This window comes from Augochlora pura, chromosome 6, assembly GCF_028453695.1.
Source record: "Augochlora pura isolate Apur16 chromosome 6, APUR_v2.2.1, whole genome shotgun sequence".
In the NCBI taxonomy this organism is placed as follows: domain Eukaryota; kingdom Metazoa; phylum Arthropoda; class Insecta; order Hymenoptera; family Halictidae; genus Augochlora; species Augochlora pura.
In genome coordinates, this window is record NC_135777.1 from 16,787,181 (window position 1) to 16,853,888 (window position 66,708).

Consider the following 66,708-nt stretch of genomic DNA (forward strand, 5'->3'; position numbering starts at 1 on the left):
AAGTCCTTGCCGGGTGGGTGGAGTAGAAAACAGCGGGAACTTCCGTAGCGATCGGACAGAAGCCGATGTTAACCGGTGTCTCTCTTTCGCGGCATAACTTGCGCCGAATATCGATCCCGAGATAAAACTGACCGAGAGCGGCTTCCTCGAAACATAATTACGAGATCGGCGAGTTACAAAAGTATCGATACGCGGAACAAAAGTTCGTAATAGCACGTCATTGATTCTATCGATTGATTATTGTAGATCGCGTCCTGTTTCCGGATAACGAGCTATCGCTCGATCTTAAATTAATCACAATTATTGGAATACCGAAAGGTTAGACAGTTCCGTGAGCTGTATCGTTTATTTAGCGTTAATATCAACGCTTTACCGACCGGTCATTCGGCTGTAAATATTTTTATATGTTTATTACGTTAGTATTGCACAATATTTATTTTATCGATTTTATTTCTTTCATTCATTCCGAAAGGTATTTAATTTTTAAAGTTTTATGTAATAATACTTCAAGAATTACTTTTAACAATATTTTTGCTTCGCACGAGTTACTTCATATAAAAAAATTTATCCACAGTTAATTATGTATATTTCTCTATTTATAAAGATATTTTTGTATTTTCTATGACACCCCTTTTGATAACGCGTTAAACTAATCGCTGAAATGATTGTTTAATCAGCCACGAATCAATTTCTACAACAGCGTACCTAATCGCTAGAAAGCCACATCGCATTTCTGTTTTGCAATATTAATTTCGTCCCCACCGATATATTCGGATTATTAGTGCGATCTTTAAATAACACGCTAACGCCGCAACGCTAAAAAGCACGGACGCGGACTGTTTTCCAACGAAGCAAGCACGCCACGACTACGATTGCTCAATAAAGAGAAGGCGAGAAAGAAATACGACACATCTGCCGCTCGCGGCCCTAATAAATACATCAGAATTTTCTGTTTTCTATTTATAGGAAAATTTATCGGCTCGATACGTCGATGCGAAAAACCGGCAACGGAATTACTGCGCCATTCGCCACAGATTAGATCGGTGTTTCCCAACCGGTGGGGAATTTTGAATATCCCGGGGTACAATCGGGAAATAAACGTGCCGAGAAAAAAACAGCAACGTCACAGTCGATTTAATACATCGGCAATATAAATTATTATATCATCAATATAAATTAATATATAGGCGTAAAAATCATCTTAATTAAGTCGTAAATATAATCGATAGAAAATTTAAAATGATTCCTATGCCTGTGAAAAATTAATTAATAAAGTAATTGAAGCAATATACGCCTTATGAGAAGATAGAAACAAAATACCCAATTTTCATCAATTTTGCAAGAAAACTATTGCCATCCTACCCCTCGCCGTATTTAATTAAACGTGACTTTAGTATTGTAAATGACTTGTTATTAACAAAAAGGTATTGCCTGGATATTAAAGACTGTGGAGATTTGAGATTGTAATTTTCCACGCTAGTACCACGAATAAATGCGATTATTATATTTCGATGTTGTTTTCTGAGGTATAACGTTAAAGAAGATTAAATGGGAAACAGTTTTACCAAGTTCGGAAAAGGTTGGTCAACGCTGGACTAGTCCGACGACGATTACAAATCGTTCTTGCAACTATTGCACCGACAATGAGTAACATTTTCTTCGTACTGGTAAGTTCCTAGACGATTAGAGGACTTCCACAGGATAAACCCAATGTTCGTAAAGATTGGTAAAATGTTGAATACCTTGTCGGTGTGAGTCAATTTTCTTGAAATGTTGCGTTTAATTGGCGAATGCGCAATGCTGTTTTCTTGCTTTGGCATTAGGTTGCATAAGTCTTTACTTGGATGATATATATATGTATTAACCACTGCTTATAGGTTATGTCATACGGGTGTTAAAAAGATTGTTTTATGTTATTGATACTCGTTGAAAGTGACAATTATTAATGCAATCATTAAGAAGCTTTCTTTATATTCTAACAAACAATGTTACGATTTTTATACTTGCATAATAATTTCTGACTATGCAATTTTACAATCAAATATTCATTGTTTCATGTAGTTAATTCCATGCGAAGGGTGTCTAGTTAATTAACAAGAATATTTAGAGACTGCTATATTCAGTGTGCTTTAATGGCGAATATATTGTTTATTATGTATTATAAGTAATTAAATGATATAATATTTATATATGATATATTACAACTATTTAAATTATATAATATTATAGTACATATTATAAATAATTATAATAAAATATTCCTTGCAACAGATGCACAAAATTTCGCAAAAGACGCACAAATTCAGCGACGCAGAATATTTACAAACGTAAATATCTGAAACGTCAAACAGCGAAAGAGATAAATAAAAAAAATCGAGTTTCGATTAAACTAAACGGAGAATTAGGAACAGATAAAACAATGAAGACATTCGCGATTTCGTTTAGAACGGGCGATCGACTTCGCAGTTGAAAAGTTCCGAGCAGCGCGGATAAAAGCGTTTCCACGTGAATCACGCCCGTTCGCGGTGGTTAAAAGCGATCGGTTCCAATTCGAGGGCATCCTGGCTGCCTCTATCCACGTATATTACAACTCTCTCGCACGTGCATCTATCTCGCAATTCGGTCCGACGAGGTTACCCGGCGCGTAAACGCGCGACGAGGGGAAGATTCTCGCACACAAGTGATCCGCGCAGGCCAGATGAAAGAGAAGAAAGACAAGATAGAAGGAAGAAAGAGGCGACGACGGTGAACTGTATCGCAACGAGGCAATTATTATGCTATCACGTGCACACGATCTATCGATCTTCCTTCAGCCAGCCGGCTCGTCTCTTTCGCGAGCGACATTTTTATCCGCTTCCAGGTACCTTCTCCGCTCGAATCCCCCTCAGATGCAACGCGCTCCGGAACCTTTCATTTCGCTGCACGTGGAACGGTTTGTAACTGTATCAAGATCTCTCCTCGCAGGCCCACCTACGTTCACCTTCTTCGCCGGCGGATACCTTGATCCATGGATCCCTAACAGTCCGTTGCTCGGTTTGCGCCGTTTTCGAGACGATTATGGTGATTCGAGGCGAACTTTGGACGGGACACTCGGTTCAACGACTGCTGGGAATTCATTTCGCTTTGGTCCGGTGTTGCATGCGTGGTGATTGTATCAGGGACATTGGAGACAGAAATTCAAAGTAGTTGTATAGTTATAGTTAATAGCTTGTATATAATTATCATAAAATAATTTTTGAGCGTGGAGACGGAAAATGTGGGATCGAAATGCGAATCGCAGCAATGAATAGTCATCTGAAAACTGAGAAACTTCGAACAAACTTTCTCAGTTTTTTCAAGAAATTAAGATAAGATTTTAATGTTTGTTAACGCTGGTAATATTTGATAAAGTTGATAACATCGATTTTATTTAATAAAGTGGATAGTGTTTTATGATAATGTTAACGCGGAACCTGTCAACCATTCAAAGTAACTGATTTTTCTTGTAAAAATATCAAGATTTAATTTATTTAGATTCTATGGGATCTGTATGGGAAATGTGCTTGAATACAACCAATTAATTAAATCGTTTTTCATATAAACAGTAATTGTTAAATAGAAGCATAAAACTGGTCTCTTGGCCTACACTGGTACGTTTAACGTTAATAACGTTTGACAAGGGGAAATTCTATAAATAATCTAGATGTACATGCTTATTGCGAATGTTTAGTTATCGTACTCGTTTTGATGCAAGTGACATACCAGTTACATCATGCGATGCGAGCTTCACTTATCAACGCAAGACAATGCGAAATAATCATTGCATCTTATTACAAGAAAATAAATTATTCGTCTGCTTTGAATCGATGAAAAATTGCGTATCATATCAAGAGCTAGGAAAAATAATTTGTTATAAAATAGAAAACATTGTAATATTAGCATAAGTAAATACTATTTGGAAATATTATGACATGCTATAATATAGTAGGTACATGTACAAAAACATGTTTAGGTACATGATGCAATAAAGAATTGAATAATAAAAAGTTCTTAAATATTAAAACCTCCTAAATATTATTCTATGAAATATTTCTATTTAATAGAATATTATTTCTTTATTCTTTAAATAAATACTTATTTCAGAATATTTCTATAAGCAACTATTAAAATACATGTCTAAAATGATATTTCTATTAACAACTTTTATTTCGAAAAACAGTTGCAAAATTCTGTATTACATGAGACTATACAGTGACTTCGATTTAATATTATGCATATTGCACCCTCTATTGTCTAAGAAAAATTCATTTAATTCAGCTCTAAAAAATTTATCGCATTTTGAGAAGCGATAAATATACATTCTATTTACTATTTCAAAAATCTATTTTTCCCAACGCTGTCAGTGGTACCATATAATCCACCCTATTCCTTACGGTCTCCGGTCTCATTTTCCCCGTACGTGGAACACCCTCCGAACGGCACGGTTCTCGCGGAAAAAGCAAACGGTGAATTTAACCAATCGCTCGGGACAAAAAGGTAAATCGTCGATCAGGATCGAGGGTAGGGAGCAGCGACGGCGTGAGGAGAGGGAGAGGGCACCAAGGAGCGGAAAGTGAGAGAGAACCCATAGGTCGCGCTACACTTCATGATCGGGGGACACCTCTCTTTTATCCCCGTTCTGGCCGAGACGGAGTTTAAAACGCTTCTCTTTTAGTTGTCGCTCGACAACCGTAGCGTTTCGCGCGTCTCGGACTCGCCTCTCGGCGACTTCAACGAGCGAGATACATCGCGAGCGCGCGCGCGCGTTCACCACGTGTACCGCGAATACCTCGTGTTTCCGCGGATCGCATCTCGGATCCCGCGTAGATCCTGGCCACGATCGCGGCCGCAACGCGCCCGAGAAAAAAAAAAGTAGATCGCTGAAAGTGAAAGCGAGGGGAGGAGAAGATTTTTGTTACGGTGCGTGTGCCCGTGCTCTTCCGCCGAGAATCTGTCCGCGCATCGTCAACCAGGAGAATGGATCGCCGAGACAGGTAAACTTTCGATCGTGACCGCCGCGCGGATGCGCGACGTCTGCCTCTTGCGTTTGACACCTCGACGCGGACGAAACATCGAAAGTAAATTACGGCGACACCGCGTTCGTTGATTATAAATAAGGCTGATTTTCGGAGCTGCTAAGTCCGATGATCCGATGCGAATCGACGTTCTCGGATTTTGTTTGCTTTGATCGTAGTTGCTTGTTTGCGGTCTTCTGGCCTCTGTAGCTGGAGAACAATTTCGACAATATTTTGGTTTGAGTAACGAACGCATCGGATTGAATAATAATGTGGTCGGCAGATGTTTGCCTTAGGGAAAGTAACTTTAGCAACTTGGTTCGAAGACTTGTAACTCGATGAGAAAATGCTGGCTGCGTTCACCAGCGCTACAGGTTCGATAACAATTTGGTAGGAAAATGTTCGCTTTTACGATGGTTACATTTGGAAGTTGATTTGAAGTCTTGTAATTCCGGAGAGAAAGAAAAAAAAGAGTAAAAGAGAGATGAATAATAATTTATGTAATACCTTTGTGATACACATAATACTTTGTCCAAAGTAACTAATATTATAAATTCATAGAAAAGAAGATAGAGACAAACTTCCACAAAAATATCTACACTAGCTAAATAGAAAAATAATCGAGATAATATTCTACAAGAAAGTTATTTTATTCATTTATCATAAAATTAATCTGGTCGCGTGCAAAATTCTTCTTGAGGTCCAGAGTCGCATAGGCGACTGAGTCATTAGGCACTTGATTATGTAAGGAATGTTTATATCTTGTTTATTAACTATTTTATTATTTTCATCTTAATGAAATTCTTAGAGTGCAATGATATGCAGATGATTTTAGTTATTTGTTTTATAATTATTGGAAATGTATGAACGTTTTCGTAAGACATATTTTCAATCAACTTCTTTATTTATATACATGTATATTGCAACAAAAATTGCACGAAATATACTTTGTCTCACGGCTGGAAGGACGACGATTGCATCTATTTTAACATCAGCAACGTCTTGCAACTTTCATGCATTAATTAATTAATTTGTGAGCCTCCTTACTATCAGTATATCGCAGCATAATATTCTATTGTTCTACCTCTTGTTTGAAGCTAATTTCGTAATTTTATGTATTGGATAATTCCAGCATTTTCCAAACAAAAATAGAGTGCAAAAGTCACCGTATAACATTTTATTTATCTACCTCTTGTTCTACCATTTTTGTTAAAAATATTTGGAATTTCATAAATTTATAAATCTTGTGTATTTGATAAAATCGACGGCATAAGACGGAAGAGAAAATGCGACGCTTATATTGCATATTACAGTATATTATATATTACAGTAAATTACATTACGTATTACGTTACATTATACTATATCTACATTAATTTATACTATATCTTATTTTAGATATCTACCCTTCACTCTCATTTTCGTTAAAAAATTTGGAACTTCTCAAATTTATAAAGTTCCCGTTTGATAAAACCGATGACATAAGAGACCAGAGAAAGAGCGACGTCGTGTCTTAGAATCGAGACAAGTTTGCGAAACGCGAACGCGTCGATAGAAACGTTTTTTCGAGCGAACGAATTATGCGACGTCCTTTTTTTTTCGAAACGGTAGAAGAGCCGAAGGTCCGCGGGCCTCGTTTTCGGTGAAAGCATGCTTTGCATACTCGGTTCCGAAGAAAGTAATTCGATGGGCGAAAGTGACGAGTGGCAAAACTCGTTCGTACGCGGACGAATTTTATCGGTTCGCGTGTAGATATCGACGAGACGCGTTACATCTCTTACGTCTTCGCCGTTCGGTGAACATCTTTCATGGGCACGTGGCACTCGCGATTCCCCCCGGTGTTTCCGTGCGAAACCGGGTCCACTCGCATACCGACGCGTTCGCGTAATTTGCATAATTTTCCTTCATAAAGATATTAGCCCGTCAGTGCCTGTCGTTTAACAGTCGGAGTTTTTTCTAATATTCAGACGTATGGTCGTTTAAACTTCTTGTCGCTTTCTGGATAATAACACCGATTCAATGCAATTTAATGGGGGCGAAATTAGTTGGAGAGGTAAGCTGAATTAACAAGTGTTACGAGATATTTGATTAATTATTTTCTAAAGATTTAGAAATAATAATCTAGCAGTTGCATGTTCTGTCTTAATAAATTACATTGGAAATAAGTGATATATTGATGTTTATTACAGAGACAATAGTTTGAACGAACTGAAATTGAATTTGAGTTATGTAATTGTTTAACGATTTTATTTGGTTAAAATTTATAACGTATTCAATATAGAAAAGTTTTTAAAAAAATCGAGAAGAAGGAAAGATAGTCATGAAATGGCAAGGTGAATTTTTATAGAATTTATAAAAATTGTTTATCAAATTCTTCGATTATTGCGACACGTGTTACATGTTTTAGGGAAATTTATTTAGGGAAATTCCGTTTCATTTGTCGAGAAAGCGTTCGCGTTGCATATGCACATATTTTCGGTTGACGATTGCATCAAGTGACGGAACGCTTTCTACGAACGAGTAAAAGAAAATGTCAGGAAAGTTTATTGCTTCATCGCGGAAAGATACGTTAGAACAGTTTATTGATCCCACTGTAATGTATATCTCGAGATAAAGGTTGGAATCCATGTCCAGAATCCTCATTTTATCTCGCAACCGTACCGAAAAACATTTCTCTCGGATCCGGACTGAGAAATAACCCCTTTGCGTCATTGAACAGAAACGATGCGGACGATTCACGGCGTAGACTTTGCTTGACATTCTACGGAAGTTCTATTTTCACTCGACTTTCACGAAATGGCCGAATCGTCAAATTTGGAATCGCGTGGAATTTCACTTTCTGCGTGGTGCGACGTGATTGTCGTGCGAACGGCGTACTGTTAGAGCGTAAAAGAATTCGTCTCCTCAATTTTACCAATCAATTATTGCATAATTCGTTTTAACTGAAAATTTTATCAAATTAAATAACATTACTTCATAAAAAATAATTTTACCAAATAGCGCAGGATTTTGACAATTTAAACTCCAGAAGACGTTTCTAAAAGTTGAAAGATAGCATAGGACACGAAATAAACACTGTTTTTTGGAATTATTATCTATGAAGTTTTCTTTTATCTAATTATTTAATTACCATAGCATAAACATTGCATTATTTTATGTTATAGATACTGTATTACGTTACGTTACATTATATTACATTATATTACATTAAAATACATTAGATTATATTACATTGCAATACATTATTCTATACATATTATATTATTTTATACTATACTTTACACATCAAGTTTTGTTACATTATACTACTAAAGCAATCGAAATTGTAAAAACGATCATGTATTACATAGTGTTCCGAAATCCGCGCACATTGTTACCACGAAACTGAACAAGTATTGATGAAAATACACTGAATAATTGAAAGCATCTCCAAGAAGAATTAACGAGCATGTCCCGAAGTATATGTCGTATCGGAATGAAAAAATTAGGAAAGGGAGCTTAAATGCCATGGTCTTGTTCGCGAAACGTAACTGCGTGCTACGTATTGCGTAAGAAACAGACATAGACGCTGAAATCCTCGAAGCATGTTCCAGTGAACATTTCATATGTATAATATAAATCATTGTATTAACGACACTGTTTGATAATAATTGAGTGATAAATATAGTGATAGTAATAATAATTGAGATATAATTGAGTGATAAAAATAATTGATAAAATAACCTTATCGTAATGTAATTGACTGACTCTTTAGTCAATTTTTATAATAAAAGTGTCTACAATGTGAACAATTAAAAATAAAAATATGTAGAAAGGATGAAAATGACAGACATGGTAAGATCAGTATTAAAACATGATCTCAACGTAAAAATAAATTCGTGTATACTTTTAATATAAATTTGTTTGAATAAAAACAGATTTTTATGTAAACTGTATTTTCAACAATTTCGTTTAATTATATCATAGAGCGAAAATAATGGACTAAAAAAACCGAAAAGTCCAATTTTGTCACTGTTTGTTACAGGCTGATTTTCTGATAGAATATTTGCAATGTATATTTTATTTACATGCACGATATGGGTAAAATAGTAGACAAGTTTCATCTGTCGATATTATTAATATTTTGCGGGGAATTTATTACCATTAAATTCATCCATTTTACGACCACGTGAAAGATATCCTGCGACTCGATGTCCTTGCTCTAATGCTATCGACAAGATATCTCGTTCATATTTTTGTTCTCGTTAGATTGCCAGTTATTCCATGATCGATCTGTGCGATAATCGGGTTCTAGTATCTATTTAATGAAAAAAATTCATTAGGCTATAGTATACATTTACAGGGAAGGGAAAAGCAGTCGGGTCAAGCACATTTATTTCTCAGTATTGTAAAGGACAGTGTGGAACCGGTTCCATTCTATTTCTGTTTTCGATAGAAAAAATACTCCGCGGAATAATTTTACATTGTGCATCAAGTTCTATTTGTTATCGAACAGCTCGCTGCTGTGCAGAAAGGTGTCGAAATAGTTACAATGAGCGTTACACTTTAATTTTCCAAATATTTCAACGAGGAATATTAATCTAAAAATTCTCATTTCTATAAAGTATATTTTTTTATACATTTTATAAATTATATTCTCGTGTATATAATACTAAAATACAATTACTAAAAACAAACTTTTATTGAGAGATATAATTAAAAAACGCTAAAGTTTTATTCAGAAATAAAATGGCATTAAAAGGTAGGTAAAATTGAAAATTGTGAAAGGGTTAAAAAAAAATTGAGAATATTGGTATACTAATTTCAACTGATTAAAATCATTACAGAAACAAATAACCACAAACAAAAATCTTCCGAATTAGATGGAAGTTATCGTGATCGAATAATAATCAGTGTCCTTCCACAAACATATTAATAAGTGAACAATAACCCTTTCACGAGATATTCCGTTCATCGCGTGATACGTTTTTGATCATTTCCTAGGGCAGCGTTTATAAAGCACCAAAAAAATGATTAATGTCCCCGTCAACGACGTATCCGCTACATATCGACTTTTCTTTATCGTTTCAGGCTGATCTCGCGCTAACAGCGGTGCCGCCGGTGAAGGAAAAAGGAAAGGAAGACGATATTAATCATGTCCAAGTAATCGCGGCTCCCGGTGCCAGGAAAATAAGAATAACTCGCGTTCCGGACAATCGGGGGATATTTCAAGCATCGATCATGTTTCCGTATTTCAGAAGACGCAAAAGAGTCTTGAGATTTTCATTGTAGTGCGCGTGAAAAAAAGACAGTTAAAACAAAGAGGAAGAAGAAGAAGAAGAACAAACAACGAGATTTGTCGCTCCGTGTATCACTGCCGTGTGTTCGTATTGAAAAACTGTTCGCGATATAGAATCGATATTTGGGGATCGCAACAGTCGTGGTTTCCGGAGCACGATGTCCATGGTCGTGAGCCGCCATTTTCAACGGGATCATCGTCGCATTGTGCACAGTTAAAGAACACGAAGCAGGATCTAAGTTCTCATCCAGGCGAGCCGACCTTCGTTTTATAGTAAGTATTACGCGAAGATGATTGCTAAAGCGCAAATGTTTAAAATGCAAAGTACATTACTTCGTAAAATGGCGCCCGTTAATCCAGATGCGGTGTCCTTCTGGAAAGCTATTCGAATTCCCCGGGGAATTATTTCGTAACCGGTGTAATGTAATGCAGTTTATTGCTGTTCATTTAAAATATGCCGCCGCGGCTTCCGAGAACCTGCTGTTTGGGATCCACCTATACCTTGGATCCTGAATATTTCCTGCAAAAGTCTACGGAAGACGGCTAAAAATAACTTTCGTAGTATGCAGATTGATTTAAAGTCTGTGTAATATTATAATGTATTATAATATGTGCTATGTTACATATAATATATACTATATTGTTACACTCTAAATCAATTTATTTACTATGATACTTTCCAAGGTACAAGGTTATAATTATCCAAAGTTATTAATGAAGATCAAAGGTAGTCGTGAATTCTAAACAAATAATATTATAATAATTATAACATATAATATAATTATCTATATGCAAAGTAAACACAAAGTCTAAAGTTAAAAGTAAAGGTATACTATACAATAATTAAGAATGGAAAATATAACAATGAGCAAGAAAAGATATACTTTACAAAAAGCACATAATTGTTAAATAATAATGTAAATCAGAATTTAATCATGTCTTCCCTTAAAATACATTTTATACTCATTTGAACCCTGATTACATTTACCAAACATTCACATATCATCAAAATCATCGTCATTTTCGATTGAACGATAGAACCTAGAAGAAAAAGGTAGTAAGGTCATAAATGAAATTCCTGAAAGTTACTCTGCTTTGTCAAGGACATCTTCGAGATCGGAATTTAAGCTTCGTAGATTCCTTTCTTTTTCACCCTCTGTTTCAGATCTTTCCTTATAGAAAAAAAAAGCTATAAACAAGAAGCAAAAATGTTGAAGCGAAACAAGCTAAACATCTTAATTATTAACGAAACACGCATGAAAAAGTGCACATTCTTCGAAAGACTAATGAGATTGGTCATCTAGTTGTTCGACATCTCCGAAGGTTCTCGCAATAACAGAGTCATTTAACCAGTCGGCCGTTTTCGACTAACTGTTCGATATACAAGGTGGTTCGAAAAAAAGCGTTCGATATTTATATGGTGCATAGAATACGCTGTACCGATGGAAAAAAGCTTTGAGCAAACATAGGTCGAAAGGTCGAACGTTCCTGAAATATAAACATTTCTGTTTACCGGCATCGTGATTGACGCACTTGCTTCTATCGAATGCGGTGTTTACCCTCGGTGTTTATAAATCGCGTTCGGAACGTCATCGTTCGATCGCATCGAAGATTTCATTGGGAATCAGCCGGCTGCGAATCGGCGATAGTGGATCTTATTAGTGGTACACAGTTCCGTCGATATCGCACGGTTACTATCAATCACGACGCTGGCAAACGAAATGTTTGCAGCTCGGGAACGGTTGACCTTTCGACCTATACTTACTAGGCTTTTTTACTCGGTACAGTGTGTGCTATACACCCCGCATACTATATATTGCATGCTTTTCTTTAGAATTTTCTTTAAGTCATATATGCTATTAAAGCGTTATCGCAAATACTAGTTCAACTCACCTATATCTTAAATATCCAAATAACATGCAGTTTCTTCCTTACAAATAAATTTCACACTTTGATAAATAAACCGCGGATTTATGGCAGAATAGTTATAATTTAATACAGTATATAGAAATACAATATATAGAAAATAGTATATAGCAATATATTATAAAGGAATTTTAAAATGACAATCTATTACTTCTAATCTATCAAAGTCATTCAAAACAGATTACACTTGCAATTTAGTCGCTGTTTCCCTAACAAAAACTATGATTTTATCAATTAAAAATTAATGTCACCGACGCGGCACTCGGCGCGTCAAATTACTATAGCTAGCACAAAGATCCAGGGTGCAACGAGGACTCGCTGTGAACAGCGATGTGAAATGATTGTCGAAAATCTGATCTGTCCGCAGAACCGTGAAAATGTCGCTGGTCAACTTTACCTTGCCGTATCAGCCGGCAACGCCCACGCCGTTCTTTTACGGTGGCCAAACCGGAGGGCATTCGTCAGTGAACAACCTTCGTTTGAATGCGGTGCTTCCGCCGGCACCGGCCCCAAACTTCAACGACCGCGAACCGTTCCAAAACGAGCCGTACATACCGCCCGCCGGTTATCAGCAGCAGAAACAGCATCAGTCGACCTTCAACAGGCAAACGAATTCGAACCCGTACGTCGAGCACTCGTCCTTCTCGTCGTCCCAGGACACCAGATACGACAATTACAATCAGGACTTCAGGAGGACCCAACCGAGACAGCAGCAGCAGCAACAGCAGCAACAACAGATGAGACCGCCACCATCGAGTACTCAGCAACAGCAACGGGCCCAGGTCGACAGGGACCAGAGCAACCAGAGGACGTCGAGGATGCCTGAGGAGGAGAGCTATCCTGAGAGGCCAAATGGGTAAATATCTTTTGAGATATTTAATATATTGTAATAATATGTTTATTTGATGCAATGTTATATAATATTTAGAAATAGGTTGCGAGAAACTAATGAGAAACTTCTGAATAAAGACGATATATTTATTTTATTGGAGTAAAAAGTCAAATTGTTTTTTGATTAATTATTAACGCTAGATCTACTGAGCATATTCTGTATATTGATATTACGGAAATTATAAACAAAAATGTATACTTTTTAATCAAAATAACAGGAGATTTAAGTAAATATAAATTCAAATATTTTATATAATAACAATAAAAGTATAATAGACAGAGTTTGATAACATCATATCAAAATCTGTCAAATTATATTTCCAAATCACAATTTACTAAATAATTTAATAAAAGAAATATAAGTTAGATAAAAAAGCCTTCCCGTTTTCAATCATCGCAATACATTAATAACAACATCATTAAATGCACGCAACGTCAACACAGTTTCGCATTTAATTTACTCATATTTGTTAAACATTCATAGTATCCGCGGTCCAATAATCACTGTCATAAAAGTCAGCAGTTAATTTCCAAACAATATAATTGCCGGCCCATAACAATTATCCGCCGTGTGACACCCGATAAACTGCATATCAATGTTTCCATCGCGCGGGAACAGTCATTGCTTAAGCAGCGAAAGTGGTTTACACAGTCACGTTAATTGTCCGTACAATTATTTATATAACGATCGGTTGAACGGTTTCTTCGCTGCATGCCGCGCATTCCTAATGACTATCTGACGAACATCTGACGTACTCGTTTATGGAGTCCCATTCCGACCGCCCGGCAATTATGTCATCGGTTTACAGGCGACTCCATTTCACGCGGACCATTTTTTTCGTTTAAACAATGATTTCATTCTGTTTTAGATCAGTGCTAAGTTCATTTTATATTTATTTTGTGATCACTGTGACTATTTAATAAATATATTACAGAGTACGATAAATCTATTTTTGCAAATGGTAAAAGGGACTGTATTATTGATTGTATATTTAAGTGCATTATTGACTGTATTATTAATTATATTGTTAACTGTATTGTTAACTATATTATAAGATATTGACAGGAAAACTTAACACTTATTTCGTCTCCGTTTCATACAAATTAAAAAGATTTCAGTTCGTACGAAAATCTGTTTATAATTATTGTTAGTAAAAGATCAAGTGAAAAAGTAAATTAATTAAAAAAAGACTACAATTTGAAAATTTATTTTGACAAGACATTCTCAAATAATTTTTGTATTGTTATCGAAGAGAAAGCAACGCAATAGGGTAAAGAACAAATTTAAAAAGTATAACCCTTTAATAACTTCTCTCTAAACTTTACGTCTTTTTTTCAGTTTAATCTTGAAAATCGAATCTCCAAAACAGTTTCACATATTGTGAAACAACCGGTATATGACGTCACGTCGTGTTGTCGCATACCTTATAGACACGAAGGTTGTTCAATGTTTATCGAGTAGTTTTTTTTTCTCAAAGATCGAGATAACGTATCCGCCGTGGATAATTGACGGCGGACGCCCTTATTCGATGTCCCTTTCTTTAAGACGCGGGCTCCCGCGCGCCCATTAACGACGCGTTACACCATGAAATTCCCCCATTGATTTTTTGGTAGAACTTTCTACTCGTCGCTACCGGGCTACACCGTGCGCTAATTGCTTTTCATTATTACGTAACGCGGGCGTTTTCGTTATCGCGTGTAGAGCGTCAAATTGCGAAAAATACTTTCGCGCGATCGAAACTTTTTTGCGAGGAATTCGCCGGAAACGTTTAAAGTATTCGAGACGATTATCGAGCTCGTTTTACCGCTCGCTGGATTATGAAGAGGCTGCGGGGCTGGCACAATCGTGGCGCGTATATACGGTCGTTGAATATTTAATAAACTGTAACGGGATTTTTATTAAATGGCCTCTCGAATTAGATAAAATTCCACTTCTCCCGTGAATAACTTCAATACTTATTATTAACTGTTATTTTAAGTACTTTTGTACAACTAATTTATTTGATCGAAAGCACAGATAAAATTCTATTGTTTCGTGACCGGTGTCAATGATCGATTGTTTCGCTAAAGTTTAACTTTCAACATTTTTCCGAGAACGCGATTGGAGGTACAGAGGAAATTTTAATTAAAAATTCTCTAGAATCTCGCCGAGTCTTTAGTATCGTTTAAATCTTTTCCCTCTAAATGTACGAAGCGCTATCGTCCAGCGATCGTTAATTATGGCGTGGAATTTCGATGACCGAAGGTACACGAGAGTTAGCGGTGAAGGCGGTCCAGGAACGAAAACCTCGGTCCACGCTGTCCTGGATTACGACGACGATTTCGATGACTACTACGACGACGACGAGCAAGACATTCCGAAAGACGCCCACGTCACGCCCATCCAAGGACCAATTTTTTTGAAAAATGGTTCAGTACCCGTGGTGCCGCTATACTCTTACCCGCAATTGAACAATGGCACCTTCGTCCAGATACCGGTGAGTACGCCTACCGCATTCACGCAATGACTAACACTCCTTCCCATTCGAGACGAAACATTCCGAAGTATTCGTCATTATTCGTCAATTACTTTTATAAATCAACTACTGAAAAAATTATATGATTTAAATACTGGACCGTGGATCTTTTTATTTTCAATTTCGTACGCCATTTTACAAAAATCAGCGCTTAAATGCGTCTCCTTCGTCACCTGAAAAATTAATAACTGTGTGGAATGAAAAGAGAAATGCTATTAATTCTGTTGCATTTTAAAAATCTACATTTGCCATAGGTGCATAAATATACATAATGTATTGAATATATATTTTATAAAAATTGAAGTGTTTCTTAAAGAAATGGTTTTCAAATTGTTCACCTTTTATACTCGTTTTTTCAAATTTGATTTCGATAGTCTTCGACTCTTTTCGATTTAATTAATATTGATATTTTAAGAGCGCATTTTTCTCGTTGAAAGAATTTCAAGAAGGAAAATGCCATAAGTGCATAAATATTCACAGTCTATTAAATACCTACTTTATAAAAATTGCAATGTTTCTTAAATAAATGGTTTTCAATTTGTTCACCTTTTATACTCGTTGCTTCAAATTCGATGGTCGTTGACTCTTAAATTTAATTTAATTAATATCGGTATTTTAAGAGCGCATTCTTCTTGTCGATGAAATTTTAAGAAGGAAAAATAGTTTCCGAGCGTTCTCTTGGAAAGGGAAGAAAGGGTTCGCTAGATTCTAGTCAATAGTTCCGCTGAAAGGCAGAACTTCTTAAGGTCGAACCCCTTGCAAAAATATTCAGCTCAGCTATACGGTATGCAATTTGCATATGCTCTCCGTATTTGGATGTTCCTCTCCTTTCTCCTTATCTATCGATGTAAAGACACTCGTTACCTCGTGTAAGAATGGCCGTATAGTACGAGTTTTACCTTGCGCCATCTGTACAGTACTTCGGTCCCGTACGTGGCGCCGTGGTTACGATCTCTTTACGTTGTAAAAAAAAGAATCATTTCCGATCAGACTATTGCTGAACGTATTCCGTCGAATTTAACACTTAATTATTACCTTGCTTGGTATTTCAAGCGACGAGTGCGTGTAAACACTGTGTCGTGTTAACGTAATTACATTATAATTGCAAATGCAATGCAATATTCATGTGCCGTTTGTTTAAGCAAATTCGAATAACGTAACTAATTGCAAGACCAATTACGTATTACATAAAACGTAAGAGCTTTAAGCTCGGTTGTTAACTTCGAACAACATTGTCGGTTTATATTGGGAGTGTTAGTTACTGAGCGACGATTGTTATATATTTTTTTATATATCACATATTTCTAATATACGATTTTGTAAAACTTTTTGTAAAACTACGGATTTCATTTTCGTAGCTTTATAATACGTATTTACAATCAATTCGAAGTTTCATAAATTTGCGAAATATTATAAATAATTTCGTCAAAAATTTTCATCAATTAATTTCAGTTCTAGACTATACTGCCAAGAGAAAATTAGTGATCCTTTATTTTACATATATTTTATATAAAATTTATATTATATATATAATTTATCTTATTTATATTTTATATTATTATATGAAATAATAATTGTTATACTATTATTGCATAGAGTATATTTTTTGATTTTTGTTAAATTTACTGACGATTCCGTCCAAATACTTTTAAAACAACTGTGCAGATTATAAATAATTACCAATAATATACGATTGCTATATTTGTACTATAGTAGAGAACAGATACCATTTTACAGACAACAAACGTATCTAAAAAATTTCTGCAGATCCGTGTAAACTCGTTTCGATTAACGCGCGGCTAACGCGAGATTAAACGCGCGCTCGTACGAAAGCCAATTGCGAGCGTTCACAGCCGTGACACTGTCGATTCGACAATGTTGTTTTGTTCATGGAATTCTTACAATTGCTGAGTAACAATGGCGTGACTCACAGCCGGCTAGAACGGAAGAATTGTGAGTAGAAAGTATTAGCGAGTCGCGAGCACACAAGCTACGATCGTAGAATAGATAAGCAGGTTTCGTCAAGCTTTAGTCCCCCCTGCATCGAGATCTGGTGTAGATCAGGCGAGTTCTAATAAATCTATTCCGACGATTATAATCTCGAAAAGCCTGCCATAACCTTCGCGGTGATCGTGAACCACTTTACGTTCTTCCCGAGAAAAATATCGGCAATTATATCAATGGAGAAATTGTTTTAAAAGAATTCGGCAAATATTTCAAGCTTTTAAAAGCTTCGAGAACATTTAGGTCAATTTTGCTAGCGGAGAAATTGTTTACAGCTTCCTGAAGCTTCGAGAACATTTAGGACAATCTTTTTACTGTGATAAAGTAATTATTTTTACAGGTTTAACTGCAGCAAATGCGAATTCAATTCTGACGAAGCATTGATAAATAAATTGCTCCTTGGTTAGGATTTTCATTTGCAAAGAGTATAAACATTTAGTAGAAATGATATTTTTCTTTGAACGTTTTTATAATTTATGATTTTGATTTTAAAAAATTAATTTTTTAAATTTATATCAAGGAAAAGTAGTGAATCGATTTTCTGTGTTTCTATATTACGTGTAGTGTTAAATTAATTTATATAAACTGCTACTTTATCACTTACCCTATCAATTATCAACAGATATAGGTAATAATTTCACCTATACCAGAACATAATATTGAATCGCATTTTTCAATAAAAATTTCATCAGTGAATTCTTCAGATTATACCGAATCAAAGAACTATAATCACACATCATAATTTAAGGGATCATTGCAAAGGGGAGGTTTCAATCTTCAAATCAATCTAATCATCGTTCACTGAAACGATTTTCTGTCTTATTATACAAAAGTAATACAAAGAGAATGCATCGAAAGTAAAAACCCAGGCTTTCAAATGCTATTTATTCCAAGAAACGATAACAGGTCAAATATCGAAGAATTCGTCGATGACTTTTTGGCGTCACTGTAGGTGCATAGCCTTCCGTCGGCGGTTCGTTCATGTTCCACGTAGAACACGGCAGCCAATGGACTCCCACTTGTGAGGTACGATGGCACACGATCGAGGATCGTTCGAAAGGTGATCGAACGCCTGGTCGTGGATACAGGAACACTCAAAGACTGTATCGCGGTGGCGTGACATTTCACCGCAGCACCCATGACCCCGGGTATCTTCCTTAGAATCTCGCAAACGTACGATCAGCTGGGTGCATGCACCTCGGTTACACTTGCTCAGGTGTTCCCCTCGTGTCCCCTTTTACCGCTGTTGCTGTTCATTTCTCCCGCTGCGGATGCATACGTTCCGGGAAGAATTCCCAGCACGACACTGCCATCGCGGTGAGGTCGATCGGTGTGCTGACATTGAGACCGTAACCCTATGACTGCATTGACCACCCCGATTTCCAGTCCCTAGTGGTCGCTCGTCGAAGACAAATCCGAAACCTCTGATCGACGAAACGTTTGCTATATTTAACCCTTCCAGTGACGAACAAAGACGCGTTGTTGCGGAATGTAATTGAGGAAAGTAGGGTCGCGTTGTTCGTTTAATAAATAAGGCTTTTGTTTCTTGGCGTGCACGACATTCTTAATTATTCTTAACTATTCCTAATTATTCCTAGTTATTCCGAATTATTACTAAGCATTCCTAATAATATTTTTGTAAAGTAAAAATCTAGTTTGATAAATTCTACTACAAAATGCCATCTAATAAATACAGTATAGCTTCTATTAAATAAAATGATTCAAAAGAATCGTATATACTATAATTCAGGAGGTTATTAAATAATGGAATTCACATTTTTATAGAAAATTGAGAGAGATTGAACTTGATTCAGTTGGTGATTATAACGCTTTCTAACCTCCAAACTTTTGTTCTATATGATCTGTAGCAATGCAATTTTATATCATATTCTCTTTAAATAGAGTAATTATTTTCAACGTTATATCACTTTATATTTTGTTTAACATATTTGACACTAATCTTTAACTGAGTTTAGAAATTTGTTCTTGTTCTAATATCTTGAATAACAAAGAAAATTGAACTGGTATTTCCTGAACTTCTTAGTTTCGGTTTTATTAATTAAATTACTGTAATATTGTGGGAACTTTTGGCATCGATATTCAGCGTTAATATAATAGATAATTAATAACATAATAAACGATAGTAATAATAAATATAGTCAATAATAATAGTATAATAAAGCGTTAGTTCGAAATATTGTCAGTTGATGCGATATAATTCTCCAAAGTTCAATGTTGCTCAATTTTTTCGTTTCGCAGTAATGTATGGTTATAGATTGTTAATCTATAAATGTTCGCAGATTAATGGTCGCGATTCGAAGTTCTGACAACACCGTGCGTCGGGAATAGTCCAATATGACAGTCCCGGCGTTCGGTACTGTAAGAAAATAACATGGACGTGTACCCCAGGGTTATACATACTACTTTATCAACGTGCGTGACCAGTCGTAATTACACGCAGCAGCATGCAAATCATAATAACGCGTATTAACATATTAAGGAGGTTCCAGCGTAGCGAATGCTTCACTCGGGGAAACTAGGTGAAAATCATAGTTATATTAACCCAGGTGATCAATGCAATCGTACGTCGCTAGGTTTTTATACTAATCTCTTTAATTTGTCAAATTACTTTTTGTAAATATAACACGCCAACAAATCGTACTGTTATACTTATATTGCACACAATTTACTTAATTCTTAACAAATATAATTAAGTAAATAAGTATCGCGAAAAAACTAGCAGATCCGTGATAAATATCTTTTAAAATATGTTCTGAAAAATTCATGAACGAAGCTGAGAATGCAGGTAAACATCGTCTAGTTGTTCGAAGGTTAAATATTTTTTCCTGTAAACAAATCACGGCTGAATTCGAAATGTTATAGTTGCTGTCACTAGTAAATACAATAGGTTACATTGACGCTATTTTAGCTGAAAAGGTTACGTCAAGGTGATTCAAAATATTAACTGAGTATAGTTGAAATCATTTATAATTTATTTATAATATTTTTTATAATACTCTTTCTAGACGCGTCAGCTTTACTTTAATTAATTAAAAAATAGTAAAAAAACTAAGGAAATGGTAAAAGAACGAAGAAAATAATAAAATAGTTAAGAAAATAATAAAACAGCTAAGAAAATAATAAAGAAGCTAAGGAAACTCGAGCACGGTTGCTCGAATATTAATCCTCGGAACTATTTTGTCCGCGCGTTGTAAATTAATCTCACGCATTGCTGATCCACGATCATCGACCACGAAGCGTAACATCGATCTTCAAGATCAGATCACCCGTTCGGAAGCAATTCGGCCGATGTCCTTGTCCAATCGTTGTCCACCGTTCCACGGGAGAAGAAAGTCAAGGAGAAACAGGCCTGACGTTTATGTAAAGTGGTATTGTTGCCAGTTATGCGAATTAAGATTCGGATATTTTCGGTTGGAACGGCGACTGACAAACGCCATGCGTTGAGCAACCGATTCGATCTTAAAGCTAGAATTTATCGCGATTTTACAATGATAGAAATTCCACGTTTCTTCTTGAAATTACAACGAGCAACGATATTAAATATTTATTAATATAACGATATTAAATATTCTGACACCTTTCAATATGCGATAATTGTTGTCAAATTAGGTCGAATTGTTTGAATTTTTCTCAAGACATTAGATTATCGTAATGTAGCAACTACATATAGTTTATAGTTATACAAATCGTTTAATTTATTAGACAATGAGTAAAATAAACGAAATAGAGAATTCTGATATTAAAATACCAGATAATTGAGCTTCTGTTCTATTTAGTTCTATTGGAGTGTTCTATTGAAATAATCGAGAAACGGCTCCAAACTTTAGACTCTGGTTACGTAAGCTTTTCGCATGCACGCGAATTACTTTCCTTTTTTTAATGAGCACCGAATGTGACAGGAGAAATTCTCAATTCGTTGATACATTTCACCGGTTGCGTCATGGAACGTAATTCCCGGACCTCGAGCCACTTTTGGTCATTCTATCCACAGAACCGAAAATAATCGCACGACTGTCCACTCCTATTAAACGTTGCAGATCATTAAATCGGTTCAATATCGGTCAAGCCGAGCTTAGAATCGATTCGGCGCGAATTATTGTTCCTTTCACTCGACGACGCCAGTTGTCTGCGACCGAGTGTCAGAGTTCTAGGACACGAATTATAGCACGCATGCTCCGGTAACAATAAAGAACGAGGATTTTACGAACTCTGAAAAAATTAATTTATCTTCGCTGAAAAAATTAACGAAACTTTGCTGAAAAAATTAATTAATCTTTGCTGAAAAAATCAACGAAACTTTGCTGAAGAAATTGATTATCCTTTGCTGAAAAAATTAATTAATTTCTTCTTGAAACGATAACCTTCTTTAAGTACACATATATTGTACAATTTACAAACAATTTGTTACTGCAAAATCATTTGTAGAATACGTGTAAACGTCAACAAATATTCTCGTGTTAATAATTTAGATTAAATTTCTTAGTTTTGTTGAGAAATTCTTGAAATTATTAAAGATGATGAACTGATGTCAAATTCTTTCAAAATCGTCATATTATGTTTCTTCAAAATGGTAGCAGACGTATAGGTTATGTCAAAGTCATGTATAAGGTCGGCTAAAAATTGGCTATGTATAATTTTAATTAACAGAGACAAGTATAATATACGTAACGTTTAACAAAATATATTTAGTGTCAATCGTTTTATCTTTCACGTGATGATATTTAAACGTTCTTTTTGCAATGTATCTGAAGGTGATTGAATTCACACCCGTTCAAAAATGAGCCCCAGACGCCCTAATACCACCGATAGTTTGATTCGAAAAATCATAAAAAAATCCTAGGCCGATTCACGGGAATGTAGCTTGTGGCATCGTAAAGTAGACACTTTCAGCTTGAATTTAAGCTACCTAAAGTTCAAATAGCTCCACGGGAAAGTGATTGAATCCTCGTCCAAATTTCAAGTTCGAAAATGAGCCCCAGACGCCCTAATACCACCGATAGTTTGATTCAAAAAATCATAAAAAAATCCCAGACCGTTTCACGGGAATGTAGCTTGTGGCATCGTAAAGTAGACACTTTCAGCTTGAATTTAAGCTACCTAAAGTTCAAATTGCTCCACGGGAAAGTGATTGAATCCTCGCTCAAAGTTCAAGTTCGAAAATGAGCCCCAGCCGGCGTAATACCACCGATAGTTTGATTCAAAAAATCATAAAAAAATCCCAGGCCGTTTCACGGGAATGTAGCTTATGGCATCGTAAAGTAGATACTTTCAGCTTGAATTTAAGCTACCTAAAGTTCAAATAGCTCCACGGGAAAGTGATTGAATCCTCGTCCAAAGTCCAAGTTCGAAAATGAGCCCCAGACGCCCTAATACCACCGATAGTTTGATTCGAAAAATCATAAAAAAATCCCAGGCCGTTTCACGGGAATGTAGCTTATGGCATCATAAAGTAGACACTTTCAGCTTGAATTTAAGCTACCTGAAGTTCAAATTGCGCCACGGGAAAGTGATTGAATCCTCGCTCAAAGTACAAGTTCGAAAATGAGCCCCAGCCGGCGTAATACCACCGATAGTTTGATTCAAAAAATCATAAAAAAATCCCAGACCGTTTCACGGGAATGTAGCTTGTGGCATCGTAAAGTAGACACTTTCAGCTTGAATTTAAGCTACCTAAAGTTCAAATTGCTCCACGGGAAAGTGATTGAATCCTCGCCCAAAGTTCAAGTTCGAAAATGAGCCCCAGCCGGCCGATAACAAAACGTTGAATTTAAAAAAAGATTAATAGATTTTGTTTTTCTCTCTTATAATCGCACATTATTTATTACTGTTGCATATTATTTATTATTGTTGCACATCACATTTTAGTGTATTACCACCTACGTATAAACTTAATACGATCGCAGAGGGTTAATCCTCGAATAGTTTCAGCAGCGATCCGTCGAATCGATTAAAACAATCGTCTAAGACGCCATTTTGTGTTCGATAAACGAACGAGTCCGGTGACTATAATCCCCGGAATGTCGCGATTAAGAAAAAGTTGCCGAAGAAGAGGACGTGCAGCGGCCTTTAATGTCTCTGTTGAACGATTTCCCGTGTTTCGCTTCGACGACTATCGCGCCATGGGAAAAATACGGGGTGTCGTTTAACGTCGGTGTCGCGCGAGGTAATTCCTTGACTTTTACAACGATTCTTACACCATCCGTTGATAATTCGAACGCTTTCATGAACAGGCGTTCGTCAATTACACGCGACTATAAAACCGATAAACGACGGTCCTATGACGTTGAAACGCGCATTAATTTTCTAACACGTCGTTCGTGGACTCGACGTGGGGCAAAATAATTTCACTGATTCTGAGTTGCCAAGCGATGACTTTTACGGCCCGTGAAACGCTGGATCGAACGTTTACCAGAAATTACTCGTTGTAAATTACAAACGCCGCGTACACGTCATTGCGTATTTACGAACGGAATATTTGTAATTAGGCAAAAAAGGATATTTCGCTGAAAACATGATATCTCAATTGATAAATGATATTTCACTTAAAAGATGATATCTCATTTAAACGATGATATTTCATTTAAAATTACTATTTCATGTAAAACTAATATTTCATTTAAAACTAATATTTCACTTATTCAGCCATAATTCGATGATTAAAGAATAGTGTACGAAGTGGCACGCGATTGTCCGAAGATCAGCTTTAAAAGAGAATAATGACACGCGACGCATTGTTATCGCGCTTTAATGGATTATAAATCAAAATACAAGACGTTCCTTTTATTTCATGGAAAATTTGATGGATTGCTATGCGACGTGGGCTCGTATCTCAATATTTTTCGGTAATAGACGCGGCGAGGTACGACGCTGCACGCCTCGATTCGTATGAAAAGTTGTAATTGACTTGCGTAGATACACAGCATGATTCATATCTGGCGGTAAATGCATCACGCCGTTCATACTTCTCTCGTGTACAACGATGGCTCGCGTCTGGAGTCAATGACGCCTACCGGCTGCTGAATGAAGACGCGAGTGTGGGACGATGATCGTCGCCGGAGCCGACTTCCGGTTATAGATCAGCAATTTCGCAATCGCTTGTGTCTGAGCAACGTTAACCGTGGACAATGCTCGCCGGTCTCGGCGGGAAAATCTTGGCGACAACTTGATAAACAATGTCATTCAATCAATAATTCCATCGTCGCTTCGAAAATGATTTATGATTGTCTAATGGATTGGGTTGTTGATAGAAGATAGAAAAAAGTATGGGATGTAATTAAGAAACACAGATTTTATAAAATATTAGCGAGTTGAGTTTTGAAAAATCGATAATAAAGTAAGCGTGAAAGCTCGCAGTTTAATATTACGAAAATTAGTATTTAAAAGGGATGCAAAGAAGAGCTTGATGAGATTGTTAAGAATTTTATTTATTTTTCTGGTCAAACGAGGCTAATATTTCGTGAATAATATGGTCCACTGTAACGGAACAAAGGATGAATTATTAACAAATACTAGATCACGAATCTATTGTTATCAATGGACTGTGAATGTTTATGCAAATTGTCATTTTAAAAAATTATAATTCAAAAAAGTTTCATTCTATAACTAAAAGATTATAAGCTGTTAGAAAAAGTTAAAAATATTATTGAACCATGTTAATTTATATATTATTGTTAAGAATTATAGATATGTTAAGAATTATTATATTATTGTTAAGAATAATTATATCATCATCCATCGGTTTTATATTTTATAGTTTATAATTATTGACATTGTTAAGGCTATGTCAATTTGAAATGGTACAATAAACTCTTTTTCGAAATATAAAATATCGATAAAACCGAAAAATGTTTCAACTGCTTCATAATTAACGCTTTTAGCCTCAGTGCTTTTTCTCGTCTGCGGCGATCTACCCTGTTCTGCAACATTGTGCAATATTGCGTCCTCGTGGTATAAAGTATGTTAGGTGGATTAGGAAGAAGTTCGGGTAAAAAGTGAAGAGGCATTATGCAGCTGCTGTAAATTCTCCCCAATTGTTCTTCACAGCTTGTAAACAAAAATGGACAATTAGGGATGAGAAGATACGATTATTCGAGTCTCGCAACTTGTTTTTGTAGTCGTCAGTTATCAAGAACTATAAAAACGAGCCACGATGGTCGAATAATCGTATCTGTTTTTCTTGAGTTGTCTGCTTTTTGTTTAAAAGCTGAAGAACAATTGGCTACAATTTATCGCGTATCTGTATGTGTAATTACGTTGAGAGTTGCTGCCCCGTGGTTATGACAACGATCGTGCTCAAAATCTGCTAAACTAACGAGTCCCGAGTTTCATGTGGCCAACACTAATTAGAGGACTTTCCGGTAAACTGCAAATAACCAAACGCAAATTTGTTTTGCGATCAATATTGTTAGACCCGGTGCCCTAAGCGCCGAATTTGCTTCATTGAAATTTCATATTTCTAACATAATTAAAATCCAATCTCATGAATAGTTCAGCCATAAGTTATTACGGAACTATCGGTGTACTTTAAATAAGTAATTATTAATTTTTATATTATTATATGACCACATTATTATATTATTACATTACTATACTGGACTATATAATTATTATATAATTATTATATAATTATTATACAGTTCTTAGACATCAAAACAAGAACATAAAATGATTAAAAACTATAAATTATTACGAAATTAAAATTACTACAAAATGTAAAATATGCATAAAAGACCATTATAGGTAATTGTATATAAAAGCAATGATACATATAACGTAACCATGATAACAGAATCAACTCTGTTTCTTTTCATGACGTAAAAATATTACACGGTTGTAAAAACACGTTCGCTGACATCAAACATACTTAAATTAATTAACTTCTCACACATTTTCTCATTGATTTCTCTCTACTACGACATTAGCCATCGAGGTTGGTCTTCCTACAACGCGATTGTTTCCTCATTCCAAACGTCCTTGCGACCAGTCGTGGGTGTCCAGCAAAACGTTACTGAAGCTCATTGTACATATGCGCGACGTTTCCCAGAAAGAAAAAGATACTTTATACCTACTTTGTGCTACGTATACGGTGACAGCTTCCATTTTGATTTAGTCATCCGCAGGAGAGAAACCAAAGGGCATAACCGATTAAGATGGTCAAAACTGCCCTTAGAGGTTTTTCAATGAGTCATACACCGTTCGATAGCTGACCAATAAAAACTCATCTGGGCAAAATTTTAACCCTGTAATTTGTCCGTGAGGGTAGTTACAGGGTAAATTAGATTTCGCGGTTTTCCGTCATTTCTCCACCTTTAGCGGCTTTCTAAAATTTTGAAAAAAATATGGCTCATTTTGGACATCAAGCCGGATGTTATAGAATTTTTTCAGATTTCTCAGTTGCAAGCTGTGATTATCAAAAATGAAAAACCCCAAAAAAATCGGAAAATTGAAGATTTCTCACTTTTATATTATATTCAAAACTTTTATATTAATTCCCTGATAAAGTACTATAACGGCTCGTGTACTCAATTTTTCTCAGATTTTTTGCTCGCCTGCAACATTGTCAAAAAAAAAAAATGAAAACCCAATGCGTCGATGTTTTAGTGACCATCTTAATCGGCTGTGCCCTTTTGTCTTCCACAAAATTGTCAGCAAATCGATGATGTTCTTTTAATTTTGCAGTAAATTAATTAGTTTGTTAAAATTTCCAGTATTTCAATTAGATTCTTTTAATTTTCAGTAAATTATTTATTTTGTTTAATTTTTCAGTATATCGATTATGTTCTTCGAATGTTTAGTGAATCAATTTTTCACTAAACAAAAATTTTAAACACAATTTTTCACTAAATTTCCAAATCTTCAATGAATCAATAATCGTCTTCAAACGCTCAGTGAATTAATTACGTTGTCAAAAGACGCGACTAAATTAAACAGATAAACGTAAAATCCGTATTTCCTGCTTCACGTCTGTCCACCCATTTCGCAGTCGCTCCGTAAAATCGACCCTCGAAAAACGACTGGAACGTCACGCGGGGAGTACACGTCTATTGTATCCTTATCGTAGTTTTTCATAGACAGCATCTAGAACGAGGACACGTGGGCCAAGTTTGCCTTTCGCGTTCGCCCGAGAGACACGTACGCTCGGAGCCGGTGTTATCGGTCGCACGTTGCGTAGGTGCGAACGTAACGCCGTCTCTCTCTCTCTCTCTCTCGCTCTCTCTCGCCGTTAAGTATCGAATCATCGATAGAGACCGTTGCGCATTCAGGTTGCACTTGTAGTTACACCGTCGCTCGTAGCCCGTTTGTTCGTCCGTCTCGCGTGTCCGATGCAAATATAATACACGAAACAGTCACGTAGACGTTGGCGCGAGGCGTGGTTGCCCGATATCGACCGTTCATCCACGCTCAGGATCGTTTTATCAAGGATCCCTTCCTGCCCGCCTCGTATTTCCACAGACTTGTAATTTCCCCGGTAAGATATCACGGCTCTGTTCCCGCTATATCTCTCAAGGATTTTTCTACCGCCCGATGCTCAATCTTATCTCCGTTTCTTATTTTGGTCTTATGGTAATTTCGTCGGTCCCGCGCGCGGTCTACATTCGAAATCTCCACCGTCGGCGAAAAATTTAATTACGGCGTGCGCTCGATCAAGCTCGTTCGATTGAACACTTTTTAAACGCACCGATCGATAGATTACAAAATTTAAATACCGAGGAATTGCCGTTGCTGCGATTACCTTAATTGGCGCAACGTAGCCGTGATTTGCAATTTTTTGATCATGGAAAAATGCGAGGACACTGTGCACTCGATTGCAACGTAGAATAGACATTATTTTGATTAATCGCTGCATTCATTTCGATTTTTACTAAATTGTCGGAATTTCCTTGTTTTTAACTATGAAATGCTACACTAGATTGCAATATGAAATCTGTTAGACGATCTTTTGTAATTAAATTAGATTTTGTTAGTGTACAAAATGTTTAAGTTAGAATATATAATTTGCATATTCAGTGTTGCTCTGTAGTATAATATAAATTTTAATATATAGATTTTAAATACAGAAACAACTCTTTTGTTACAGATCCTTTGGACTGCTCTTTCCGTTGCTTTAGGCGTCGAATTGAGAGGCGACCTGATACGCGGTGTGCCATGCATCAAAAAGTTTCACCAGCTGTTCTGCCCAACTGCCGGAAATGCATACCCGATGTAATTATTAAAATAAGTATCGCTGATATACAATTAGGTTCTCTGATCTGAGCTAATACTACTGTGCTCTCAAAGTAAGATTATCTTTGCTGTAGTATCATTATTATCATTATTATCATTAATAATGAAAAATATTATCAGTATTAACATTATTATTAATATCTTTATTTCAGCTTTGCAGTTATGCGCTTTGAACTCGTTTCACAATTCCCTTATAAAAATGCGTCCGACGTCACACATTCTTTTCTTCCATTCTCTCTTACTCACTCTTGTCACTTAAAACCTGAAATCTAGAATTTATTATATTATAATACATTACCTTCTATTACATTCGCATTAAATTATATCATCCTCTACGTTATACTGTAATATAATGAGCTACACTCCACTGCGTTATTTGAAAGCAAATTTTCTTCTTTTCTTAGCCTATTTAATTCATCGCGTACGTTTTCTAAATAATATATTCAAATTCCTGTTAAATGAACATCCAAGCACTCGCTGAGAAATATATCAAAGCAACAGAGAATATTATACAACATTGTCAACGAGTGCACATCCACTGGCAGTTAATTATAGTTCACGCGAAATATAATAAGAACGGCGAGGCAACGGGCAACGGCGGAGGACGGAATAAAAGCAATGCAATTAAATGTTCCCAGAGAGCGGATAGAGCGTTTTATTGATGAAAATAAGGCGTTAATGAGGAGAATGTACGGCGACTTCGAAATGAGCTCGGGATACGGGCCGCCGACGAGGGAGCCCGGCCATCGGACGCGCAGGCGACGAAAAAGCAGAGAAGCTAGGAAACACGACCACCCGGACGGCGGGCCCAGTCTTCGGGACACGTTGGATCCGGATGTCGAGACCGGTGCCGGCGACTCATTTTTCGCCCACATCAGAAACACCAGAAATCCGAGGCAATCCCCTGGAAAGAATCAAAACAACGAGAGCGGAAGGTGAGGAAACTGGAGGAGGAATTTCGGGCACCGTTGTCGAACGAATCCTAATCTTTTGAGAACGAATGCCGACGCAGCGGGAACATTATGTCTCCGTGTATCTTATTTCAGACACTGCGATTGTGTAATTTGATTGTGTACAGTCGCGCCGGAAAGTATGCTGACACCTCTTAAAACGCGATTACTTTTTTAAACATGGACCGAATGTCTCGAATTTTTTGTTAAAAGAATTATTTTAGTAGATGACGTCGTGATTACTTTTTTAAAATTTTGTTACTAATTTTATATTTACAGTTTTATAGTTGATCTATACGTTTTTCTCGTAAATGGATAATATTCTAATTGCAATGAATTTTATAAATGTAATATCCATACTAGGTGGAATATTATCAATTCAGAAATAGATTGTTATAATAGACAGCTGGTGCAGTGGATGGAAAAACAGATTGAATGAAAATTGTCTGTTATTAGTACTTTAAAAGGGTTGATGGCATTTTTATCGATTCTAACATAAACAAACTGCGTTCCGCGGTGCAGTTTGCAAGTAAACAGGATGTACGAGAGATCGATTTCCGACTTTTTCAGAGTTGATGCATGCGAATCTAAAGTCGAAATCGTGACGCCGTATTGGGCGAGCAACAGCGCTGGAAAAATTCGCGCGATCGTAAACACACAGCACTTCGAGCAGGCCATTCACCAAGAAGTTTGCTCGTAAGTACACGTCCGAATTCGTTTCCGTGCGCTGGGAAAACTTCGTCACCGTATTTTTATTTACTATTTACTATTTGCTATTTGCTATTTGCTTTTTGCTTTTTGCTATTTAATAATTGATATTTGCTATTTGCTTTTTGCTATTTAGTATTTGCTATTTGCTATTTGCTATTTAATAATTGTTATTTGCTATTTGCTTTTTGCTATTTAGTATTTGCTTTTTGCTATTTAGTATTTGCTATTTACTATTTAGTATTTGCTATGTGCTATTTCCTATTTGCTATTTCCTATTTGCTATTTGCTATTTGCTATTTGCTATTTACTATTTACTATTTACTATTTACTATCTACTATTTACTATTTACTATCTACTATCTACTATCTACTATCTACTCAACCCATTCGCTACCACAGAACAATCATTAACCTATCGAATTCCCTTCTCTCCCTAAACAACCGATTTTAGTCAACCGTTCCGTCATACATTTTGTCAAATATTAAAAATCCAGACATCCATAACCCTCGTCAGTATCGCTCCGCGACGTAAAACAATTATCCTCGTGGTAACGCCGGCCGCCTTTCTTCGGACGCGAATGTCCCGCCACGGTCTGACCTTTCCGTATCCACGGCTAAAGAGAAGAAAAGCATAAATAATGGAGTGCTCAAGAGAGAAACGTTTCTGTTACAGAAAAACGCAAACGAACCGTTGCACCGGCGATTGCGGCTGCGAGCAGAAGTACAAATGGCACCGATTACTCGCGTACGATCCTGATAACGACTGCAAAGGAATCTTCATGGACTGGTTCCTGTTCCCGTCTTGCTGCGTCTGCAGATGCGACCCGGTCGCCAACAAATTTTCCACCTCGAATGCTCGCAATTGAAATGATTCCTCAGGAGCGAGCGTATCCGCGTGGGTCGCCATGGTTGTATTTGAAATTCAGTCGCAGTCACGACAGGAACTGCAGTGCCACACACGAATTGCTACTTCCGTTGAGTCGTCGTGCTGTTTTGTATTTCCGCTCATACGGTGTGTATATGTGTGTATGTGTGTTCTTGCAGGAACCGGCTGAATTTATTCGAGATTCGGTCGCGCTGTCCCTATCCCAGCGACACGTTATTCCGACGCTAGTGCACACGCGCACGCGCACACAACGCGTCGTCCTTCTTCTCAATTAAAATCATTCGTTCTACGCTTAAGCTGATAAGTCCATGACTTTATGTCTACAACCTTTAGCTATTTGTAGGATCTACTACTGCTTCGTGTTGCCGGGGAACGCGATCGCCGCCTCCGCGTCCAATTGGTCGCGTTCCTCTGCTCGTTAGAAAGTAAGGGAATCGTTCAGAAAAAAGTATGCATAAGTCTTTTTACACGCACAATTGGATTAAGTAGCAGGTAAGGCTGGAACGGATATCGGTAGCGTTAAATTAGCTTACGTAACGGTGTTGTGCGTCGCGAGCGCCAAATGTTACCTTGCAGTTGCAATTAGGAAACGCGTTCGTCTCGTTTCGAATTGCTCTCGTTCGTTGGTACGAATTTGTCCCGGTTTCTATACCTCTCGTAAATTTTTTACGATCCGGATATTAGATTACGCGAGGAAAAATGTGACGGAAAGGCGAAAGACGTTCGCTGGCGTACAACAATATCGTTTACATTTCGTTGATCCTACCCGGTGCTTAACTTTCGTCGAGTCTTTAGTTAATGTGATCTTAGATATTGCGAGTATAATATGCTGTGTATTATGTTCAAATATGCGTTTTATTTGAAAAACGATATCTTAAAATGTTTGTAATTGTAATACTTTAAAGGAGTTATTTCAAATTGCATCGCTGTAAAAGTTGATAGCTTCGAAGTCCTTGCTGAAAAATTCATCCTTTTGCAGGTGAAATTCATCTTTCCTCTAGTTAAATACACCTATGCGATTTAGCTGTGTTTCTAGGGCGAAATAATATAAAATTTCTGTAAAAATTAAATAAATATACCGTCGAAAGAAGTATAATTAGTTTCGAGAGACGAAATCCTGTTATATATTTTATTACATTTTATTCTAATAAAATCGAACCTGTTCTAATCATTTTTCATATATAAACAAATTTGACACTGTCATAATTATATCGATTGCGCTAATCGCGTTTTAAAATCATCACAAAGTTCAAAGTATTAATCGTTCTATCTATTAAACTAGTTCACAAGATGAAGTCAGAAGTACTCGATCTGCAAAAGGGTGAAATCATTTGCGTAAGAATAAATTTAGAGTGCGAAAGGATTGAATTTGTTTCGGGATCGAGCGAGTATCATTTTCAGCAAGATGAATTCGCGGCGCGAAACCTGTATTCCGACTTAATTCCTCGATTTCGCTAATTCTTTTTTCTCGGGGAGCGCGTACTCGACGCCCTCGGTCGAAGCGAGAGCGCACCCACCTAAATCTTCGCGCAGCATTGGCGTCGAACGATCCCAATGCCAGAGAACAGGAAAAACTCGTTCGACGGCATTATCCGGCGTGCGTGCTCGTTTTCGCGCAAGTGACATAATTAATTTTGGGGAGAAAAGAGGCACCTTCGGCGACGCGTAACCTTCGCGTTTCAACGGCCGCGGCCCGTTCCATTGACGTTCTTTTTTTTTACATTTCTTGTTCAGTTTACGGTAGAGATAAGTATGCGATCGTGCAATCGCCTCGATGGAATGCGCATCCGCGTGTCCATTAACGAGGTCGGGAAGATACATTATATACATATACATACATATATACGTATACGTATACACATATATACCTTCAGTTGCGTATACCGAAATGCTAACCAGTTAACCCTTCGTCGTGGTCAAGATCAATTCTTTAATACTAAGTGAAACGATGCTCCATTGTGCTCGCTCGGCGCAGTTGCATGTTACTTTTATATTTAGCACACGCACCTGAAGCGTATACGAAAACTGTATTTATTTATTAAGCTAAGCACAGCGAGACGGTGTTCAAAGATATACGATATGTGAGTGAGACTCGTGTAATCAATAAAATGTAAGTTTTTGAAGTATATAACGCGGGGATGTGAGCGTGTTATTTCTTCATTCATTACCATTGTAATTCTTAAATAAGCGTTATCGTTGATTATCATTAAATAAACTAGTTGAGGAGTTATCTTGTTATAGTTATAGGCATTTCTTCAGGTGAGAATTGTTTTGTTCTTAGAGGACACTTTTTCTGCGCGAATTATTATTACCTTCCACTTTAGTATATTTTAATGAGACCTTTTTATATTGAATGGATTTTAATTTTAGAAACATCGTTTAGAGACGACTTTTTAAATAAAAATTTATGAAATTATTATGGTTGAAGCAAAATAATATCTTGTATACATGTTTGATTGCAGTATACATGTTGATTAAGTACCTGTAACGTTACTTGCATTATTGCTTTATTTTTATAATATATTATTTCACATAATCTCTACGATTTATCCCAAACAGAACAATCGAAGATAAATCTACAAGTTGCACTACCCACACAAGGTTTTTTTTTCTTGTAACCTTTTAAACAAAGGCAGTTGCATGCAAATTTCTCCTCTATCAGACCTTAATCTCGACAAAACCAGATCGCGAATTAGAAAAATATTTTAAGAGTCAGTTTACACATTTTTCATTCATTTTTACACACCGAATAAACCAATAATTAACCGTGGCAATATTCTGTGAAATTTTATTTACTAAAAATCGTTCGTCGCGCGAAAGGATAAGAAAAACACAAACGGGAATAAGAGAAACATTTTAATTCAGGTATGCAAATAAAAATACATTTTACAAAATACATAATCGTTAAGATTGCGCGCGTTACGCTGTGAGAACGAGAGCATAGCGACGAAGCAAATTTTGTACGCAAAACCTAATTCTATGAACGTTTTAAATCGATAATACGTGAACAACGTACGTGAAAGAAAAAGAAAAAAAAACAAATAAAACGCTACTCGACGGAACGCAGACTGTCGCTGGCCGCGAAGTAAGAAAAAGAATTTCGTATTCTAAGCGTTGGACGGATTCCTGATAAGCTACATTTTCCGCTTGCTTTCGTGTCCTTTTCAAAAATAATTCAAGAAACGCGCGCTCGCCGACAACAGTGACGCGCGGGTTTCCCCGTTCACAAAAGGAAACTCGTGGAACACTTTTCCGCGACGCGAGAAGTCGCGAACGATACTCGCCGCGGGACCAGTTTCCCGCGCGTGCTTTCTGTCGGCGAGCCGCGTCGAACAGAAAATTTCGAAAGTCGAACAAATAGAAAGCGAAGATTAAACCGAGTAAACTAAAATAGAAGACGAAAAAAAAACATACAGCACTCTGTCTAATTACAACGGCGTGCGATATTAAAGACGCGTGTCAGCGATTCGATCGAAACGTCGGGGGGAGACGCGCGACGCGATCCGAAATTAACAGTTTCTCTTTACTGTACAACCACGTCACGTCAAATCTATATACACGTATGGTACAAAAATAATCGGCTCGTTTCTTTCTTCATTTTTTTTTTTTTTTTTTTTTTTGTTGGTTTCACGGTAATATAATGAATCGTTACGGGAACGATAAATTTAGATGAAGCGTTTAGCGTGTGTTAGCGCGGTTCTACGTCGACTAACGAGGTGTCTAACTATAAAACGCCTAACGAGTTCGTCGCGACGGTGCGCGACCGCTTTTAATAACAAGACAGGTACCGCTACGACGAAAACTGGCAAGAAGAAACGACGGAGAGACCAACGACACGGTCGATGTCGGCTTCGCGCGTCGACACTGATCGAATTCTTACCCCTAAAGTGGCATCTCTCTTTCCCCTAATTGGCGAAGTACGGTGTATTCTGCTCGGTCTCCGTTTGTTCTATTGTTATTTGTACCATAACAGTCGCGCGACGTTAAACCACGTTCTGGCTCGATTGGAAGTAACGGTAGCCGACGACGGCCAGCGCGACGACGTAGAGGGAATGGAGGATCGATGCGCTCGTCGCCGAGTTGCAGAGATCGGTGCTGCAAATGTGGCAGGATTCGATCACGTTTGGACCGGCGATCGCCATGGAGCTGCACGGGCCGTCGGTGATGCTCGCCTCGTCGACGTTCGGTGTCGAGCACTGACGTATCACGACTCGGTCGCCATTTTCTGCGGAAAAACTGGATCGTCAATTTATGCACAATTTATGGAAATATATGTATTGGACTGATGCGGGAATCCTTTATGTTTCGAACGCAATTTCGTCTTCGGTACAGTCTCCTGTGTACGCGGGATGTTCCACAAGTGTGATCAGTGGACTGATGCGAATGTAGGAAAATTGGAGTTATAAAAATGTCGAAGATATTAACGTTGAATATATTTCAGCTCGAACGCGATGGGCCAAGAATTATGATTAATATTGAAAGCAATGTGCGAGGTTTCTTTAAGCTGATCTTTTATTTCTTTTGAATTATACGTGCTCATTGTAGAGTAAGAATGAAAATGCTGTCAGGAATTGTTAATTTACACGATTCCTTGCATTTTATAAATCTAGACGTGCCTTGAATGCATAAAGCACAATGCAGTCCAGTGACCACTGTTTTGTAAGCATTCGTACGAAAATGTTTGAACATTTTTGCTATTGAAGGCGATAATATAATATTATATAATATATTTCACTTTTTAAATTGTTATAATCATTATTTTGACTCAAGTTTTACTATTTTCCTATTTTCATCAAACTATCCTTTAAAAACCAAATTCCAATAAGTTATTAACCTTTAAGGATGGTTGTGTACCATTTTCATTATGTATAATTATATAATGTAAAATTGTGGCGGCATGTGCAATTTGCAAAAATTACAATAAATCACACGCAGCGGGCGTTGTATATTTTTTTCTTATTGCTTAACGTTTGTTACTGTATACCATAGATACAATAATCATTATTTAATATAATATCCACGATTTAAATCGATATAATAATCACGGAGCGAAACTTAAAATTTTGCACGGAGAAAAGTGCATTTCCGAACATGATAAATATACAGCACCTAATTCATCGATTTATTTATAGGTTGTGTGATTTTCTAGCTTCGTCAGACAGCAATGGACTTCGTTATACAACGATTTGGAATAACATCAATTTGTAATTGACCGTCGATCCCGCGTATTCCGTGCGAACTTCCGCGAAGCGACCGCTAATGCCACCCTGTCAGACGATATCCACGATTTACGGTTTTCGCGTGGAGTCGTTGCGAGCTATGTGAAATATTTCTTACTTGTACGAGGCCGGGAGTATTGTTTGGACGATTTAACGCAATAGGTTGTGTAACGCTTGCGATTCAAAGTCTACCGAGAATCTCCGGAAGTAATTACGGCTTTGTGCATACGAATAAAACTGGGCACCATTGTACAGCGATTAATAATATCTATGCCGAGGTGATCGTTTGCAAATAGCAGCGCAGTCGCGAACAAACCACCCGTTCGAACAAATATTCAAATCTCTAAACGGGAGATTATTATCTGGGAATTGTATCAATGGAACTGTGCGAGAGCGTTCGTACGAATTGATTCCGCGCAGATTAGCGATAGCAGAAACTAAACGCGTATAAACGCAATCTATCTTCATTAGAATGCTCGCCGGAATCTCTATTAGCGTATAAATATTCCATTAGCGATTTAATATTCCATTAGTCATCCCGTTTGCCACTTCGACCGTTTACATCGGATTCGTGTGTTAATTCCAAATAAAAATATCCGACGATATTCTGTCTGATTTTAGAAAGAAATAACTATAAATAAAGTTCCAAAATAAATTGATTATTTTAATTTCTTTTAAATTCTATTCGAACTTGTTTCGATAAAATATTTATTCCTGTGACATTATTATGAAATACTACTTTGGAACTCGTTGAATAAATATTTAATACAGTCCATTCTATTTAAAGTATGTCCTTATGAAATAAATAAAATAATGTATTATCGTACATTTACCAAAATTATTTAACGATATATAGTTTAATATTGTTATACCAGCACTGATTAAATGCTATTGTCATTAATTTGAAATGATCATTAAGAAAAAAAAATGCACTGCTAATTCCAGTTTCTTGAAATTAACGCACATATTTCTTATTTTCTAGTAGAAAAATTTTCTGGAACTTTTTCGAGCACTGATGTAAATAACAACACTTGAGAGACAGAGATAAAAGACTGAGAAATCTGATTGGTAAACTTGCCTCGTGCGAGCAACCGTCCGTCAACATTGCCATAAATATTTCCGTTCGCGATTGTCCGTGAGGTATTCCGCTGAAAGTGATTAACCGTGTCCTAACGAAGAGGAGGGCTTCTTTTCGCGGCGCTGTGCTAATATTGCCAGCGCGCCGTGTTGATTCGGATAATTCCTGTGCCAGTTGCGCATATATGTGCATCATTAATACCAAAATTGCAGTCACGTTAACGCGATTAACCTCAATATTCATGATTCTGCACCGGCGAGTGATTTTTCTCTGGCGCGGGTGTGGTTTCGGCCTTGGTTACCCACAATTATCGCAATTATGGCATGGGCACGCGTTGTGAGTCACGAGCACAACGCCGTGCGCGCTCCGGCGAACGCAGCGCGAAGACAATGATCGCCGGATAGCGCATACTACGATTCCACGGTATCGTAAGTAAGGTTGTTGCTCATAAACCAGTGAGACATCGCAGTTATTACGACCGCAACAGGGATGATGCATATGGAGTGAACGGCGAAGAAAAAATTCATTGCTGCTCTTTCTGTATACTGTTTACGGTAGCTAGCGATACGATGGTATCGGTGGCGCAGCAGCGAACCATGAAACTCGAATAACAATTAAAAGTAAACAGTGTCGGAAAATTCTTAGTCGCTTGCACCAGAACCGGTTTTCTAACTCTATTCCATAAAAACGGATGTAAACAAAGCTGTTACTGTTTTTTCTATGCATATTTTACGGTAACAAACGACACGGTGGCATCGGTAACGCGCAAACAATGGGAATCCATTTTCTATGGCTTTTTGATACGAATTTGAATCACTTGAAATTTGAAACATTTATAACTTGAACCATTTGAAATTTGAAACATTTAAAACTTAAACCATTTAAAATTTGACCATATTAAAATTTGTAATAATTTATTAAATAGAGATGCATTGTATTAAATGGAAAAACATTTAAGCAAACTGATTTTTTAAAAACTGGAAAATACAGTTTAAATATTTGTTGAAAGTTGTTTTATTTGATGGAATTTCTCTAATTATCGAATAAAATTTTATCATGGTGGCTTGAAAAATGTTATATTTTTCTACTTATATTCTTCCTAATTATATTAAATATTCTTTAATATTATTTATATATGTAAGTATCTGAAACTGTCGTAGAATGAAAATTTATAGAGATATCGATCATTACGAAGAAATATTTTTCAATCAAGTGATTCGTGCTGCCAAGAGGACAGGAACGTTTTATAATGTAGTAAATATTTTGCTACGAGGAGTTTTAGAAAACGCCATAAATCCGCGTCTACGCGCGACAGTCCATTCATCAAAAGCGTTTCTTGCGCAAGAATGCTTAAAATATATTAACAGAACTGCGGTGGTTTATGCGGGCTTACGCTGTTATTGGTGACACGCGGTGGGACGATACATTCGTTTTCTCGATCACAAAAATGGAACGGAGTTGTTGATTTCATTTTGTCATTAAAGTAACTATGTTTCTTGGGAAATTACGTTACGAAACAAGCTCGGGATCTGTAAACTGATGCATGACAAATCGCTTCAAGTAACCATCGCGATTCGTCATAACAACTCGTCACACGATAAATCGTGGCACGTATGTGCCATTAAGACGTTCAAATCCGGTAGGTGGACGCCAGGCTTGAAATGGACCTGAAATGGGCATCCGCAAGGCGACTCTCGCGTTGTCTAAACAGCGACACATTTACACTTTCTCGAGATGCGCGACAAATGCCAATTAACCAATGAAAGTTAATATTCCAAGCGGACGTTTCGGTCGCACTACCGACGATTATGATACGAAAAGAACAACATCGCCTTCGGTCTTTTAAAAATTATTTTTAACAACTGCATGATGCGAATAAGTAATATTTTTAACATAATTTTAAAGACGTTTATAATCACTGTCTTCAAAAGGATATAAGAAAGAGGCCCGGATTTCATCTGGATGCTTCAACGAAATGTAGACAATTTTTTAAGTAAAAAATTCAGGTTGACGATTAACGAACGAGAATTCAATTAACTTTTTACGCCACGATTTCTTCCACGACTGCGTTAATTAGCGCTTCTTCGCCTTTAATGACTCCCTTAACGCAACGAAACCATTTCTCGTATGTTTCTCGCGTCTGTCTTCGTTCTTCGACTAGCGAAATAATCGAATTTTGTTGTTCCCAACAGGATTACCATAAAATCTTCGCCACGAGTCGGTCTCGTCGTTCCAGTGCAGGGGGGTTAAAGGAAATCCCGTGTCGTCGTCCGTCGTACGTTTTCAGAAACGAACGAAAACAACGGGAGTTCTTTGGGCGACTACATTTCCGAAGCTCTCTGTAAAAGTTGGAAACTGGTTTTTACCTCTTTTCACGATTTTCCGGCAAATCGGCTTCGACGAGTCGTAAATGCCGCCGTCGCAGACTTTTGTGTGGAAAGTCGCCTGATGTTCGGTGATGTTCATCGGGTCACCGCATAGCGAGTTCGCGTTCGAGGCGCAGACCCAGCATCGCAGAGCAGAACCTGCAAAGTGCGTCGCAAACAGTAACAAAAAGATCGTAGAACGCGGTAACGTATACAGCGTTGCGTCATGCAACAATTTCTTCGTTCCTGAAACGTGTTTCTGCGTTCGATCGCTGACATAAAATTGCGAACGTTCGCGCAGTACAGTCACGTTCACGATCGTAAGATCTATCGTTTTTTGCCGGTCTCCGTCATCTATTGGAATCCGAAGCAGCGCCGGAACAACATTGTCGCGTGCATTAAAAATAAATAACGTCAGTCATTGTTACGATTCCTTTCGCGTCAGTTCGTCAGCGCTGCTTCGGTAATATTCCAGAAGGTAGAAAACTACGTGCAATTGCAACTCATTCTTTAAGGATTAGTCATTGTCCGCGGTGACAAACATCGAGGAAACTCGTGGACACGGGCGTGATTACGTAACCGATTAGATTACTTCGATGCCTGAATAGAACGCGTTACGAATTACTGACCTACAGCACAAAATGTAGCAGCGTGTATAGAAACGTGCTTGATCAAAATGGGGACCAAAGCTGTTGTAAAACACGCGTCTACTACGTTCGATTAATTCTGAGAAAATGTCGTGCAAATTATTACAACAAATGCTGATTTAATATCGCACTGTTAACGTCCGATGTAATCCTTGCGCCACTCAGAATAGCAAATTGAACAATAACAATGGGTTCGCTTAATACGTTTGATAATTAAGGCGGTAACAATGAACCCAGGCATAACGAGATAACAAAAGGGAATAAGGGAGTAACGACTGGAGCAAGTAAGACAATAGAAATGGTTGAACTCGAGACGGAGATTCGAATAAAACAATAATTTGCTTAATAGTGCTCTTCTTTTTTCAAATAGCTAGTGTCGAATAATTTTCGTAGTTGTTCGAGGCTGTGTGCTCCTTCATGTTTGACAATTTCTTTTTACCGATTTATAAAGATTTCTTATAATCATGTTTTAAGACATTTTATTGGAATAATGACGCTGTTGCATAATAAAGTTACGTATTATGTTGTTAGGTTAATCTACTCGCTACGAAATTAGTTTATAGTCGTAGAAAACACTTTTAGACCGAATTATATATGCGAAATGAAACTGATAGTTAATTTGACACATTACAACGATTGTTAAAAATTACTTAATATTGCCGACAGCTTTTTAATAGATATTTTGAAAAATTATTCGCTTGATTTGTTCATCAATTGTTAAATAGTAATACAAACTCGTGCTCGATAATTAGTCGGCGATATTTTTGCATTTATTACATCATTTTCGCTGTATTCTTATTATTCAAAGAAGAAACACTTTTTTACCTAATTTCTGTTTCACATAATCAACGAGAAAAATGTTCATCTTGCAAAAAGTCTCGCAATCTATTGATAACCTTCGAAGAGCTCGATAACCTCCGACTAATTCGGTGTAGTAGTGTCAAAGTTACTACTACAGACTATTGCTAAACTCTTCAACAATTCATTAAAAAAATCCTGAATCGTTAATTTGCAACTTCTAACATTCTATCAGGCATCTGCCGGAAGATAGGCGATCAAGAAAAACCATAATAGCATGGTCCATCTCTCTATTTTCATCGAAGCTTTGGTGGAAATATTTTCCAAAAAGGAGTCGCACAAAGACATCTAATAAAATACTCGGATCATGAGGTTAGTTCGCGATACGTTGAGTATGAACTCACCTGACTGCGCGAGAACGACCAGGCCGAAGATCACCAGCATCCACTCGGTTCTGGGGGACATTTTGGCCGCACACTCGGAGATTTCAATGCTTCAACGCTTCAGAATGGAATCGATCGTTGGCTCTTAGAGATCCGCGGTGGTTCCGTCCGACTCCGACGAAGATGAACAGATTATCCGGGGGGAGGGTTTCAGGGATAGCCGTCGAGGAACTGCTGGTGTCGCGGAACGTGTTCTCTACGATACTGATGAGGCAACACCCCCTTTTCGCCGGGAGCGTACGCTGGCTCTCCCTTCCCCGATGTCCGTCGATCCTCTCCTCTTCGCCGGCACGCGGCGGCTACCATGGACCCGTCCGCAACGTAATGGCATATCGTGCCTAATAACCCCGTAACCCCTCCGCGGGCGATGCAAGTGCCAGGAAGTAGGAGTCAAGAGCAAACAACCGAAGGAGGCTGGCTTTCGAGAGAACAGAGGAGACGGCACGATAATTGCGCGGCTCGGGAAGAAGAGGGAGCGAGAGAAGACCCGGCGCTGCTCTCGCGGCCCTCATTGGACTCATTAGAACAATTACGGACCTGTTGAGCGCTCTGGGATCTTTCGAGGTATATGCTGGAAACTGGAGCATGCGTTCGTTCAGTGGCCGATGAATTTTCAGATTGCCGTACACCGGGATTTCGTCCGCCGGACCACGCGGCTCCACGGATTTCAACGACGCTGGTTCCGCTCGAGCGCGTAACTCGCCTTTACGACCGGGATTATTAGCTGTGCCGCTAGGCGTGCCAATGAGTTCATCGCTAATTGCGTTATCGATCCTGCCGCCGTGAAATAGTTTGGTAGTTTCTTCGGCGAGGTTGCTTGAGATATTCGCCAGTGACAGCAGATATGAGTAATCGGCCAGGTTTGTCCGTCTCCCGTGGACGCTGCCGTTGTTCCGATCAAAATTTTATACTTAATTCGCGGATAACGGACCGTTTTTACAACTGTTACGGCAAATATGCTAGTTAAATTATACTAGTTTATGGCAAAAGTGAGCGGCTGCAGTTTGAGACGTTAGGAGGATTCAGAGAATTCTTTGATTTGGACCCATTGGAATGATTTTTATCTTATATTTATTTGTTGTAGTTATCCGAGTGGAAACTGTATATAAATCATAATCGAAATGTAGATCTTTATGCAAAATTGTTTACTTAAAAATATTCAGCTACTAATCGTACATATTTCGTACGGCACCTGTTTTTCTCATCCATAATCACTTGTTATTAGAAGTGCCTGTATTGCGTCTTCGATTTTTATTGGGAATAATGGTCGTTTTGGAAAACGTATTAAAACAACGATCACAATGATCTTTTTCCAAAGTAAAAATGTTCTAAATTCACGTCGAGAAGCAGAAGAATTTATTTCTTCATTTAAGAATTCCAGTCTTTCTCCTATTACATATTTTAACCGCATATTTTTATCTTAACGTTCGCAGTGTGATAATGATTCATTTGCATTACCTGCAATTATGAGTAACATAGATGGTTTTTATTTCCGTCGGATATAGCGGTTAATCTAGTAAGAATATTATAGTTGATTCATCACGTATAATATTTGCATTATACGCGCATAAATAAATTGCAGATCTTCATGCAAGGGAAGCAATTTTTAATAATAATTGTAAGAGATCGAAGAAAAGGTAGATTCTTATTTTATCAACAATACTGAAAAGTTGAAATCAGCGGATCTTTATCGTCGAATCGTCTTAATTTTTTTACCATTTAGTATCGCACCTGCTTAATTTTGTCATAAATACGTGAAACGTTGCGCAGGTGGTCATATATTCCGTGGAACTCGATTCTGAGTTCGATCATCGATTCGCGAACATAATTTTATCACGGTGAGCAGAAAATGCGATTAATAACACAACTGACAGAAAATATGAACATGCCCGAGCAGGTTTGAACGTTAGCCAACCGTTGAATCATAAAGGAGTGTCTTACAGTGAATCACCATGCCGCAACTTGAAACGGCTGCTGTGGTGTACGCAAGAAAAATAAAAATTGCACGAATAGAGCAGCTTGATTACATATAGCATTGCTTGATTTCATACAGGAATGTTCAAAGATCTTCATCATCCCCTGCTTCAATTTCCATTTTAATCACCACCAATTAATTTAACCAAGAAAATATATTTAATGAACGTTGAAGAGAAAAAGAAATATTATTATTTCGAAAAATAATAATAAACGCAATGACAAATTAATTAATTTCAATCTACTCAGAGCTGTAAAGGATCGTGAAATACGTCGACAAAAATTGATCAATGGAATCATAAACGATCCTAAGCATCTTCGGTGATATTTTCGTCATAAATCTGATCGTCGTTCGCGCGTTAAATAACAAAACTCCGCGGGCCATGCGATTGTGTTCCATCGATTTCTAGCTTACGAGTTCGTTGCAGATATCTATGCGCGGGATTGTAAAGTGGGGCTTGCCGTCTCGTTAAAGACGGCTTGTTAGAGGTCAGGAGACCAATTAACCCCGCAAGGCATTACCGAATTGACTCGAGCATTTAACCCTTTCTCCTCGACCACGTGCGTGTAAACGTAAATACGGGCGACCCCAGACACGCACAGTTTTCTCGTGTACGAGATAAAACTTGCCCACCATTCATGCAAAGCTTGCGACAAACGGGACACGGCTCCCAGTTCATTCATAAAGTCATTTAATTTCTGCCTCGAGAAGTCAATAGCCGTTTCCGGCCCGGCACGATGCCGGTCTTCCCTGTTATTCGTTAAAACTGTGTACCGACTCGGCAGACATTTCAGAAATTCGTTGTTGGAAACGCGCGCGTGTTCGCGAGGATCTTTACGAAACGATAACGATAAGTTATCTTTACATTTTCGACAATATTGCACGTTCGATAAATCGTTGAATTTGTTTTATTTTATAACGATGATAATGTCAGTTTTAAACGTGCTTACGAGCTTACGTATCGTCGTGTAGCGAAGTTACTAATATGAATGTGCAATATAAACAGCGTTTGATTGAAGATCTGTAATAATTCGGAAGAAATATTTATATATATTTTAAATATGCAGTACATTTTATAAGTACAATTTATCTGTTACCAATTAGGAAATTTAAACAATATAAGATAAATACTAAAATCTATACACCGTGATCAATTTGAAAAATGAATAGAAATCATTGTATTAAAAATATATGTAATAAATAAATCGTGGATCTCTATGAGACTTTCTATTCTTAAAATTCGTTTTTCAAACATTCTAAGCTAAGCTGAACACACGAATTTATTTCTCGATAATGTAAACGCTATATTATGTTTGATAAATTTGCAGATGGCACAAATGCATAAAGATCTACAGCGTAATAAAATAGGTAATAATTAAGATTCTCGCTTCAAGTTTTGTGAATGACAAATTTATTCGCGTTACAAATCTCGTGTTAATAGAAACCGCTTTCAATTACGGAAATTTGACGGCTATGTAGATGAGAGGCAATAACAATCCCAGACGGTGCAAGGCGAATGAATAGATCGATCCTTGGCCATTACAAGCGTACTCGTTGCAAAAGGAACACGTGATGCTGGAGTTTGGTAAATGGCGGCAGTATCCATCGATTTCGCGTGACGGCACGCAACCTCGTACCGTCACCAGCACGTCCCTATCTGCATCATTAAGGAAATAGTTGCTTCATAGCCTCGCCACTTTCAAGGCAACCGCTTTAATTGCAAACACTCGAAGCTATACATTCGATTGAAATTAATGCGCCGGTCATCGGGAGCGTATTATTAACCATTGTGCGACTCGACTTTCCACATGACGTTCCATCATCATCTCTCTCTACGCGCTAATATCCCGTAATTATATCATGGCAGTTTGCACAATGTCTATTTGTATCCCGCGTAGATGCGTGAACGAAAAAGCGAAATTCTTGTCGCACAAATGCTCGAGGAATGTTAAAGCGTGAAAATTGTTTCTCGGAAATTATGTCGTTAATGCTTCGCAGTCATTTTTAGTTGCATTCTTCGATCAATCGGCAATCTTTTCATTTTGTCGTTATATTCGTGTGGGTGTGAAGTAGTATTGTATTTGTGAATTATTGTTGTATCAGTTACTGAAATTTAACCTATATCATGAAATAGCGTGTAATAGTTTATCAAATGTCCTTTGTAACAGAAAGTCTTACCAGTTTCTTCTATTCTAAATTTAACTAATATTTTGTTATAATATCGTTCTCCACATATTTATTGTGTAATTAATACTAAACCTACCCTCAAAATAACCAATTTTGCTTCTTTTTCTTAGAAAATGATTAGATTTTCTTAATCCATGCATACGTTACAATAGCAATGAGATAAGGTCAAGATAAATTGAGTCTTGTAACTTATATAGCAATAATTTTTTTAGTTCTATTGTTCATTGATTTTAATGTTAATTTAAATCTGTAACCTTAATGTCTTCAAAATGTTCTTAATGTCTCTAAAATATTTGATTTCTCCTTTTACACGCGATCTCCTTTAGCATATGCGTTTTGCTTACACTATCGAGTGGAAATGATTGCATACAGAAGTTCGCTATGATTACAGATAAGTATAATATTATACGCACCGATGATGATACTCTTAAGACAATGATGAGACTCGGCCAGAGGGCAGAGGACTAAATCATAGTAAGGTGCCGGAATGTAAGGATCGTTGCACGCTGTCGTGTGGCCATCCGTCAGATTAGTGTTGCACTGATAACACCATAAGCTCTGGCTTTTTGCACACCCTGCAACACATCACTGAATGAACACGATGATTCTCCATCGTTAATTATAACCGTATTATATGTTTCGTCCTCGTACCAAATAAAACAAAATGTCAACTTGAATATTACTGCAATACAGTTTTGATTGTATTTTTAATCAGACTAAAATTGCAATAAAAAGCGTTTGAACGAAATGAACGAATTGTTTACAGGAGCTCGTTTGGATAAAAGATTAAATAAACAAGTGCTAAGGGGTCTGTAAAAAATGTATATTTGAAGAGATAAATGTTACGAATCGTAGCAATAAATAAGGTTTATGCAGTTTAAGATTATGCATTGGATAAATTGTGCATTAAGATTTGTGTAAATATTAGAAAAATGGAAAGATCGAATACAAAACAGTAAAAACGGTATAAAATAAAAATTAAAAATTTTCTTAATCAATTGTAAGACGTAGAAACAAAATAAAATTTCCACTTTCAATTACTTCAATAAATTAATTAATTCTTCTAATTTCTTCATTATTTGGTGTTACAACCTGTCCAAATTTAGCATAAATGCATATAATTTGCAGTCCAGTGATTATCGATACCTGCGTACGATTTTACCGAGATTATGTGGTTGCTCTTTTCTTCAAATTGAAAAGCCAATATTATATTTCAATATTAATAACTACAATTTATTCTCTACCTATTTACTGTATATCTAATTACTGTATATTATAAGCTATAATACTAGTAAGTAGTGTTACGAAAATTTGGCAATTTCATTTATTCGCACGTCTTTTATCAATATTTGCTGAGCTACTAATCCGTTTCTCTTGTTTTCAGTGAAACAGCATCGCGCGGACGATATCTAGGATCCAGTTTGCCTGAAACAGTTCATTCAACGAGCTGTTTCCTCCTTTTCTTTAGGCGCGATATAGTTATCGCGAAGCTGGCCGAAACGGAGGTACTTTTCTCATTAACAAGAGTCTTTCACTACGACAATCCCACACCGTGAATTGTGACACGGTTCAACGCACGAAAACCAAGCTGCCACAATAAATAACCTAATCGGGCACCGGACGATCGAAAATTCAGGCAAGAAGAACACAGCGTCCTTCTATTTGCTCTTTCATCGATCCGATCTATTTCGCGTTAACTCCGTCCCGTCGACGCGGAACTCGCCCCTTCGACGGCTATTAGAGTACGCGCGAGCTAATGTTAACTACTTCGACGATATTGTCGGCAACTAAATTATGGAACGCGTCGCGCGAATTAAATCAAATTACGTTGTAAGGTACACCGGGTCGAGATAATGGCGCGTATGATAAACAGCAAACTTTACTTACCGAAAGTCGTTAAAATAATCACTGTCGTTAAAAGCGACCGGCTAGCCATGGCGGTTTCGCTTCAAGATCTACGCCCGAACTCTCCTCGTTACCTCTTATCTTATCAGAGGCAATAAAAGTGGGAAGCCTGGTGGCCGCCTGCTAAACATCTACAGAATATGCACACGATTTTTGCCTTGATGTGGCGCACCACGAATCTTAACCGTGTTAACGTGCCAGACGGATTCGTCGGGTTGATCGTATTTTAATTGATAGATGCGTAAACGAGATCGGAACGTTCCGTGTTTACCGACACGAAAATATGAGCAGCGAATATTTATATAAATTCTCACCTTCGCGCGTTACTTTATGGAAATTAGAAACAGAAAACAGTTCCCTTCGTTACTCGTTGCTGAAAGAAAATGAAAAGACTGTAGGATCTTCATTGCACTGTCTGCATTGTTCTAAATGCAAAAAGATCCTAATTATAAATAAGCGGAATAAAAATATTTATGTATAGTTACTAACAGGACACGTTTCAAAACGGTACTTTTTAAAATTTGGACAAAATGATCTTAATCTTTCGTGACGCTAAACAAACTAGTTTACTAGAAACTGACTAGATAAATTTTTACAAAAATTGCTATTGATCAAAATATAAACAAAATCGCATTGCTTAGATTTTTATCATCGAGCCATATAAAAAGAATTAAACATTACTTTTCTTATCATTTCAGCTACTTGCAATTTACGTAAAAATTTGTTTAGACATTACTTAATAAACTAGTTCCCCTGACGTCTCCAAATAAGTTCAACTTAATTCGATTCAATTTTTAAAACGTTCCTCCGTTTTTGAAAGGTGTCGAAATATTTCAGCAATTGTCCATAGTAAATATCCACTTCCAATAATAAAATAAACATTGCTCCGTATCTGCGGCCTGGAAAATGTTCTGGTTAGTGTTTTATTGAACAGCTTCGTTCGAGTATCATCGACTTCGGCCGTTCGGTATACATTTTATTACTCGTTGTGTGCAATAGTTTTATTTGTCCTTGAGAAGCTCGTTAGCATAATTGTTTCTTTTACAGACACCGACCAAAATATCACGATTTACAAGCTCGCTCGTCCGTATAATACGCACACGCACGTATATATATATATAATTGTATATTTAGTGATTTACGCTTGCAAAAGTCGAGCCTCGATAAATACTTCGTCGATCGCGAATACATTTTAACGAATACAATAACATCCAAGATCTCGTCTCCCTTCGGATCGTCGCGATCGCGCGCGTCTAGGCATGTAAACCTCCCGGGTTTTTTTTTCGGTATATAAAGTTTCGCTGGCCGACGCACGTTGAACAAACAAAAATCATCCGGACTCGAAGCGGACCGAGTCGACGACCACGTTTTGTAATCGTTTCGCGCGCCTCGTCTCGTCCACGAAGAAACGAGACTACAAATGAACAATCTCAAAGCAAACTGCATAATTAACTATCATTAACCGCCACGCGTTTCTCAGAAACAGCTGCTGCATGGAACTGCCTACGTAAACGTTTCGTTCATTCTTGTTTCACACATCGAACCAACAAATTCCGGTTCTATCGTCACATTTTCAAGAAGTATGACAAAAATCGAAAAGGAATTATTAAACATTTCCCGTTAGCGGGACAGATGGAGATAAACGTGGTTCGCCCTGAGAATCGCATGAGGATTAACGAAGGGGTTCCGTCGAAGACTGTGGTACGTTGTTCGACGAAAGTGGCGCGCGAATATTTGTATAAAAATCAACAACTTGTAGAATAAATATTCGATAAAATCATGAATGCTTTAACAGGCGTTGGATAAGTTGCTAACGATACAATATTGTTTGAATCTCTCGCACGTTGATTTGTGACGCGTGCACAAAAGTTCGCAGTCTATTAAGAGAAGAAATGCGAATGTCAAGAACGCGTTGCCTTTCCGTCGAATCGAATATAGGACGCGCCGTTTCCGAAATTAGGGATAATCATTAAGGCCTGTACTTCCGACATGTAGCTGTGAAACAACGTGAAACATCGATGAACAATGTGTTATATGTGTTCGAGTTTTAGAATGCGCTATGAGATCGATCGTGACACGTCCCCGACGGCGATCGCAGTCAATTCAATAATGTGACACATAAAGGTTACGCGCCGTTGTAAAAGCCGCCAAGGATTACGGCGCAGACAAGGGACAACAGGGTGACGAAGATTCGGGGTGAGAGGCCGGTCGAGGCGTTGCAAGCGTCCTGCATACAAAGATCGCAGTGCTCTAGGCTGGACGAGTCGTCGTTCAACTTCCCTTGTATCGCCTTGCAGGGATCGATGGTGTCTGTCTTCGCTGTCTGGCAGTTTCTCACCGTCACCTCTTGCTTGTTAACTACCAACAAATTCGATAAAACAATAGCAAGTTGTACTCTACTCCTAATTTATAACTAAATATTCCATGCTTCAACAAGTATAATAATATTTAATTATATAATCACATTTTCCGCATGTAATTATTCCTTCTATAAAATTACTCCGTCCACCTTGCTAAACTAACTGTTCTAATGAAATATTATGTAATTGAAATAAATTTTGAACAATCTAAAACGTGATAGAATTATTGTAAGTATTTTAACATTTCCCTGCGATGTTAGACACGTCCTCCAATTTTTCTTTTCGAGTTTTATGACTTAAAAGTGAAATTTTATTGTTGATTTATATTATAATATATATTTTGACAGAAAAGTCTCTGAAGTTTGATAAAAAGATAGGAAATTATAATGTATTTTCAACTTCCAATTTTATATTGCTAGCTTTAATGTAAGTAGTTACTGTCGAACTAATTTTCACATTGAAAACATGCGAATACGTTTAAGAACAAACTAGTAATGTCTTTATTCATATATTTTAAAGGAAAATCCTCTTGATTGTTAACTATCACCGAAAACAATATTTCGAAGCAATATGATATACGATATAAGAATTCGAAAATAATAATGTAACTTTGAATAGTAACTGTACTTGTAATTTACAACGTTGTATCTCACGTTTCGATAAAAATTATTACAGCTGTTTTTTACGCAGAATTGTTCTATAGATTCTCCTCAAAGAGATGTTGTTATCTGATATCACATCGTGACCGTGTCTAAACAATAATTAAAACGGAAATCACGCTCAAAACGTAATAATTTTGCGAACAATTTCCCCGACATTTTTCCACGCGTCTCTCAATTTTGACGGTCAAATTCGACAGCTCAAAAACGACAAATTTCCACGCGTTCATTTTCAGAAATATAGTTCGAGAGGAAGCGGAAAATAACAAATTCCTGGTACTCTGCTATTCCACGTCGTTCTCTACGAAAATAATACTTCATCTCGACAAAAGCTGTTCTACTTTCTACCCCTATGAATCTCAAGATATTGAAATTTCATAAGAATTTGCATTTCGTTCTTGGTTCGAGAAACAACGCATATACTATACATACGCTCTAGCCATAGGATCGGAGATCGGACCGGTTTCGAAAATCGCGGTCCCGGATGCCAAGAAATTTGTTATCCGAGAGATCGAAAAATATGATTTACCCTTCAGGACCATTTTCGCGCATGCCATGGGTCCGACGTGCGGATAATTCCTCGAATGGTCCACGTCGAAGATGTGCGATATCACGTTCGAGACGTTCTGCTTTTGCAGCGTTCGTTGGAAGTTGTACATCTGGGATAGGGTGCATTCGACCAGTTCGATGTTGTGCGTCTTCGGATCGCTGACACAGTGTGGGTCCGTGAGCGAGGTGCACATGTAGCATTTCAACTCATCTATGACACAAAACAAAACCGCGATTACGTCACTTCGAAACACCGATCGTCCACCCTGACGTTCGCACTTGTCTGGAAAAGCAATTCCTTGATAAAATAACAATCTCTTTGCAAATTCCTGCAATAAGAATTAAATTAATCAAACAACCTCAAAATTTATTTTAAACATTTAGAAGTGTTTCTCTTCGCACCCTTGGCCACGTATGCGGACGTTTATTTTTTTTTAAATTATAATTATTCTAAGTGCAAAGAAAATGAGAATCAGATTCGCAACAAAATCCCTCAGCAATACTAACAAAACCTCATCGAATGAAATAAGATATGATAAATAAAAAAAAATTAAATAGATTGTTCCCTACTATAAAAATTCATCCCTGAAGAGGTTAAATAAAACAATAAGCTAAACCTCGTTGAATAATCAAGTCTCGACCTATATGTTAATACTGCAAAATATTTCGATGTTTCTTGGCACGAATAGATTTATTAAGTGCTCGCAATAATTCTAGTTAAACAAAAATATATTTATGGAATATAGAAAGCAATGTGTTCCAACTAAAATGGAAAGCCTCTCCGATGCATCGCGTCCGTCGCCCCAGTCGTTGAAACATATAATAAACAGAACTCGTAACACCCTTTACAATAATGGATTCCCGGTGAAACGCGAGAGCCATTTTTCCAGATTATAGTCCATTTCAATTCAACGATTCTTTGTTTCCCGGGAGAAATAAATAATCCGCTCCCCGTGGCGCCTGGTAGTCGCTTCGACAACATCGGACTCCCTTTTGGCCATCACATAATTCCACCTAACCAATACAGTGTGGTCCCGTTTCCCGAGGGTCTCTATAAGCGGGGCCGCGTCACCAGTGTCCCCTCACGGTTGCCTTTCATTGAGCGCCGTCTCATAAATCATCGGGGCATTTTTATTTTCGCGCGAACGCGAGACATTAGTGTTCCAAACTTGTGCCGGTCGGACTGATGTATTCGGAAACGAATTGCAGCGATGCTGTCGCGAATCTAGTCGGCGTTATTGTATCAGCAAAAACTATAAAAAAGTCGCAACTGATAAACGATTTACAATTGTACTTGTAAATAGTTTCATGCACTTGTGACGAAAAAGAGTAGATTGAATACAAAATAGTAAGGTGAATTTCAAAGTACTATCGAGTTATTTTAATTAATTTATTTTCGTATTTTAACTGGTTGAAATTATTTAAAAAAAGAATAGATATCTCAAACAGGATTCGATGTCTATGCACTGTAGGAAGAAAATGTTATCAAACTATTAAATTGTAATAACAAGAAATGAAGTTGGATAATAATTTAATTATTTAAGATCTTTAGATCAATGACTTTTTCAATCGATCAATTAAACAGTATACATGTGAGCACAGTTGTGATGAATTCTTTGAGTTATTTAATATGTTAAATTAATATTGTGTACCAATTTTCAAGGAGGAATAAATGACATCTATTTAACTATAAAGCAACAAGTATCAGATAATTTTTGGTTTTAAATATTATGGCACTTGATACGTGAAAAAATATACAGTGTGCTTCACTTAAAATAGAATAGATAATTATTAGTATCTTTCAGATCCTATTTGAACCTTCTGGAGTTAAAAATGAAAGATTTATTTACACATTTCATTAAAGTAAATAATTAATCAGTAAATATCTTGAAAAAATTTGATGTACTTTTTTCAAGTTTCAGAAACATTAGATAATCTAATAATCTAATATCGTTTAAACATTCAAATTTTTTTTATATGACAAACGAACAAAAATGCATTTTTTTTTAAATATCCAATGCAAATAAATAAATCGCTCCTTTAAAATTCGAAAAAACAGTGACTGCGGCGCAAACAGTTCTGCTGGGACGATTTTATGCTATACTAACGATGTTGATTCTCGGTATTCGAATATATCCGTAAACCAGAGTATGTAGTTATTATTTGGGTCGCAGCGTCGTGGCGCCAAAAGTCGCGACGCGACGCCACTTGCATCCTCCAAGCACCGGCTAGTCGCAGTTCGACAAACTGCACTTAACCCACTATCCCTCTGTTTTCAAGTAAAACGCAACCGACCCAGAGATATATATGAAATTTCGGATTCCAACGGGCTTCTTACGATTCTCTCTGTAAGCAGCTGTTTGCGACCGTGTAATAAAACAACGGAACCGACAGGAAAGTTTTTCAAACCCTTCTAAGTTCCGCGGAAATAGTTGCACAGCGGATTCTGATCCACTTTTACATGCCTTGAAACAACGCGTTGCGGTTTCATTGCTGTTACACAATGCAAAGAAATACGTAAGATGAACCGAAGATGATCTAAGATTTTATAATGCTTGGAAGAGCACTTCGAAGCAACAAATTCTGGTTTATATGCAATTAAATAATATTCGAAAAAATTCGTATTCTCTGGAGGAGCGTATGGGGGTTGATCGAATAAATACAAGGAAATTTATCTACATTTACACCTACCATGAATTCAATTTATCAAAAAAGTGATAAATTTAACAGTTGAATTTGTTCGGAATTGGAAACAACGCGGTCAGTAAAATAATTGTACTGCGATTGTATTAACAGGATTGTAGGAAGCAGGAGATGGAATAGTACACGCGACAGGCAATAATAAACTGTGCGAGTTGTACGGTAAAAATAAACTGCACAATCTAAAAGCAGTTTTGTTAAATTGAAATAGCTACGGGGGATCGGGTAAATAAATGCGGACAATAACGAATATTAAACACGAAAATACGGAAGTGTGAACGTTTCGTCCTGAAAATTAATAAAATAGAGAATTCTGAGGAATAATGTAATTGCATTATTTCTATACTAAGTAACTGTATCAGTTTTAAGAAGATTTCAAGCGATGCTAATTATGTTAAAAATACAAAATTTTGTGTTGAAAACACAGAATATTAATTATTAAATGTAGTACGGAAGCTTGATGAAAGCATGCAATATGCAAGTAAATTACTGTGCATTTAAATTAAGTGTTTTTAAAAAGACTAAAACATGTGATGTATAATATAGTATTAATTAATTAATAAATAATATTGAAGTAGCCATATATAATATTAATAAGAGAATCGAATAATTAACGAATAATATTGAAGTAATCGTATATAATATTAATTATATAATAATATTATATAATATTATATTATATTATATTATTATAATATTGTATTCGTTAAAATATCGAGTTGCAATTGCGAGTGCATCGAGGTTATCAACTGCGGTGTTGCTTATTGCATTAAGTGGCTAACTAGCTAAGCTGTCATTACGTTAATTTTTAAGAATTGACCACGACTTGACCTGTCTTAATCACTCGTCGTCATGAGAAAATTCGATGTACCTCGTCACATATCTTGCAATTAAAGATCGTGCGAAAAATCCGAGCTCGAAGAGCCGTAAGCTCCTTTCTTATAAATCCAATAAATAATCCGCATAAAAATCTCGTATTGACACGGCCGCGTTTATTTTGCGTTACTTAAATATCGAACAAATATGCAAACCAATTCATGCAGAATTATTTTAAGTGAAAAATGACTCTGCCATTTTAAAGACGGGGTACGATGACCGTGGGTTCTGGTCAATATCGCGGCAAGTAGTACATCGGTTAACGTAGTCAGCCAGTAACCCTAATCAGTGCCTAAGGATACGAAAATAGTATATAAAAAGAAATAAAATTTAATATCTCAAACAACCTGTATATGATATTTGACGATACTTGAGACGATAATTATAATAACTAATTGTACTCCCGATACAAAACTGGTTTTGCAAATTTTACAATGGAACATATTTAGTCTTGCAAGTTAATATAGATAGTTAAAGACCGTAAATATTACTATAATCAATAGAAAAAAACATCGTTACATAACAATTATTATTTTGTTTTCAATGCTTGACCATTGAAATTAACTACCCTATTCGACATCAATTTTGTATTATAATAACTAGATTGTGAAGACTAAAATATGCATTTATGATAAAAATGAGTGGGGCGTATTCTAAACTACAAAATATTAGAAGCTTAGGAAACTGTTATTTTTTACTTATGATAATTAAAAGAGAATTATTCTAAAATTCTTATGATTTGGTTACTTCTAAACAAATATTCCAATATTTTAATCGTTTGGTTTTTCGAAGGCTTATATTCACATTTCGCAATTAACCCCTTGCCATTATCTTCGCAGTTAAAATGATTAGAATATTTTCCATTACAATAATATATTAGAAGAAAAAGAAAATTGATCTTTACTGTCTTACTTAAACAATTAGACATTGACGACAGTAGAACAGAGTTTTATCCCGTCTTAAAGAAACAAATTAACATTTACAATAAACAATTTATCAACCAGAACCATTCTTAATTTCTAAGCTATACCTTCTAACTCAATGATTATCTACTAAATAATTATTGCAAAAGAAACGGAATTACATTAACCGAAATAACTTTTCAAATAGGGGTTGAAACGACGGTCGCATGAAAACAATCTTTCAAAAACTTCTCCACCGTCGATCTTCGCGTTCAAATGGACAATAAAAAAAACCGTCAGCAAATAAACTGTAAACAATTACTGGAAATCCCCGCCACGAGTCAGACTCGCCAAACTCAGACAAGGGGTTAATAGGATCAACTTGAATAACGAACACGACGCTGTACCCGGTCTTTCTCACAAAAATTCTTCAAATACCTGTTACCTTGGACCGCTGCAAATACAACTAGATTATTAAGACACGTCGAAAGCCCCCGTTCCCGTTACTACCATAAATAACTCCTCCGACGCGTTGCGTTCACAGCTCCGTTTAATGCATCGCAAGAACAGAATGAGCCAGCGGACGCGAATTATCGAAAAACAACAGTGGTAGGAGAGCGCGGTCGATCTTCTCTCGCGCGAAGAAACTTTATCTTTCCGATTGCTGCTCCTCGTTTCCACGGAGGCGAAACTTACGCGGCGAACAAACTCACCCCGAATATACGTGATCGAATATTCACCTGAACGAACCACCGAGACGAGCGCAAGACCGACGATTAGCACTGCGATCCTTCGTTGCATGCCGGAAGTTCTCAGCGAGCGGCGGGTACTCTTTCTCTTTCTTCCTCCCTCTCGCTCTGTCTCTCTCTCTCTCTCTTTCTCTCTCTCTCCCTTTCTCTCTCGCTCGCTCGTTCTCTCTCCCTATCTCCGTCTATCTCTCTCGCGATGAAACTCGTCCTCGAGGAAACGAAAAGTACTGCGAACCGTGCGTTGCGTGACGGCAGGTAAAGCACTGGCTCCGGGAATGGTTGTCGTCGAGTCGACAGCCTGATCGCGAGTAAGAGATTGCGAGATTCACCACTCGCCACGCCACTCCTCTCTCCTATTTTCTCCTCTCCTCTCGCCGCTCCTACCCACCCGGCACGGCGTCGCGACGCGCAAGACGCGTAGATTCCGGGTGCTCTGCGTGAATCTCCGCGAGTCAAAGCGTTGGGCGTGAATCACCGTGACGCACTCGCCCGCCAGCCACCCTTGTTCTCTGCCTCCTTCGGCCTCTGCTGTAGAAAACCCCTATGCATATGCACGTACAGAAACGTGTTTATGTTTACGTTTACGTGGATCGTAACAGGTGGCACACGATCCGGTGCGCGTACCTTCCCCGCGACACGCAACGACGGAGATTAGGCGAATTTGTCTCCGCGTGCTCCGGCGAAGGGGTCGGTCGCTTCGGGATTTTTCGACGCTTCGAATGCGCGTCAGTCGTGAATACAGCTGTTTTCGGGCGCGATGCTACGTATCTTCTGCTTGGCTATTGCGCAGAGCCGTCGCTTGAAATTCGAATATAATTTTTACTGTAAAAATTGCGTACATTTGAAAATTGAAGTTACCTCGCATTTCGTGACGGATTAATGTTCGAACAGTTTGAGAGATGTAATTGTTTTATAGATGAGTTGCGGAAAATGTCAATGTTAACATTTTCTTGCAAATACGTTTTGGTTAATAACACTGTTCAATCGTTGGTATATAAATAATTTTGTTTTAATATTCTGAATTAATAGGAGTACATTATCCTTAGGTCGGTTCGAACGCAAGGTGTTTATTGCTTTTTTTTTTAATTCTTTATTTATTCACTGCTTTAGGATTGGAAAATTATATTCGCCATTAGCTATAAAACTATTATTTAATTGGTATCTGAATGTCATTAAGACAACGATTGTTGCGCTACTAAGAAAAATATAATAACATATAATAATTAATAATAATGAAAATATAATATATTTTAATAATTGATCATGCACTCGTAGTTCGCGTTTTCACGTTAAATAGAAACGGCAACTAGTGAACAGGCTAGCCAAGGCCTGTTGAATAGCACACGTACACCAGCCAAATTGCAATTGAAGCCCCACTTTTTCTCTGCGGAAAGCTACAAAATATTTTGTTCCGCGTTTTATGCATATTTTTTTGGTGCTTCACAGTGACATTGAACGTTCTTCTTCTCCCCGGTTGAATAACGAGGTTTCACTGCTCTGCGTACATTTCCCGGAGAATGCGTTCGATGTAATAATATATACCAATGAATCTTCCAGGTCACAAGAACTGTTTGCATAATTTCTAACGTATTCACTTGTTGCACCACATAAAAGTATAACCTACGACCGGCAATATCGTTCATAACACTGATCTTATCGATCCCCGGTACGAAGATCGTGTCACGTCATAATACGTGGAAAATAATTTCTGAATCTGTATAAATTATTGCGATAACATCCAGCCCGACTAGCAAACAGCATCCATGGCCAAAATCTGTGCGTAAGTCTGCATTAGATACAAATCTGTATTTAAAAAAAGCATTCTCTAAATTTCCCATGTAAAGTAGGACAAAAAAGTTGAAAGAACGTTGTTTCTTCATTGTTTTATCATGGCGGGCGCAATTTTTGGAAACAACTTTTTAGCCGTAATAATAATATATAATATAATAATATAAATATAATGAGAATATAATTATTAATAATATAATATTATATAATAAATATAATGATAATATAATTATTAATAATATAAATGTAATAATAATATAATATAATGTAATAATAAAATATTTATAAAGTTATTCGAGTTCATAAATATATTTTATACCGCCACAGATAGAGAAAAGAATTAATAGCAGTATGTGACACAAGATAATAATATTTACGTTTGAGAATCCTTGGAAACTCGATGTTTTCCAAAACTATTCTACAATTTACGCTGCGTCGGCGTTTCGTACGTTTATTTCTTCAGTTCAACAGTTCGAAGATTCATTGAATGACGTTGAATTCCGCTTCAGTTTACCGGAGACTATGTGACCTCTTTCTTCCGTCTATGTAACTGAAGTTTTTACTTCCGTCCCTGGAAGCGACTCCCTCCATTACCGTCGGACGTGTTCGCGGAATAACTAAAAAAATAACGGAAAATATCGGGCGAGGCACGATTATTGGTCGTTCAGATTGTTTCGTTAACTGCGACGCGGCTCTTTTATCATTGCCCGGATCCAGTCCTTCGGAAAATCAATATATTTTGATAAAGAAACCGCAATAAAGAAGAAGGATGAATACGAGAGACGTCCGACGCCGTGGCGCCCGTCCAGGACGCCAACGACGCCGTCTAGCTGTTTCCCACAGTTTTCGGTTTAGCAATTACTAAGAGAATCTACCACAGTATCCTTCACCTATTCGCGGTTATGTTCCCAATTTCGATCTATTTTACTGCGCTTTTTTACGTCCCTTAGATTTAGTTTAGTCCCGTCGCGATCCACTCGGCTAATTGTTGTTCCGCTCATACATTATCATTTATATCCGACGAGATCTTTCACCCTTCTACTCGTTATTATTTGTCAATGCTTAATACAAATTTGATTAACAGATCATTAATATAAAGTTTGATCAATAGACTGTTAATAAAAAATTTAATTAACAGATATTTAATGAAAAGTTTGATCAGCAGACTACTAATGAAATATTTGATCAGTATACCGTTAATAAAAAATTTGATTAGAATTTTTATTCGATATTTGTTTGAATAAATATTTGTTATAAATATTGCAGACTATTTTTACATTTTTACATCCATTTGACATTTTTACACTTGTGTTAATCTTTGTTGAAACTTCGCTACGATTATTTTCCTAAATCGTTTCATTTGTTCATTGTGCATTTTATTCAAACAACACATTCCAAGATAAACGAACATTTCGACGGCAACGCGCGTTTCTATAATCTTCGCATAAATCATTCGCGATTTTTATCGTAATAAATGAACCTAGGGGGCTTCCGGTCACAGGTCCATATAAGTCGACGTACTGTATAACTCATTTCATAACTCTACGTCACTTAGGGAGTTTTTCACGTAGCGGGGCTATTTGTCGTTTGTCTCGGAGGTTGCAGACTTTTTGCGAACTGCGGCATTATGTGCGTAATCCATTACACTTTACACAAAGTATTTTTGAAATAGGGAAGCATTCTTTTCTTACAACAACATTGTTCAACTACAGTCGGTAAGAAGAAGGTATTTTTAATCAATATTAATATTCTAACTTTAGCATAGGATTCTTCTAACATTAAAAAAGATAACTGCAAGCTGTACATTAATAATATTTGTTGTTAAGCTGTTCCTCACTTGCTCCGAATAAGCATACAAAATTATAATAAATACTATAAACAATAAGCATAGTATTCCTGATATTTTTAGATCAAACAGCAAAGTAAGAAAAAGGAAAGAAAGGAAAAAATTTGTTAGATGTGATAAATATGTATAGTGTAATTTGGAACAATAAGTTGACAAAAGTGATAATAATATTGATACACATACCTTGACAAAGACAAGACCAACAACCATAACAATATCAAGAACAAGAATAACAATAATAATAGGCCAAAGAAAAATATTTAATTTCACAAGGGAAAAAAATATCAACTAATCCTGTAAACAATTGTTTTCATGCATTCGCACGTATTCTCTCGAAAGTCCGAGAGCGAAGGAAGCATCATTGCACACTAATAAATCTTCGCCGCAGAAGAATCAGCATTATGGCATCCATTATCGTAGTATCGGGTCATCCTTAGACGGGGTTGAGGCATCCTGTAATGCACGTGACGACCTTGGCATATGTACAAATCCGTTCCTATACCGCGTACAACAGCATAAAAGACCTAAAATACGCTAAATAAACGGCATCGTATGGATCACGCTTACGCGATCCCACCTGTGGGTAGAGTTTTTCAGATTTGCTTTTTCAATCTCGTCCACGAATTTTTTTATTGACAAATCGCGCGTAGTTGGCCGACGAAAATCCCGAAATATTACGGATTCATACCTGCGCCAGGTATAGGAGCCAATTTATTACACAATCGGAAATGATACATGGATCGCGCAGCCACTGCAACAACAATGAAACTCACCCCCATCGGCCCGTGGGAGTTGCATCTGGCTCGACAATCGTGTCGGATTGTTGTTGCCGGTCGCTGCATGCGGAAACTAATTTTCACGGATAAAACTCAGCGCGGATATTGTTTGAACATTATTTGCGGCGGTTGACAAATTACCAGGAATTTATTTATCGAGCGGGCGCGTCGGTGATCGATCGCGTCGAGGGAGTACTAACGACTGTTTTCGAATAAGTGTAATGATGCGTGTATTTGGAACGGTTGTCGTCGGACCGACTGCACTATGCCCGCGTTTAGGTATTGACGGATGCCTGTACTGGTACCAGCATTCAGAGATTGATTTCCTCCGGAGAATTTTCCCCCGGAGAATTTTCCTCCGGACGTCGTAGTTCCGCGAGCAATCGGTAAAAGTGGATCGGTACGTTTTCCCTATAGTTTCTCCCGCGTATAGTTTCGGTGTTATTCGAATTTTAATTGGCCGAGCCGCGAGTCAGTTCGCGCGCTAATTAGGCAAAATAATCCGCTTCGACTATGGCGAGTTCGAGAGGGAAGTTACTTAGGTCTTAACGAAAGACAGCGATAACCGGTCGGTGGATTATTATAGCCGACCGTAAGGCGCTGCAATTAACCCCTTCCCGTACTTTAGCGAGTCAGACTCGCGATGAAGATTTTTGCCCAAACTTGAATATCGCGAGTCAGACTCGCGAACAGTTACTTGGGCCAAACGTAAACATCGCGAGTCAGACTCGCGAACAGATACTCGGGCCAAACATAAATATCGCGAGTCTTATGTAAAAATATTGCGGGCATCTACATTTCGGATCGTATTGCGACTGTTTACAAACATCAGTCTGGTCTGTTTAGCGCGCGTTGATGCGGACCGCTCGGGCCCGAGTTTCGTCGAGCTAAATGGCACGGGAAGAGCTTAAGTACGAATGTATTTCTTCGTAAATTTAAAAATAAATTTAATCGTTCATAAGATCAAGTCGATCAAAGTCTACGAATATTTAGAAAATTCTTCTGGCAGATATTAGTTTTTATTACATGTAATAAAATCCTGGACGAAGTATTTCATCAAAATGGACAAAAGTTTGTCTTCGCGAATGTTATGTCAACCCTTAAAATCTATCGAGGGTGAATTAATAATCCGTGCAAGCTTTATCGATCGCTGTAATGATTGATAATACCTCGCTGTCCAGGAATTTATTTATACTGTCAGCAACGACGACATTATCGTAAAACGAATCAATTGTCCTCGTGTACTTTAATCACGGATATAACAAAATTAACTCGCAGAGCTTTTTCATTATAATTTTCGCGAGGTAATTATACGTTTAAAATCGCGTTAACTCGTATTTTAAACAAAGCGTTAAACAATAACGTTCAATCAATTCGTAACGAATGATACGTATCACTTGATAACACAATTGTTCTTGTTTCAAGGAGGATCAGAAGATAACGCGTACGTGTAAAAGGAAAAGGGGATATTTAAGAAAATTAATTTAAAAAATTTCGTCGGCACTCAGACCACCGCGGCGCAATTCAGAACCCGCCCGAACATTACTCACTGCTTCTGCTTGTAAGCATTGACCGCAGCACACCATTATCCGTTTCTCATCAATCTCGCTCTCTCTCCTACGAGCTTGCGTTAATAAACAGGCTCCACCTAATCGATATTTACAATCGCAAAACCAATAATACAAACGACGGACAACACATCGTCGCAACGCCCGGATAATCGCAAAATCGACTCGCGCGAGTATGGAAAGGAACGCGCAGAAAATCGTGTTCCACTTTCCGATCGTGCCGTCCGCCAATAATTTTCCGTTTCGACAATCAACGTGGAATCGTTTCTGTCCGCTGCCCCCTCCCCGGTTACCGCGGAGTTTAATTTTCAGACATCGATTTCCTGATAAGTGGAACGCCTTTCACAAAACACGGTAATCCACTGTTCTGATTATTATTTCTGCGGAAGCGGTCGCTAAGCCCACAGTTCCACCAGTTACCATTACCATTTCTAGGGCAACGTTCAAGCCACCCAGTGAAATTTCTTCGAAGTTTCGATAAGCGGAAAATCGGGATTTACGATTCCAGATCCGGGGACAAAAGCGGACAGTTAATATTTGCCGCGGTTGAAAACATCGACTCTGTCGACATTGAAACATCGTTTGTAAACAATAGCGTTCCATTATCTTAGACATCTATTTCCACGTCCGTGTGGCACAGTAGTTGCTGCAATTATTAGAGCAATGAGTGACTCATTGAACCATAAATATTTTTTCAATCGAGGAACGAGTGACGTAAACGACGAATTATTTCGTACCATCGGCCCTGTCCAGAAACGACGCTATTTCCGTCGCATAGTAAACCCCTCAATAAAAAGTAAATCGATATTTACGAATTCGGGTCCGTTAACATACGCGGAACAAATATTCATAAAAGCCTCGTTTAAAACATCCCAGTTCCTGCTGCGAGTTTCCAACGAAATTCCGCGAATCCTGTCGTCCCGGCGAAAAGAAAATCGACATTTACGAGAGCAGATCCGATAATGAAAACAACGAATAATAAAATTCTCGTAATTCGTATACTCGAGATTCTGCAAAGGGACGCATGTTTTAACTACGCTCCGAGATTTCGATATTATTCAATGGATAGAACGATGGAAATACCGGCAACGGAATACACAAAATGCCGATGAAATTCTTGCAAACGTTTGACACATTTAAAACGCGGACGGAACGTGACATTTCGGGAAGCAACGTACCGGTTATTATTTCAGCGTCGGCGTCGGCCGAGTCGCAGCTGCCATTAGAATTTCTGGGACAGCGTTGAAGTTGCGAGCGAAATTTCACCGAAGTTTCAATAAGAATAGAATCGATCCCTGCCCGGCAATTTCTGAGGGTTCTGTCGGAGCCAGCGGCACGCCGGCACGCCGGCATCTCGGGGCCTGGGCTGGTTCAAAGGCATGGAGTCCGCGGCGCGCAATAATGAACGCGTAGCCGGGTAAAAAGTGTCCGGAGACCGTCAGGATAACCGGCGCCACATTGCCGCGACCCAAATAGTAATAATACCATCGACGAAGAAGACGGGTCGGAGACGCTGTTGCGAGTGATAAAGGACGGGGAAGAACGACCGTGCATCAGCCACATTTGCGAATCCTTGTCGCGCGGCTAGCCTTCTGTTACGTTATTATCGAAGGCGGCACGATGCAAAAGGTTTTACGAGGCATTCCATTCGACGAATCGTCTCGTTGTCCCCTATTTCCTTATGTCGCGCGGCATTTACGCAGCGGGGATATAACACAGCTCGCTGTGCTCTTTCGCGGCCATTTCACTGTGACCGCATCAACGCGACTTAAACACCGTTTTGGACCAGTTTGCGTGCGGGGATCGTTCCCCGAGTGGGAAATATCCTGTTTTCGAGAGAGAGAGAGAGAGAGAGAGAGAGAGAGAGAGAGAGAGAGATGTCATATCGCGGAAGACATTAAGGACCCTGGAAAGAAACTTTCCTCGTGCTGATAAATCAACCGATGTCGTACTAGCGGGATGCTGCTCCCCTCCGAATAACAACGGCGGGTGCGTCTAACAATAAGGATGACGTGGGCAGTCGGTCGGAAGAACGTCTGTTCGACGATTGTTCTCGTTAACTTCGCCGGGATTCTGCGGCGACCGGGCCCGTACATGGGGAACACGAACTGTCTTTTAATTAACGTTAGACCGTTCGAAGTGAACGGGTGAACGTGACGATTTGTGGGCGTCGCCAAGATCAAAGGTATAAGAAAGGACGAAAGTGACGTACGCGATGCAGAATTTAGGGTGGGCGACAATAAATGCCTATAAATACTTATAAATGCTTATAAATACCTGCAATATACAAGGTACATACACAGTGTAAGACTGACCATCATTTTTACAACATGTTGTGACATATCAAACATTAAGAAACGAATTCAATGAAAAAACAAAGGTGCCTTGAATGCTAGTAAAGATATTAGGGTAGAGGAGCCACTTACTATATTTTTCGTATATCCTATATTATCTAAATTCATTATTTATCCATTCAAAGAAAACGTGTGAAGAACAGTAGGTCTTAAAATATCACAAAAATTATCTTAATTTTTTAATACTGAATTCGCAAGCTCAACATCCAGGAAGGATTCACAATAACTTAAATAAATATAGATAAAAATGATCTTCTGCATTACAATAATTTAAAACAGTGAGATAAAAATTTTTTAAAATTTTATAGGAGTATTATATGAATTGAACAATAATATAATGAATATGTTGAACATAATTAATAAGCATGCGCTAATGTAAAGTAAATATTGCAGATGCACGTAATGAAATAAATTTGTGGTAATATTTCAATTGAAGTACATGCTTCCTGTAATTGTTTTGAATGAAATGTGTGCGTAGATGATGCGTGGGTCAAAAAACATTCGCCACGTGCGTACATAAACGTATAATCGACGCATTGACTTACTTTCATTGTGTTCGCCGTTTCCATACGAGATTCAGTTGAACCGTAGTTCCCAACTAATATATAACCTCGATTGGCCGGTGGCCAACGCGTATAAAAAAAGTCATTTTATCCTCAATAAAAAAAAAGAAGCCAAACGACACTCCTTACTCATTTCCTAGAATTTCAGTGAAATATGGGATATCGTTTAGCTTCGCCATAAATTTGTCGGATGGAATCGTTTATTGGCCCGTTGAAAGATTCTGTAATCAATTAAAAAACAACGCGATCGTAGATATCGATCACGTTCACGTGCGATGTACATTACAAAAACGAATGAAATTTATTATAAATGCAGAAGATCTCCCATTTTGAATTTTTCATGCAAACCCGGTCGTACATGCTATTTTGAATATTGAATATGCAAATTCGAATAACCCCCCACTCTGAATATTGAATTGCTCCGTGATATAATTACACGAAATTACGTCTCCTCTGTTCGGCAATATGTTTTTCCCAGATTTATTACGATCAAACAGGCCTAACAGATGTCAGGCCTTACATATGTATGTAAAAGTATTTAGTAATAAACTATTTTTACATTGGAACTACGTAGCCCTTAACGATACTAATACGTATTGTTTTGTAACAACGAGAAGATTGAATTTATTTAAACTTTGCGATTTTTATTATAAATGTGTATTCGAATAAAGAAGATTATTTAAATATTTCTCGTTGAAACATCTTCATAATATTAAAAAATATAAAAATAAAATCAGACGACCTGCCGTTTTAACTAATTCTGTAGTTCCAGTGTTAAGTAACAGTACTTCGACGAATTTGTGCAAACTAAATTATTCGAATCATTGAATTATTTATTTAACTGAACAAATTATACATTATTATTGTTTTTTTTTTCTTTTTGAACAGGCAGTGAAATAATTACAGCAAATCTTGGTTTACAGTAAATCGCTGCTTCAATCATATCGTTCGGAAAAGTAGC

At 37.4% G+C, this 66,708-nt stretch overlaps 4 protein-coding genes across 6 annotated transcripts; 1 reads left to right on the forward strand and 3 right to left on the reverse strand.

The window, feature by feature from the left end:
• Positions 1-4,804: 4,804 nt before the first annotated feature.
• Positions 4,805-31,452, forward strand: Spz3 (Spaetzle domain-containing protein 3). Of its 2 annotated transcripts, none has more exons than XM_078183761.1 (8): positions 4,805-5,012; positions 10,104-10,584; positions 12,605-13,093; positions 15,374-15,605; positions 28,747-28,871; positions 29,531-29,827; positions 30,413-30,538; positions 31,227-31,452. In XM_078183761.1, the coding sequence occupies exons 3-8, from the start codon at positions 12,615-12,617 to the stop codon at positions 31,417-31,419; spliced, it is 1,452 nt and encodes a 483-aa protein (XP_078039887.1). In that variant the 5' UTR covers positions 4,805-5,012; positions 10,104-10,584; positions 12,605-12,614; the 3' UTR covers positions 31,420-31,452. The 2 variants fall into 2 exon arrangements, with proteins under 2 accessions (XP_078039887.1, XP_078039889.1); XM_078183763.1 differs by lacking the exon at positions 4,805-5,012 and adding an exon at positions 7,043-7,086.
• A 2,828-nt stretch (positions 31,453-34,280) lies between these two features.
• On the reverse strand, positions 34,281-42,296 carry LOC144470692 (UPAR/Ly6 domain-containing protein CG9338). Its single transcript, XM_078182141.1, has 3 exons — positions 41,952-42,296; positions 40,103-40,261; positions 34,281-35,664 (listed from the first exon to the last, which is right to left on the reverse strand). The coding sequence occupies exons 1-3, from the start codon at positions 42,010-42,012 to the stop codon at positions 35,423-35,425; spliced, it is 462 nt and encodes a 153-aa protein (XP_078038267.1). The 5' UTR covers positions 42,013-42,296; the 3' UTR covers positions 34,281-35,422.
• Positions 42,297-45,259: 2,963 nt separating this feature from the next.
• Positions 45,260-48,131, reverse strand: LOC144470693 (uncharacterized). Its single transcript, XM_078182142.1, has 3 exons — positions 48,040-48,131; positions 46,566-46,727; positions 45,260-45,622 (listed from the first exon to the last, which is right to left on the reverse strand). Exons 1-3 carry the CDS (start codon positions 48,086-48,088, stop codon positions 45,420-45,422), a joined length of 414 nt encoding a protein of 137 aa, XP_078038268.1. The 5' UTR covers positions 48,089-48,131; the 3' UTR covers positions 45,260-45,419.
• Positions 48,132-48,955: 824 nt separating this feature from the next.
• Positions 48,956-57,172, reverse strand: LOC144471487 (uncharacterized). Of its 2 annotated transcripts, none has more exons than XM_078183574.1 (3): positions 56,542-56,778; positions 51,606-51,836; positions 48,956-50,415 (listed from the first exon to the last, which is right to left on the reverse strand). In XM_078183574.1, the coding sequence occupies exons 2-3, from the start codon at positions 51,817-51,819 to the stop codon at positions 50,183-50,185; spliced, it is 447 nt and encodes a 148-aa protein (XP_078039700.1). In that variant the 5' UTR covers positions 51,820-51,836; positions 56,542-56,778; the 3' UTR covers positions 48,956-50,182. The 2 variants fall into 2 exon arrangements, with proteins under 2 accessions (XP_078039700.1, XP_078039699.1); XM_078183573.1 differs by lacking the exon at positions 56,542-56,778 and adding an exon at positions 56,844-57,172 and having other exon boundaries at positions 48,960-50,415.
• Between the last annotated feature and the right edge of the window lie 9,536 nt (positions 57,173-66,708).

What these genes read in the sequence shown, in the direction of transcription:
- LOC144471487 (XM_078183573.1), bottom strand. Translation starts at nt 56,904, where the DNA reads ATGCAACGAAGGATCGCAGTGCTAATCGTCGGTCTTGCGCTCGTCTCG. An exon ending in CGTCTCGGTGGTTCGTTCAG is followed by an intron (nt 51,837 to 56,843) that starts GTGAATATTCGA and finishes TTTGTGTCATAG; the next exon opens with ATGAGTTGAAATGCTACATG. An exon ending in CGCGAAAATGGTCCTGAAGG is followed by an intron (nt 50,416 to 51,605) that starts GTAAATCATATT and finishes ATTTGTTGGTAG; the next exon opens with TTAACAAGCAAGAGGTGACG.
- LOC144470692 (XM_078182141.1), bottom strand. Translation starts at nt 42,012, where the DNA reads ATGTCCCCCAGAACCGAGTGGATGCTGGTGATCTTCGGCCTGGTCGTT. An exon ending in GGTCGTTCTCGCGCAGTCAG is followed by an intron (nt 40,262 to 41,951) that starts GTGAGTTCATAC and finishes CGCACTTTGCAG; the next exon opens with GTTCTGCTCTGCGATGCTGG. An exon ending in CCGGAAAATCGTGAAAAGAG is followed by an intron (nt 35,665 to 40,102) that starts GTAAAAACCAGT and finishes GTTTTTCCGCAG; the next exon opens with AAAATGGCGACCGAGTCGTG.
- Spz3 (XM_078183761.1), top strand. Translation starts at nt 12,615, where the DNA reads ATGTCGCTGGTCAACTTTACCTTGCCGTATCAGCCGGCAACGCCCACG. An exon ending in GCCGGAAATGCATACCCGAT is followed by an intron (nt 28,872 to 29,530) that starts GTAATTATTAAA and finishes AAATGTTCCCAG; the next exon opens with AGAGCGGATAGAGCGTTTTA. An exon ending in CAAAACAACGAGAGCGGAAG is followed by an intron (nt 29,828 to 30,412) that starts GTGAGGAAACTG and finishes CGACTTTTTCAG; the next exon opens with AGTTGATGCATGCGAATCTA.
- LOC144470693 (XM_078182142.1), bottom strand. Translation starts at nt 48,088, where the DNA reads ATGGCTAGCCGGTCGCTTTTAACGACAGTGATTATTTTAACGACTTTC. An exon ending in GATTATTTTAACGACTTTCG is followed by an intron (nt 46,728 to 48,039) that starts GTAAGTAAAGTT and finishes GATGTGTTGCAG; the next exon opens with GGTGTGCAAAAAGCCAGAGC. An exon ending in TCTTAAGAGTATCATCATCG is followed by an intron (nt 45,623 to 46,565) that starts GTGCGTATAATA and finishes TTAATGATGCAG; the next exon opens with ATAGGGACGTGCTGGTGACG.